The 72,089-nt window shown below is 37.1% G+C and overlaps 3 protein-coding genes and 1 pseudogene across 5 annotated transcripts; 3 read left to right on the top strand and 1 right to left on the bottom strand.

Moving 5' to 3' along the window:
• The first annotated feature begins 995 nt into the window (after window positions 1-995).
• On the top strand, window positions 996-1,926 carry LOC137965326 (pentatricopeptide repeat-containing protein At3g09650, chloroplastic-like; annotated as a pseudogene).
• Window positions 1,927-14,145: 12,219 nt separating this feature from the next.
• LOC137966304 (probable DNA helicase MCM8) lies at window positions 14,146-24,416 on the bottom strand. Of its 2 annotated transcripts, none has more exons than XM_068812887.1 (17): window positions 24,214-24,416; window positions 23,706-23,846; window positions 23,510-23,621; window positions 23,203-23,425; window positions 22,932-23,095; window positions 22,322-22,585; window positions 21,311-21,406; window positions 20,955-21,107; window positions 17,787-17,857; window positions 17,584-17,702; window positions 16,890-17,019; window positions 16,700-16,751; window positions 16,485-16,605; window positions 16,188-16,362; window positions 14,769-14,939; window positions 14,524-14,637; window positions 14,146-14,208 (listed from the first exon to the last, which is right to left on the bottom strand). In XM_068812887.1, exons 1-17 carry the CDS (start codon window positions 24,394-24,396, stop codon window positions 14,158-14,160), a joined length of 2,340 nt encoding a protein of 779 aa, XP_068668988.1. In that variant the 5' UTR covers window positions 24,397-24,416; the 3' UTR covers window positions 14,146-14,157. The 2 variants fall into 2 exon arrangements, with proteins under 2 accessions (XP_068668988.1, XP_068668987.1); XM_068812886.1 differs by having other exon boundaries at window positions 16,449-16,605.
• Window positions 24,417-40,986: 16,570 nt separating this feature from the next.
• On the top strand, window positions 40,987-54,566 carry LOC137966047 (E3 ubiquitin-protein ligase UPL4). 2 transcript variants are annotated; one of them, XM_068812504.1, is made up of 17 exons: window positions 40,987-41,185; window positions 41,480-42,099; window positions 42,195-42,305; window positions 43,854-43,970; window positions 44,123-44,278; window positions 44,400-44,561; window positions 47,190-47,339; window positions 47,421-47,542; window positions 48,418-49,453; window positions 50,238-51,461; window positions 51,604-51,834; window positions 51,942-52,046; window positions 52,691-52,771; window positions 52,850-52,918; window positions 53,001-53,129; window positions 53,217-53,300; window positions 54,221-54,566. In XM_068812504.1, the coding sequence occupies exons 2-17, from the start codon at window positions 41,521-41,523 to the stop codon at window positions 54,284-54,286; spliced, it is 4,422 nt and encodes a 1,473-aa protein (XP_068668605.1). In that variant the 5' UTR covers window positions 40,987-41,185; window positions 41,480-41,520; the 3' UTR covers window positions 54,287-54,566. The 2 variants fall into 2 exon arrangements, with proteins under 2 accessions (XP_068668605.1, XP_068668606.1); XM_068812505.1 differs by having other exon boundaries at window positions 52,691-52,768.
• Window positions 54,567-63,945: 9,379 nt separating this feature from the next.
• Window positions 63,946-66,314, top strand: LOC137966193 (zinc finger protein JACKDAW-like). The gene is made up of 3 exons (XM_068812741.1): window positions 63,946-64,450; window positions 64,552-64,952; window positions 65,143-66,314. Exons 1-3 carry the CDS (start codon window positions 64,306-64,308, stop codon window positions 65,911-65,913), a joined length of 1,317 nt encoding a protein of 438 aa, XP_068668842.1. The 5' UTR covers window positions 63,946-64,305; the 3' UTR covers window positions 65,914-66,314.
• The last annotated feature ends 5,775 nt before the right edge of the window (window positions 66,315-72,089 follow it).

The following is a 72,089-nucleotide window of genomic DNA, read 5'->3' on the forward strand; positions in this document are numbered from 1 at the left end:
TCTCTTGTTAGTTTGGAATTAGGGCGTCTAATTCCTAACACACATTTAATCATGATGGCCAGAGCGAAAAGAAACTACTAATGGTACTAAAATCGACATAAAACCCAAGAAGCATGGATTGCTTACAAGAGTTCTCCTCATCTTCCAATGCCACTTATCTCAGTCGATTGGTAGCATAAGTATCCTACCAGGACAACCCAACCGCCATTCCCTCACATAATCCGTCATCCACAGCCTCTGCAACAAGATACAACTACTCCAACTCATTGCCAACTCCCTCAGCAAAAGAGACGACTTAACGCCAACTCCCTCAACCTCCTTGTTGTTTTTGTAGCCAAATGAGGGGCCACCCTATAAGCCACTTCCATCATAAGTCCATGCTCAAGTCAAATTACTTACCCACGTCAAGGCATGGAGTGTTGTAGTAAGTTGCCTTGCCTCCTTTCCTGAGGAGGGCCAATGCCATTCAGCTTTTTGCTTTCGTGCTTTTGTTACCCAAGGCATACAGTCACTTAAGGCCAGCCCTTCCATTGTTGCTGATTCGAGGCCGGGCTCTGCAGTATTCGACACAGTGCTCAATGCTTGCGCCAATATTGGAAACACTAAAAAGATTCTTGTAGTTTGTTAGAAGAAATGCAGGAGTTTGAGCAAGCCAGATGTCCTCACCTACAATGTCATGATCAAGCTCTGGGCAGGGGTGGAAGGAAAGATTTGATTGTTTTCATTATGGAAAAGTTGATTCACATTGGAATTACCCCTTATGTCACCACAATGAATTCCTTGGTTGCAGCTTATTTTGGTTTGGGCACTCTGAAGACTACAGAAAACATGATTCAAGCATCGCGAGAAGGTAGAAGGGACATCTGCAGCATCCTTCTATGCTGGATCTGAAAACCCCGAACCCGAAAAGAATGACGATACTCTTGATAAATTGGTAGGAAAAAAGGACAGATCCGCCATTATTGCCTGAGATAATAGACCTCAGATTCACGAAGATGGCCCGTGTTGGGATTCCTACCAACCGGATTATGTACAATATGCTTCTCAAGGGATACTGCCAGCAGCTCTAGGTAGAGAATGCAAAGGAACTAGTACAAGAGATGGTGGAAGATGCAGGAATTGAATTAAATGTGGTTTCTCACAATATACTAATTGATGGGCGTATACTAATAGATGATATAGTTGGAGCTCTTGCATTCTTTAATGAGATGTGTGAAAAGGGGTTTGCACCTACCAAGGTCTGTTATACCACTCTGATGAAAGCCTTTGCTGTGTCCAAGCAGCCAAAGATGGTACACGAGGTGTTTGACAAGCTGCTGAAAGACCCACAAGTAAAAGCTGATTTGGCTGCATGGATGTTGGTTGATGGGTACTGCAGGCTGGGGCTGGTGGATGAAGCAATAATGATTATAGAAATTATGAAGGAAAATGGGTTTTACTTTAATATGTCTACTTATGGTAGTCTAACTGGGATTGCAGTGGTAAGAAAGCCACAGAAGCTCTGTTGCTCTGAAATGAAGTCAAAGAGAGGTGTTATCAAGCATAGGCAGATGGGGTTTCTTCTTCTTCTTCACCCCCTCCAATAAAGCCAGATGAAGGGCAGCTTGACTCTCTAGCAGATGTTTGTGTGAGAGCTGACTTCTCCAGAAAGCACTGGCAATTATTGCCTGCATGGAAGAAAATAAACTAGCACCTAATAAGAGCAAGTTTAAAAGGATCTACGTAGAAATGCATACAAGGAATGCATACAAGGATGTAAGGATGTTTATAAGTAAGCACACTTCAAAGGCCCGGCAAGAAAGGAGGAGAAAAAGGAAGAGAGCAGCCAAAGCCTTCAAGTTCTGATTGGGCCTTCCGAACTCCTATTATGGGAGTGAATGCCAACTTGAACCAGCCGAAGAATATGCTGCTGATTCCATGCAGTAGTCATATTTATACTATGTTCATTGATGAGGGATGCAAAGTCAGCCGAAAACTCTTTGTTACCGGCAAACACATTAGTTTAAATTCATTTTGAGACAATGCATATTTGAGTACAGTGATCATTATTTTGTCACTAAGACTCATCTGTGTACAAGGAAAATTCAGATGTTTGAGCTATGAAATGTCAATTAAACTGTCACGCAAAGTTATACCCTAGATCAGCTAGATTTTGAATGTTTTTACAAATCATCTATAACTTGGATATTCTTGGTTCCTCAAGTAGCTGTGCAAATGAACTTCCCTTCATTAAGGGATGTGGAGACAAGAAATCTGGAAACTCTATATGTTTTTAGGATACTTGCAACAGGCCAACTTAGATATTGATGTAATGCTTCAAACATCTTATGGCAAACTTTTTGCTAGTGCAGCTGAAGGAAAAAAGATTATTACCATCAGTTTGACTGAGAAGCAAGACTGACCACATGCAGTCTGCCTATTGCTGGAATGGAAAAGAAGTATCCTGAATTTAAAGATGTGTTATGGTCTTGTGAGGTCGAACGTGGCACCCATATCCCAAACTGGGCACCATAAAACTATAACAATATGCTGTATTTTACTGTTGAAGAACAAGTATGCAAGAGTTTTACATGACTCTCATAGCAAGAAGTCTCACAAGAGCCAGAACTAATATGGCGGAGTTAACGTGAGTCTCATGGGTAGGAAGATGTTGGAAAATCAGCCCAGGGGCATTTTTGGTTATTTCACCACATCATCAGATTTATATTTCTATGTTATCTTGTTCTATATGTTTAATTATGCATATGGTTCAAGTTTCATGTAGGTAGGATATGTAGAATGACAGATATATGGGATTAAGTGATTGAGTATAAGTGAAGGGTATTTTTGTAATTATCATAATCCTCTTAATTAAATAGCTCCAACACAGCTCATTCAAAAACTACCTCCCATTCTCTCTTCTCTCTTTCTCATTTTCTCTCCATTTCTTCCTCAATCGTTAATTTTTTTAATATTATCAGAGTAGTAGATTACATCTGGAAGCGTTTCTTTGTCAGTAGACACCATTTTTTTAAGAGGACGATCTCCTAGAAGAAGGATCTCTCAAGTTTTTCGATGACTAGTTGGTAAAAACTCAATTTGTATCCTTTCTTTCTCTGTCATAACCCTAGGGTTATCGGTTCTACTGTTTATTGAGCAATTCTCTATGATTTAATTGCCCTAAGAGGGTTTATTGAGTTGTTTCTTGGGATGTGTGCCACCTACACCTGTCCCATTACTTGCGTCACCCTAATCTAGGCTGATGTCAGCCCTAATTGAAGGTTTGTTGGGGATTACTTTCTCTAAATTTGAAGTTTATGTGTTGATTTGAGATTGATTGAAGTGTTCACATCATATTGTTGCCCTAATACTAATTTTTGAGGTAGGGCCCACATCATTGATCTACGAGAAATTACTTGGGAATTGAAATTGTGATGATTTGTTATACTATATTGATAGTATGGATGGTTCAGATGAAGTATATACCCCATCCAGAGAGGTTACTGAATCAGAAGGGAAAGATACAGTTGTTATTACTTTTGGGAGATTGATAGGATCAAATTATCTCAATTAGACCAAGAAGAAGACAAAGTTTATTCAAGATGATCCTCCAATCCCTATTGTTAAGGAATAGTCCCAAATAGATTAATGAGTACAAAGATCTTAAACTTATTAGTTAGGAAAGAGGTTTCCTAAATTGGCTAGTCATTTTGGGATGGGCCTTGGACCCAACTTCACATGGTATAAGAGCAAGTACTCATATGTAGGCCTCCACCCAAATTATCCACTTCTAGAGCCACAAAAGAGGGCCTACACGTGAAAGGGAGTGCTAAGGAATAGTCTCACATGGATTAGTGAGTACAAAGATCTTAAGTTTATTAGTTAGGAAAGAGGCTTCCTAAGTTGGCTAGTCATTTTGGGATGGGCCTTGGACCGAACTTCACACCTATGAATGATGATTGGGAAGCGGAGGATAGCCAAGTTATGACTTGGATTGTCAATAGTATTGACTCTACATTGAGAAACTAAGTGATGACTTGTGAGAATACTAAAGCTATGTGGGTGTCTTTAGAGTCTTTGTATGCTCAGGAGAATAATTTGTCTCAGATGTATGAATTGTACATAGATTTCTTTGGTTTAAATAGGGGAAATAAGACAACTACAGAGTATTATGCCTTTCGGGGCATTTAGCAAGACATCAATGTATATCATCCATTCAATACAAATGAATGTCAATTAATAAAAAAGAAAAATTAGCTACCTGTGGCAAAACTTCTTGATAGTTTGGGTGCTGAATTTGATGGGGTTAATGCCCAAGTACTAGTCTCAGATGAAGTACCTACATTATCCACCACTTTTAATAGAATTATAAGGGTTGAGAAAACAATTGTACCCAAGTGGGGGGGAAGGGTGTTAAGATGATGGAAGCGACTGCACTTAATACTTCGGATTTTGTATCTAGTTTTCCAGACTCTTGTAGAGGCCGTATAGGTACTGGCAGAGGTCAAGGTAGAGACGGTTCAGGTCGAGCTCAAGGCCAAGGTGATGGTAGACCTGAGAGGAAGTGTACCCATTGTAGGCGAACCAACCATTACTCAGATAGGTGTTGGGTTAAATTTAGCAAGCCAGCATGGGCCAACTCTACTGTTTCCTTGACATTCTTTCCTACTCATTTGGAATGTATCTGAAGTTGTAACTCCTATTACTCTAGGAGCCCCAGATCAGATGCAACAATTACTTCAATAGCAGTAACAGATTGTGCAGTGTATGTCAGATTTCAGTTGCCTCTTCTTCAACATCTATGGCTCATACTTGTGTTCCTACTGCTACCTTGGCTAGCTCAGGTATGTGTGCCTTTCATGTGCATCCTTCATCTACCTAGGTTCTTGACTCAAGGCCTACACATATGTTAGGTATGTTGTTTCTGTTTTTTTACAAGGAGTCCTTGAATATAAGCATATTAATCTAGCTGATGGGTCTATTTCCTCAGTTTAGGGAGTTCGTATTGTCACTCCTGCATCTTTTTTATCTCCTCAATCAGCCTTACTTTTTCCCAAATTTTCATTGAATCTATTGTCAGTCAGTCAATTAACCAAATCTATGAATTGATCCTTAACATTCTATCCAACTCATTGTGTCTTTCAAGATTTTGTGACGAAGAAGAAGAATGGTTCCGCCCGTGAGAGAGGCGGATTGTTAGGAAAGCCATTTGCCAAATAATACTCTACATGCACTATACTCTGCAGTTTCACCTCTAGAGTGGCATATGAGATTAGGTCATCTATCATCAGCAGAACTGATTCAAGTATTTCCATTCCAACCTCTCTTTTCAGTGTGAATCATATCAACTGGGCAAGCATCACCAAACTTTGTTTCCATTCTTACATCATAAGACTAGTCAGTTATTTGAGATTGTCCACTCATACGCATGGGGTCCTTGTCCTGTAACTAGTTTGTTTGGTTATAGGTACCTCATTTCGTTTATGGATGAATTTAGTAGATGCACTTGGATTTATCTCCTTAGGGAAAAATCTAAAGCTTTTATTGTATTCCAACTTTTTTACAATGTAATAAAGAATCAGTTTACTGCTTCAATCCATATTTTGCATACTGACAAAGGTCTTGAATTTATGAATCAAAGATTTGATACTTTTTGTTAAAGTCAAGGGATCAATCATCAAACATCATGTGTATTTGAATCAGTTTACTGCTTCAATCCATATTTTGCATACTGACAAAGGTCTTGAATTTATGAATCAAAGATTTGATACTTTTTGTTAAAGTCAAGGGATCAATCATCAAACATCTTGTGTATTTGCTCCTCAACAAAATGGAGTATCGAGTGTAAAAATCATCATTTGCTTGAAGTTGTTTGTATTATGATGATCCATATGAATGTCCCAAAAACATGTTGGGGTGATGTTGTTCTTACTGCCTGTTTTGTGATAAACAAAATGCCTTTTGTTCTTGAAGGTAAGATTCTTATTCAAGTCTTATTGCCTTTTGTTCCATTGTTTCTTGTCTCCTAGTGTGTTCGGTTGTGTATGTTTTGCTCAGGTTTTGGGACCCCCCGGAGATAAATTATCTCCTCGTGCTATCAGAATGGTATTCTCATATACAGAAAGGATACAAATGTTTTTGTCCATCTACTAGAAAAACATTGTATCTGCTAATGTTACATTTTTTTAGGACACTCCTTTCTTTGAGTCGACTTCTTCAAAAGTTATACCATCTACCTGTCCAGAAATTGGGTCAATCATCCCTCTTATGGTCGATGATTACATTTGACCTTCACCAAATGTCACTATTGAGAAGCCATTGCAAGTGTATCAGCATCTGCAGGTGCCCCCTTCTAAGCCTCCAGACTCCTCTCTCATGTAAGGCCATGACCCTTATTCACCTAAGGATCCTAAGGTAAGTGACTTACACCTTCCTATTGCACTTCGGAAAGATGTCAACAAAGGTACTCGCTATCCATTGTCTCATTTTGTTTCCTTTAGTTCCTTGTTTGACAACTACAAAGAGTTTGTCATGTCTATGTTTGTTTGCAATATTCCTTCTTCAGTGTAGGATGTTCTCTCTTCTCCCCAGTAGAAGCAAGACATGGATGTTGAGATGGAAGCATTATTAGATCGAGAAACCTAGCAATTATGTTATTTACCTCCAGGGGCTGCAGTTGTTGGTAGTAAATGGGTGTATACAGTGAAGTATAAGGTAGATAGATCCATTGAGAGGTGTAAGGCTCGATTGGTGGCTAAAGGATACACACAGACTTATGGGGTTGATGGTTTTGAGACTTTTCTCCTGTTGCTTGATTATCATTTGTCTGTATTCTGGTGTTCATTGTAGTGAATCAAGGATAGTCTTTATGTCAACTAGATATCACAAATGTATAGTGATCTAGAAGAAAAGGTTTATATGGAACAACCTCTAGGTATCTTGCTCAGGGGGAGATGCATAAAGTATGTAGACTCAAGAAAGTTATTTATGGCTTAAAACAGAGTCCTCATGTTTGGTTTGAAATTTTTAGTCAAGTGGCGATGTCTAAGAGATTCTCTAGAAGCCATTGTGACCACTCTTTGTTTGTATCAAAGAGATCCTCTTGGGTGAATAGTATTGTTGGTGTTTGTATTGAAGAGACCATCTAGGGTTATAGTATTGTTGGATGTAGATGACATTATACTATCTAATGATATTTCTAGCATTGAAGAAGTTTAAAGCTCACTTAGCAACACACTTTCAAACTAAAAATCTAGGGTTATTGAAATATTTTCTAGGTATTGAAGCTGCAAAAAATAATGAAGAAGTTGTGTTGACACAGTAGAAATACATCATAGATATGTTACAAGAATATGGACTTTTGGGAGCCAGACCGGTTGAAACCCAATGGAATACGGTCATGATCTCCATGATGATCAGAGTGTAGAACTAAATGCCAAGATAATGTATCGGAGATTAGTGGGAGAGCTCATACATGCAACAATTACTCTACTAGATATTTCATTTGCAATGAGTGTAATGAGCCAATTTATGGAGCACCCACGTAAGGTCCATCTAGAAGCAACACAGAGAATCTTGAAATACTTAAAGGGGCATCAAGAAAGGTTTTTTTTTTAAACCTAGTGATCATTTGAAAATTGAAGCTTTATCTAATGCTGATTATGCGGGTTCCAAACTGGATACGAAGTCAACTACCAGATACTGTGTTTTTCTAGGTGGCATCTTAATCAATTGAAAGAGTAAAAAGCAAAATATAAAGCAATCGCTCACACTGTTAGTTAGTTGATGTGGGTAAGATCTGTCTCACAAGAGTTAGGTTTCTATCAAGATGAACCTATGACTATGTTCTGTGACAACCAGGCAACTATCTTTATTGTTAGTAATCTAGTTTTTCATGAGAGGGCAAAACACATAGAGGTGGATTATCATTTTATTCGAGATGTTGTGATGAAAAAGGAGGTAGTCACCCCATATGTCTAATTTGGAGATCAACTTGGAAAAGTATTCACCAAGGCCTTTATTATGGTCCCAGATCTAACACATGGATTCGTAGGGAGGAAGAAGAAAAAGATGAAAATCAAGCCAAAGGGAAGCTTGAAAACCCTAGATTTGTTAAGGAGAACGCACACCCCTAAGCTCGTTGAGGAGAACTCAAAACCCTTGTTTAACCTAAATCAATGATTAACTTTCTCATTACTGTTACCCCTTAAATAGGGTTCACCATTACGAGGCTTAAGATAAAATATTACAAAAATACCTCTATAAATAAAATATTCCAAAAATGCCCTTGTGGCCTATTAATTCTTTAACTGAAATAAAATAAAGTAAATTAAAGAAAGCAAATAACAAAATAATGTTACTGTGTGCATAACATTACACCCCCCCTGGGAGACAAAGCTTGTCCTCAAGCTCGAAGGCAGGGTCTGCTTGCCCGTGCCGACGTCTCCTCAAGTATAAACCGCGGTATCTGTGTCAGCCTCTGGACTACAAAACTGAGCATCCCACCAGAGGAGCAATTTTTTTTTTTTTTTTACTCTATATGGCATCATTACTTGCGATAGCAGACCACCATACGGTTAAGCAACCAAACAACAGTTTGAACTATCACCTGCTCCATTATGGCAAGACCATGACTGGCCAACAAGACGTTCCACCATAATCTTTGGAAACCCATGTGAGAATAAACCCACTAATGCGAAAAGTGAAAAAAAATGGAGGACTGAAATGTATTGACTTGCTGTCTGCCCAAGTTCTGTCAGTGTACCATCTCTTTTCTTGGCATAAACTACTGCCCTCGGATCACTCTGCATATCCTTGTGAAATCCATTGACAGCTGCAGCAGTATTGGTTAAGGCGGTGACTAATTCAGTGTAAATAAGTCCAATTCCTGGGACACGAGCAACTCCCAGGCTTGGACCCAGATCATGTTCAATTGGTACTGAGAATAGTTGGCCTGAAATCATTTGCATCTGTTTTCCACTTCTTGTATTGTTTGTCCCATAATAGAGAGCAGCACCATGAGCCTCACAAGCATATTCATGCAAGTAAGCCATCAACAGCTGTGCACAAATTTCAGTGAAAACCTCGGCTTCAGAAAAGCACAGTGAATGGGGCAGTTAAAATCTCTCTTGATGTAAGCCTGCAAGAATTTTCCTTGATGTAATGATCCCAGATTGGTGCTAGCTGTGAGTAAACCCATTACAGTAAATTGATCCAGAATTGATGGTATGTGCATCACTGGTTTGTAGGCAGCAGTAAAAACTGTGGATGATATGCTGGGTCAGCAACCAGTCTGGCCAGTGTAATCCTCCATCACTTTGGTTGCTGCTGCAGGGTACCCACCATGCCCAAGCAGGTCAACCACGCAAGCTACATGATCTTCCTCCCCCTTGAGTCCATAGGTGTCAAGCGCAAGCCCGGTTGTAATTCTGCTAAGCATTCCCAAAACTGCCACAGAAAGTCCATATATGTCAGCAAGACAGAAACTTACGTAGATGGCTACTGCAATGGCAAAAATTGGAATTATGACAGACTTGTAACCCAGTGTGAGGCCACCGAGGACATTTGTTGCTGGCTGCTGCTGCCCCTGCAGTTCTGAATTGTGAATAGCGTGATGAATTTCAAGCAGCAACAACGAATGGAACGTCACAAGCAGCTGCACCTCGGACCAATTTTGTGAAGTGGGAGTTGTCACAGCCCCAGCATGGGCACCAGCAGCTACAAGTGCAGCTACCATTTGTATCATGCCTTGATCTTGCTTGGATAAAGAACTATCTGTTACCCCATCCCAATCTTGGATTGTTGACAAAGCCCAGCTCTGAAACTTCTCCTTTCGTAGTTCTTCCACCCTCCATTCCAATGTCTGCATTGAGGTTGCATTGCCAACAATAAGTGGCTCTAGGATAGGGCCCCATGGATCAGCAGCAACTCTCCACTTTGTAAAAAATTTAGTGCTGAGTATGTTCACACAAGCAGCATTGTAGTTTACCAAGCCAACAGTAGCACAAAGCAGAGTCAAGTGATTTGTTTCTAGTGTAATATGAATAGGAGCCTCCAAAACAAAATTGACTTTTCCGTACGCAGGCCCATACTGGTAGCCAACAAATTTTCCGTTTAAGAATACATGGAGGGCATGTCCACTGGAGTTCACCCTCAGTGTCACTTCCTTGTGGAAGATGGGATTGCTCTTTTCGATCTGAACAGTGGTCATGTACCACAAGTAATCACTGACATCTCCAATGACTGTGATTTGATCCATGAGTTGAAAAGCATTCCCAAAGTTAACAAATCCAAAACATTTGGATTTCCCGTCTCCTTCACTCATTATTACAGCACTTGTAATGTTTCCATACTCGCCAATTATTTTCTTCACAGCATCATCACCAAAAGTCACACCAGGTTGAAGAATTTTGACAAACAGTGGTCGATTATCATACAATTCATCCAAAAAAATTAACACAACTTTTTGAAATGGACTGTTATTGCTGGAAAAATGACCCGAAACAGCCACACTGTTGCTGTATTCATTCACCACGATAGAATACATCCCAAGCCCTTGTGCAAAAAAAAATTTTGACGGGAGACATAGCGAAAGATTGAATCCAAAATTGAAGTGACGATACTTACCCCGACAAATTTGGGAATTGGGTTCCCTCTGTTCTGCTGAAAGGTGGATTGCGAGTGGGAGGTGGTGGCCGGAAGTCAAATCCCACCGGACTTGTTTCCGACGGCGCCAACGGAGCCTCCTCAGTTTCCGATGGCGAAAAGCAGGAGGAAGTCGTGGCTTCTCCGATGGGGGATTTTCCGTCTCATGGTCTGAGAGGCGTTCTGGCTCCCCTTTCTCCCATCACCCTTTCTTCTTTTCTCTCCTTGCCATGCCAGCTGCCAGAACGACGGACCCCGGCGAAAAGGCGTTGCGGTTGGTCGCCCGTTGGGCTTTTTCCTACGGCAAACAGCAACCCTTTGGGGCTTCTCCGCTTGTCGATTTTCCGAGAGGGAGGTTTCTCGGAGTAGTGTGAGTCGCCTGTGGAAGATATATGTCTTCCAGTGAGAAAGGGTTTGATGCCGAGACCCATTCCGGATTTTCCGACGAAGGAATTTCTAAGTCCCCAATTTCGGATTTCGTCGCCGCTAGAGAGACAGAGGGCTCTCTGATTTCTTGCGACTCCTACCCCTCCGAGATAGCATCTCCAACGACTGCGGCAGCGATTTTATCTATCACAGCAACGAGTTGAGGATTCCCATCCGAGACAGCGTCTACTGTCTTTCGTTCTGTGAAATTTTCGTGCTCGGAGATTTTAGGTCTTATGACCTTCGTTTTTGCGGCGGCATCGAGATGCCTCCCAATAAACAATTCCTCTAACATTTTAATGGAAGATTGATGCATCTCCTGTTGCAGCTCACCTACGGTGCGCACATATTGATACATCTTACCTGTTGTTGTCCGCAAATCCTGGAGTATGACAAATATTTCCTCTCGGGTTGAAGAATCCATCATTGTGTTCCCGCTCTGATACCAGTTGTTATGGTCCCGGATCTGACACATGGATTCGTAGGGAGGAAGAAGAAAAAGATGAAAATCAAATCAAAGGGAAGCTTGAAAACCCTAGGTTCGTTAAGGAAAACGCACACCCCTGAGCTCATTGAGGAGAACTCAAAACCCTTGCTTAACTTTCTCATTACTCTTACCCCTTAAACAGGGTTCACCATTACAAGGCTTAAGATAAAATATTACAAAAATACCCCTATAAATAAAATATTCCAATAATGCACATGTAGCCTATTAATTCTTTAACTGAAATAAAATAAAGTAAATTAAAGAAAAACAATGAAAATAATAATGTTATTGTGTGCATAACAGCCTTCGAAAAGCGTGAATTTTTGAATTTCTATGACAAGTTAGGCCTTATGGATATATATGCTCTAGCTTGAGGGGAAGTGTTAAAAAATTAGTCCAGTGGTATTTTGGTCATTTCTTCACATCATCACATTTATATTTCTGTGTTATCTTGTTATATATAGTTAATTATGCCTATGGTTCAAGTTTCATGTACATAGGATAAGTAAAATGGGAGATATAAGGGATTAAGTCATTAAGCGTAAGTGGGGAGTATTATTCTAATCTCTTAATTAAATAGAGATAGGGTCATGCATGACCCCCAACGCAGCTCATTCAAGAGCTTCCTCCCATTCTCACTTCTCTCTTTCTCATTCTCTCTCCATCTCTTCTTCAATCTTTACTTTTTCAGAAGTCTCACAAAAGAGTCGCAATTTGAAGGTGTTTTAATTACTTCTATTCATGTTCAGTTGTTTAATTATTCTAGGACTTATCTTTTAGTGTTCAACTTGGGAGTAACTGGGATATGAGTAGTTTAATTGTAATCTTATTCTACTTGTTTCCTCTATTATAAATAAATGCTCATTGTATTCAGTTATTATCAAAACAATTAATTATTTTTCTTCCTTATAAATTCAACATGGTATCAGAGTAGTTTGTAAATTGACATTTACAAAGATGATGTGCTTCTTTCTCCAATCAGGTTTTAGAGAAATTTATTCATTTTACAAGTTCCTTAAACTCGTGTGTTTTTCTATTTTTTCCTTATTGAATTTCAATTGCCCCATTCCTCAATTATGTTTCTTTCTTCAAGAATATCTTCTGAATTTTCTTTGAGGCCTCTCCACTCCCATACATATGGAAAATCCTAAACCAAAACCACTCGTCTCATCCCTTTGGTGTTGCTTTCTTTTTTATCTCTCTGGTTTCAGTGAACGAAACAGACCCAGAAGGCCAGATTTCTACGTGAATGTCAAAGTCTTTGTAGGAACTCCATTTGGTTTGGACTTGGGTAGTGTTTTTAGAGCTGGTACTGGACGACTTTGGTGAACCTTGTCATTGGAGTTATCAATCTTTGGCTTCTCTAGAAGCCTTGTAAAAATTAAGGTTTTAGGTGGCGGAAGGAGAGTGAAGTGAGAAAGAGAGAAGGAGAAGAGAGATTGAGGGAAGAACCGAAGAAGGCTCATTGGGGATTGTGCACGACCCCCAGCTCTATTTAATGAATTAACAACTGTTTCATACCAAATTTGCTGCCTGCGAAATCTGAAAAGAAATCAAGTTCAATCTTGTTCTTGGTCATATTGTGAAATGGCAAGTCCAATGATGGTGGCAAAGTAGCAAAGATGGTTGCTTCTTGTTACATTTGTTGTAGAATTTCGATAGGGCTTTAAGCAAAACATAGAATTAAGTGTGTTGGCAAGGCTTCAAAATCTCTTCCTTCCAATGGGTAGAAATTCCTCGATACAAGCGTTTTGAAATTTTGCTAGCATTTTTTTCTCTTTCTAAAAAAGTTCCCCTTTAGCCTAAGTGAGATCCATATTTATACGGTGAGATCCATATTTATACGGTGGTGGATGTGGTTCAACCACCCCACTTTTTTCTCTCCTCCATCTTCTCGCTCTCCCCTTGACCAATTCCACATGCAAAGGGAGCTAAAACACTTGACATGACCCTTTTTCTTTCTTTCGTGAGAACACAACACTAGTCCTCACATATAGCTTGAAATAATGTCACCTCCTTTCCTTAGGTGGTACTCTCATACAATGACATGTATCAGTCATCTGCCACCACTTTTTCTTAGGGGGCACTCTTTACAATATCACATGTCGACTATGTGTCATCTCTTCCTCCAAATGGATCCGCTTCACATGAATATGATCTAGGCCATTGGACCTAGTCGTAGGGCTTCAAAAAATGTCCAATTTGATTTTGACAATGACCTTGCATGATCAACTTAATCTCAATAATTCGATGGACTTTGATCATCTTAGTAATCAATCTACACTTTATCTTTGATTATTGATTGATTGTTGACACAATCTCTATAATTTTGACTGTTTCAATTTTGATTACTGGTCAACCAATACCCTGATTCTTCCAATCTTGATCTTTGATCAATGTTCATGATTTGCTTAGCTGATCAAGATTTTAATTTTAATAATCAATTTTTTTATATCTACAACCACATATAAGGAATGCCATATGGTTATATTTTAGTACTTATATACTAACATATGTCTTATTGATGAGCCTCTACTATCATAAAGTGCATGGAGGAATTAGCGATTAACTGAGTAATGAAGCAGCTTAACACATGTTCGTAATACTCGCCTTGTCCATTCTCAACATCTTGATCTTGATGATTGACTCCTTGAATAGGATGATGACAACACCTGCATGAGTTCAGTCAGATATTAATTGAAATTTGACTCATTACCTAAGTTATTTCGGTTTCATGAAATTTTATGAAGTTTGACAGGTAAAATGTTTTTGTTAACTTGTTCTCCTGTATAGTAAACATTGCCAGTTTCTTGTTTTACATCTCTAGAGCGTCAGCCAAGATTTATTTCTCTTAGCAAAAGGTTGTTTGAAACATTCATTCTCTATTCTTAGAGATTATTCTGATCATCTTGGATGATCTTGCAGTTTAATTGCTTCGAGTTTCTTATGTTTTTTTTCCAAGTGACATATGACACCAAATTAAGTACCTGATACATCTTCGGTCCCTTCTTAAGGAGATACCCCACACTGTTAAGATTTTCAATAAATGTGTCAATATCTGGTACATTCAGGCTTATCTGATCTGCCAAACTGTACAACTCCTGAGGCAATCGCAAATCATGCAGACGAAGACAAAATGAGAATAAAAATGTAAAAATGTTGTACAATAATGATTCCAATACCAGAAGTATTACAGTTTTGTTGTGCATGTACAACATGAGAAGCTGCTTACAGAAATTGAGAAACAATCCTTCTGTTGCAAATCTGATTGTTTGTTCAGAGCACTTAAAAATCGTTTTGCCTCCTTCTGTTGGCTCATCCCGCCACTTCTGGCAAAGTCCACAAAACCATGCTCATCCACATATTTATCATACAAAGATTCTTTCATGATCTCCACGACATCCTGTAAATCAAATGCAGCACAGTTCAGGGACTAATTTTGAGGATTAATAACTTCCTTCAGTTTCAAAAGAGTACATTATGGTGAAAAAGGATAGAGAAATTTTTAGAACAAAAAATTGAGCATCCCAGCACCTAACCGTGTTTAAATGACTCATGAATTTCATGATTATCACAAACTTTTAGAATTTGCAAAGGAAAACCAAATGATAGATCAAAATATATGTAGATGCATCGCACAAGTTCCGACAATCACAACACATAGTTTATATTAGAAAGCAAAGAGTAGAAAAGACAGTGAAGTTATTCTTCCACTTACTATGAATAGTACATATGTATGCCAATTTTGATGAAAGGAATTTTCTAATAAAAAATGACATGTACAAGTTCTGAGAAAGATGCAAACTTGGTACTAGAAAGTTATGAAGATTAACTGAGCACACCCCTACAAGCTTCTTATCTAACATCCAGGAGATATTCACATTTACCGACAAATATCCCATCTTCTATAATTCTTGACTATGAGTGCTATATGGATTAGGAGATATTCCAACTTCTCTGAGATAAAAGAGCAAAGCCTGAAGCCCCAGAATCCAGACAAAAGGAAGATCCGTTGGCATCCAAATCTACTGCTGGGGATTGAGAGCTTTATAAGACTGTTAAAGCCATGATGTTTAGTCCTGATTTTTGTTACTTTTGTTTAATAGTTTATGGCCAGAATGGCTGCCGCTGACTGGTTTGGTTGAGAAATGATACAAGGACTGGCAGAAGTCAGTTCAATGTACCATAAATTTCCTAGGAGACAAAGGCCTATACTAGAAAAATAGACCATGAATTTTTTCTTCCTGAACTTAAATCATTACAATGCTTATTGCTCTCCTATTGTTTCAAACTTATTCCATTTTGGCAAGGTATAATCGCATATCAGAACCAATGTTTTTTCATTCTTGAAAAATGCAGCTTGTGCCTGACTCATGGTCTAATTTAGGCAAATGAACCATTTTTCTCTCTTAGTCTTCCTTGTTATATGAAGCAGTTTGCCTTCTGTGTTTTGCTTGCAAGTAATTCGAATGAAATAGGTCCAGCCACCCACCTTATAGCCAACCTAATTATAAAGGAAAGGTAATTAAGAGTGAGTGAGAGAGAGAGAGAGAGAGAGAGAGAGAGAGACTAAAACCTTTAGTAAAAGTTGATTAATACGCCACCTTTTTGAAAGACAGATTAATTGAGGAGCTTCTATAATATGACTCACCAATGCATCTTGAATTGTTATTTCATCTCGAAGATCCACTCGAGCACGAGCTTCTGCCAGCCTCACCAGACTTTCTAGCTGCCTTGCAGTTATTGGTGTGCCGTCAGCTGAGGTATTGCGGTCTCTTAGACGAAGGTAAAATTTTTGCAATATTTCTGCTGCGGGTTTTGACATACTATCCAACAAATATAATGATTCAGATTTAAAATTTAAGGGAAAAAAAAAAACAAGCATTTACAACAGGAAATGTACCAGAGTTACCTAGGAAAGACATAAGTTCTTGCATAAGAAATATACTTGCGAAGAAGCGGACCTGGCAAGGGAACAAAATTGTGGTCTTTAACTGGATCAAGTCTCAACCTTGAAGCTAAGGAACCACTTTCTACACCCAAGTCCATCTCTCTGTTAATTGGTGATGCTGCAAACGTCAATTAAAGAATGCTGAATTCAAATCAACTGATGCTGAAAGAAGGGATTGAAAGCAACCCAGTTAAAATGTTATAGGACACTACCCCTACAAAGTCGTTTTGGAGCTGGAAGGAGCTCACTGTTTCCAGCATGAAGCTGCACAAAAAAACCACATGCTCTAATATGTTAATAATCTTGTTGATAATTTCCTTTTTTTCTCACAAATCTTTGCAGAAAAGTTCCAACAGAAAGAATAGATCACAAAAGAAACATTGACAGAGTCACCGTACTTACTGCCATAATGTGCTCGGAGACTCGCTTATCAAGTAGTTCATTAGGTCTATCAAGTAAAATGAAAACCAAATCGAATCGAGAGAGAAGAGCGGCACTCATTTTCAGATTCTCATTCACCGTCTTTGCACGGCTGCCACAGATTTTCAGAGACGTTAAAATACATAAAACTCAACAGTAAAAACTACAAAACAGGAACTAGTTCACAAGTAAAAAGATAATAATAAATGACTGATAAATCCAAGAGCAAAATTCAACAATCACAAATCCAAGACACTTGAACATCGCCTTTTGAAAAGCAGAAAGAAGAAAAAGCCTCAGACAAAGTACATCCTGATAATTTTAGGAACTGAAGGCACAGTGATCACACAAAGCCAGGTAAAACTTAAATTGTATAGGTGACAAAGGGATTTGGTTAGATGGCTATAAGTGCAACACAAATAGACATCAGACGGCTTGTAACTAAGATACTAGGAAAGGGACAAGAAAAATAATGTTCTTATTTGAGCATATTGTACATCTACTAAGTATTAAACAAAAACCACAGTCCTTAAATCTAATTACTACGACTCCTTTTGCTTCTAATGAACAGAAACCTCAACTAAGTCTATGATTTGAATGCTGATAAGAATTTCTGGAAAGAAATTGAAATTTTTTTACAGCAGGGTTAGCAGCTGGAAAGAAAAATGAAAATTACTTGTAATGACCCCCAACAGGGTTAGCTGCTGCTAATACAGAAGTCCTTGCTGACAAACTTGCCACAAGTCCAGCTTTTGCAACAGAGACACATTGTTGCTCCATAGCTTCTAGTAGTGCCTATAAAATGACATGAACTGTGAGGTTGACAAATAATCATAAACCTCGTTAGAGTAACTTAGGTTTGAGCACTAAAAGATATACCTGATGTTCAGCTGTCATTTTGTCAAACTCATCAATGCAACATAATCCACTGTCTGCAAGTACCATAGCTCCTGAAAAAAAATTAAATTACAGGAGCTTCAATGACAATCACTCATAAGTAGTTCCATACTAGTTTCAGACATAACTAGATTTCAATTATTGAGTACCAAGTAAAGCAGGAAAGTTTGATTGTAATAAATGCCCGCTTAATTTGATCTGTAGACTGGTGAAGAGGGGAAATGGGTCATTTTAGTTTTAAAAATACAAATAAAAGTGAGACTTTTCTAGGACTTTTACCAGTGTCCCATAGGTACAACTATGTATTTTTTTCTGGAGTATTTGCTTTGTTTGTGTTTATCAACTAAAACAAATCCTTAGAACACCATAAAAGCTATTGAAGCAAACACTCTTGATCAGCTTACAAGAGATACTAATTAGCGTAATGATCTCTAGTTACTTCCAAACCTCAATAACTTAACAATCTCATGATGAACCAACTTGGTTCCATATTGTATGACCAAGTAATAATATCGGTAGTGAAACAGAATGACATGAACAGAAAAAGATTGAGGAACCAAAAAAAATTTATGGTTTTGTAATAACCCATGGAAGATGAGAGTTTTAATTGAGGCTTTTCTAGTATTTGTTTTAAAAATCACACTTTTTGGTAATCCAAATTGACAAGAAAAAGTAGAAATAGTAGAATTCAGTATCTCACCGGGGCTGAAAGATCACTGGCAAGATGTGGTGGTTTGTTGACTCTAGGAGTTATAAGGTCCTAAAATCGGAGCCCCTCAAGAAGGGTGGCTAAAGTTAAATTTTGTTGAGAGCTCAAAAGGGAATCATAGTAGTACAGGAGGTGAGGGTACCTTTCATGAGAGTGTAGGTCCGGTTATTTGTGTATATTCTGCACCTTTGGTGTGTGTAACTCTGCTGAGCCAGAGCTTCAAGCTTGCTCTTTGGGTTGAGAAACTATAAGCAGAACTTTATCTCTCTCTCATTGTTGAGGGAGATTCTCTCATGGTTATTGGATTTGTATAGATGTCCATTGTTACAATCGTGGTTTCTTATTTGAGCTTTAGAGGCTAAAGTAATAGGTTGGGGACCCTTAACTTTGGGTTGAAGTGGGAAAAGATAGTACCTTAAACAGAACTCTGGGTGGAGGGGTAGACTTAGGGTTAGGGTTTTACAGTTTGGGTTAAGGTAGGCGGGTGAGAGAAATAAGGAGGAAATGCTTGGGTATGAGGTAGAGGATGTGGGGCGAGGTTAGGGAGGCCCGATTTAGGGTTTAGAGGTGTACAAGGTGGATGGAAGAAAACTGTATGGCTCGAGAAGGTGATTGGGAAGGAGACTTGAGGAACTAGGAAGTTATCGGGCAGAGTAGTTCAGATGGAGGGAAGGAGGGATAAGTGGGATTCGTGAGTTAATGGAGAGGTGTAGTTGCAGCCCGAGGGTTAGTCATAGGTTGGGAAGGTTGGCTAGGCTAGGGATGGGAAAGACCTAAGATAATAAATGGAACATATGGAAAATAGTAGCAAAGATTAATACCTTTGCCAATGGGATCTTCTCCTTGAGTGGATGAAATAAAGGGTGATCAGGACAGAGCGTAGTATCAAGGACTTATGCCCTTGCAAGAGGCCATCCTGCTTGGGGGAGCACTTGATTTGTTACTTTAAGTGAAAATCATAATTCTCCATATCTCCTATTCTGCGGGTCCCCTTTACATGAAATTTGGTCCATAGACATAGTTTGACATATAGAATAAGATTACATCAAGAAATATAAATAACGACAAGGGTAAAATGACCAAAATGTCCATGTTCTTTTTTTCAAAAGTTTAGTTTTAAAAATAGCCATAAATTTGGATAAACCAGTTAAGTTGGGTCTAAGGCCCATCCCAAAATGACTAGCCAACTTAGGAACCCTTTTTCCCAACTAATAAACTCAAGATCTTTGTACTCACTAATCCATGTGGGACTATTCCTTAACGCTCCCTCTCACGTGAAGGCCCTCTTTTTATTGTTCTACAAGTGGATAATTTAGGTGTAGGCCCTCTTTTGCGGCTCTACAAGTGGATAATTTAGGTGTAGGTCCACATATGAATACTTGCTCTGATACCATATAAAGTTGGGTCTAAAGCCCATCCCAAAATGACTAGCCAAGTGGATAGTTTATGTGTAAGTCCTCTTTTGTAGCTCTACAAGAGGATAATTTAGGTATAGGCCCTCTTTTGTGGCTCTACAAGTGGATAATTTTAGGTGTAGGCCCTCTTTGTGGCTCTACAAGTGGATAGTTTAGGAGTAGGCCCTCTTTTGTGGCTCTACAAGTGGATAGTTTAGGTGTATGCCCTCTTTTATGGCTCTACAAGTAGATAGTTTAGGTGTAGGCCTACATATGAGTACCTGCTCTAATACCATGTTAAGTTGGGTCCAAGACCCATCGCAAAATAACTAGCCAACTTAGGAAACCCCTTTCCTAACTAATAAACTCAAGATCTTTGTACTCATTAATCCATGTGGGACTATTCCTTAACAAAACCTATTCACTCCCTCTTTAGGTTTATCCTTGTAGAACCTAACAATTTAAACTTGACTCAACCTGGACACATTCTCTTTTACTAACTCAATCCTACTTTATTGGCTCATGCACGGGCATTTCTCCCTTATTATTTCAGTGTATCCCTAGTGGCCAACACGGTCTATCCCTTGACATAACCAAGGTTCATAACATCCCTCTCCTTAGTGATTTTAGAAGATTCTTGATGAAGTTGTGGATCTTTGTGAAGACCTCCAATTAGTTTGGCATTATACACTTACAAGTCCACATGGGATGGCAGATTCTTTAGCAAGGATGGGTGTTTTTCTCTCTCCCTTTGTCGAGAGTGGCACTTTTCCCATTGACCTAGGTTAATAATTTGTCTATTGTCTTGAATTATTTCTATCTGTAAGCCAGGTTTTGACCTTCACTTTTTTTTAATGTGTTGGCTTCGTCAGTTTCAGCTGATATTGCTCTTGTAATTTTTATCTTCACCTCTCTGTTTGAATGAAATCTCACTGTTTTCAAAAAAATAAACAAATAAATAGTAAAAGTAGAAGATTATGGAACATATTTAACAAATGAAAAGGGAACATATGATTAAATACTAAGGAGATCTAGTTTTGTGAATACCAGCCTCAAACGCATAATCACTTGTCATGGGATCCTTTACAACAGCCACAGTGAGACCAGCATTTGTTGTAGCATTACCACAGACATAGATGCCCCTGGGAGAAACAGCTGCCGCTGCTTGCAGTAGTTGGCTCTTACCTAGCCCAGGATCACCTAAAAAACATATTATGCAGCATTGCAAGTTATATAATCATGTGTGAAATTTTGCCAAAAAGTATTGCTTCACCAGAAGAATCAAAGGAATCAGAAATCCTATGCATTAATGGGTTTTGTCACCAAGTGAATGGTACACCCATATGGCTCATAACTAGACACTGCTCATGCAAAGAAATAGTGAGAAAATAATGACACCATACCAACAATAATGATGTGGATGTCTCCTCGGACAGGAACCTTGTTTTGATCCACTAAATGCTTTTGCACACCTCCAAACAATGCCAGTGTCATACCAGCTGTAAAGATGAACAGTGGAGAACTTATTTTGAATTACAAACTCACCAGATACTCTAGAAAACCTGAGACTCCCCATAACTTCCAGAGCAAATATAGATTACATGTGTGAGATATGTGGAACATTCATTTTCAAAATATAAAAAAATTAGAAACAAGTATAACACACTTGGCCAGATAAAGCAAAGAAAAAAGGCAAGCTGCATAAAAATATTGAACAAATGTTTAAGAAAACTTTTTTCCATATAACTACAGAAATCAATTGAAGCAGAGACTAATTGTTAAATAAAAACTGTACTATAGTTGAAAATCATTATAAAAGTTGGCCTGTTCACCCCAAAATAGCTAGCTGAAGTTAGGAAGTCTCTTCCCAACTAATAAGCATATGATCTTTTCATGCCCAATGATATGTGAGTCTATTCTCCTACACTTGACAACTCCTTCTCAAACAACTACCCTGAGATGTAGAGCATATGTACAACTACAGAATGGGGGGACTTCTTTACCCACCAAAACTCGCTCATGTTCTAGCCAAAATGGACAATATGTTTAAGACAGAAGAACATGCACAAGCCATAGAGAACAAACATGGGCTTGAATTGGCTCAAATACCATGTTATAAGTAGGGGTCTATTACATTTCAAAATAAATAAATAAATAAGGGTCTATTCCTCTTAGAATAACTAGCTGAAGTTAGGAGATTTCTTTGCAAAACTAATAAGCATAAGATCTTTTCAAAGTCCAACCAATGTGAGAGTACTCTCGGACACACAAGAACTCTTACTCTGAGACAACTAACTTGAGAAATCAAACATATGTACAACTATAAACCAATGGACTTTTTCACTCACCAACAATAATAATAAAAATAAAGCTGGAATATATTCTAACAGAAAATTAATATAAACAAACACCACCTTTAACAAATTCATGCCCATAGATGGAGGGACAAATGGATTGAAGTATTTGACGGAATATGTCTGTGCCATGCTCCTCTGAGAACTTGACAACAAACTCTAAATCTCTTGGAGAAAATGTATATATATCAGACAGTAGTGTGTCTCTATTTCTGGTGCTTGTTACTTGCAAATCCTCTACAGAACTCTGAGACTTTGAATTTCGAATAGAAACTGCTTCCAAATACAAGTAATATAGCCCTTGACTCTTGCTTTTGGACTTTCCTGAAAATTTCATTCTGCTCCAGATCATTTACATAGGAAAGAAGTATACAGAAAGAAAAATGGAGTCCTCGTATGTATTGTTTAGTTAACTAAAATAAACTACAAAAGCGAACTTTCAATAATTATTTATGGAGATTAGAAAAAAAGCGTTAATCATGCCAAATTTGTCATGCTGGTGATAAAAATATAGAATGAGAATAATTTTTTAATAATTTGAAAATTAAAATGTACTCTAGCATCATCAACATGTATAGTTATGCAATGGTTAAATTCATAGACATCCAAATTCAAATTGCTGAGAATGCAAACTATGCATATTCCATGCTCAATCCTGCAGATCCCTTACCTCCTCCAACATCCATATAGTTGTTGATTACTTTTATGATCCCAGTAACTGTCACCACATTGCCAGGGATGCATGCATCAACAAGGTCTTCAGTCAGCTCACACTCTACAGTTCGTGGCACACGACCTTCTTCATAATTTTCTGAGCTCAGCTGTTCCTGAAGCCTAAATGAAAACAGAAATAACTGGTGAATAATAACATTACATAAGAGGTTAGCTTTGACATGGAAAGTGTTTTAGATGGACATATACAGAGGAATGCAGAAGCATGCCTTATTTTTTGAAAATCTATAGACCGAGCAGTAGATCGAACAGGAGCAAAAGTTTTGCCTCTACAACTTTGGAAAATGCAAAGTGTTGGAGGTGAGTATTTTCCATCAGGAAAGGCACGTGTGAGTACAGCTCCACACTTGGCACATTTGAAATCCATTTGCATCACAAGAGGCCTTACATTACTAACCTTTACAACAGTGCCACGCACAGAGACAAGTCTCCCTGTTGAATCATTCAATAGAGTTATGGGTATTTTTAAATACTCAAGAAACCTCAAAAACAAAGAAAAAAACCGTAAATATTGACCTATATAGCCAGCTTTTAAGCTCTTCAGCGCAATCATCGTTTCAGGGTAATTGTGCAGTCGAATGTTTATTTTTCCTTCCTCTGGGAAACCCTTCTGGTGCCGCAACAAAGCCTGCTTATCATGTAGAATAAATGTGACTCCATAAGACTAAGTCAACAGGTAAGCCATAGGGGAAGTCATGTTCCGTCTTTTTACCTTGTGAACTGCCGCACCCATGCATAAAAGGGCTTCCTTAGGTGCAACCTCCAGTGCCGCAAAAAATTCCTCCACATTGCATATTTCTCTAAATTGATGGAAATCGATCGGTAGGAAGAAGATGCAAACATCATCCTTCACCTGAGCCAGAACAATGGGTTTTAAGCGTCCAGAAAATACAGGCATTCATGGAAGGCTAAAGCATGCAATCTAAGTGAATAGAGACACTAATGAAAGGAATAGAATTTTGAAGTTGAACGCCTTTCAAAAGATTACCACCAAATTAAATTATTCAGCACAAGGACTGTTGGCTAGTATTCCACAACAAGCAGAATTCAGAAACTAATTACACCAACACGATATCAAAAGAACAAAAGCGACTATGCGCGAAGTAGCACAAAGATGAGCGACTCCAAACTCTAGGACACCCACATTCACGCACCAGATACGAGTTTTGCTCCCGACCAAGAGTAGCAGGGGGCAAGAAGAGACCCGAATAAATCAATACCTGAGAAAGGAGATCTTCAGCTGGTGGAATCGAGAAAAAACGAGTTAACTGGATGATGAGTTTGAACCTTCGATCGTCCTCGGAAAACTCGACATCGAGAAAATATTTTGCCCAAATCCGGGCTATATCGTCGCTCCGCTCCACCGTAAACTCACGACAACTCTCGAAGACTGCGCCGTGCATTTTTTTAGTTCGATCCGGTCGCTCTGTTCTCCAAGGGGAATGTATCCGCAAATGGAATTTCTCAGCGACGCGGGAAAGAGAGGAAAACAATAAGAAATACGAACTGCGGCAGACGGTAATTTGAATGCTGCTGTTCCCTGGAGTTTCCGATACGAACGGCCGGAACGTATCCGACTTTTGTATCCGATATGGCATCAGATACCAGTAGGTCCAGTACAGTGAACTTGTGCATTATCGGGTTTTAGCATCGGGGCCCTATCCATTATCCAGCAAGTCTACCTGAACATGGAATTGTTGAGTTGGGTATAAAAACTGGCATGGGTCGGATAAAAGGGTCAGACTCACCCATCTATTATAGATGAATTTCCCTCTGACTCATTCAAGTTAAGCCGAATCAGCCTGAATTCCTATCTGATTTCGCAATCCAATTTGGGTTTTCATACCCGAGTTTGTTCCAAATCGGCGTTAAAATAACTCCTTTCCAAGTGGAATTATGAAATACTAATGCTTATATAAAACACAAAAAATTGCAATCTCTTATCTACTAGATTTTTTTGTCATTTTTCTCATACGGAGACATAGAAGTCACATTAGTTTCACTTGTGCCCATGGTTTTTTTATTTGGAATCAAGTATAGAAATAGATGAATGAATAATTTCCCGATGTTTTTCATTCATTGATACCGTTATTTATAGGTTAGAGAATGATAAGATTTTACATGATAAGGATTATCTCTAAAAGAATTTACATGACTTTAGAGTTATAAGTTGAGACAATCTCAACTTCTTTTATCCTTATTTTCTTTATCTCTATCATACCCCCGCAAGATGAAGCTCCAAGAGGAGATTCCAATCTTGGTCTTCAAGATGAGAGTGTATTCAGGGAAGCGGCTTGGTGAGGGCATCCACTAATTGATTAACATAGGACACTTGAGTCACCCGAAGAGCACCACTCTGAACGTGTTCTCGAATGAAGTGGTAATCTAAAGCTACATGTTTCATACGCGAATGAAATACTGGATTGGAGCATAAATTTATAGCATCGATATTGTCACAATAAAGGACCGGTTGTTGCGGAAGAAAAACACCAAGGTCCGTGAGAAGAGAGAAAATCCAACAGATCTCAACTGCAGTGGTTGCAATAGATCAATATTACGCCTCGGTAGAGGATCAAGTCACAGTTCATTGCTTCTTAGAACTCCAAGAGATAGGATTGCGACCTATGTAAACAATATAGGCATCGATTGAAGTGAAATTATCCTTGGTACCTACCCAATCAGCATCAGAGAAGGCATGAAGGGACAAAGAAGATTGTTGATGTAAAACGATACCATGATCCAGAGTCCCACAGAGATATCATAGCAAACGCTTGACAACATCCTAGTGATTAGTAGTGGTGTAATACATAAACTAAGATAATTTATTTACCACATAAGCAATGTCCAGGCAAGTAAGAGACAAATATTGTAGACTCCCAACAACAGTTTGATATTCAGATGCATCGGAGAGTGTCGTGTCAGACTGAAGTGTGTGTGTAAATGATATGGCAAGCGGTGTAGCGACAAGCTTTGCATTGATTATGCGTGTGCGAGCAAGGAGATTAGAGATATACCAACGTTGAGACAAAAGTAGGCCTTGAGAATGAGGAACAACTTCAATATCGAGAAAATAAGCCAAAGGGTCATAATCCTTGAGTGAGAATTTCTAAGCAATTAGGTGGACGAACGTCGCCATAGTTTGATCATTATTTCCTGTAATAATGATGTCATCAATATAGACCAAAATATACAATACAACTGAACCTGTGTGAGAAATAAATAGAGATGAGTCTACACGAGAGTTGGTGAAGCCTGTGGTGACGAGAAGTTGGCACTATTCATGATACCAAGCACGAGGTACTTGCTTGAGACCGTAGAGGGTCTTGTGAAGTTTGCAGACATAATTCGGATTATCACGATCAATGAAACCCAGTGGTTGTGTCATAAAGACATCCTCAGATAGAGTGTTGTAGAGAAAAACATTATTAATAACAAGTTGTCAAAGCGACCAACCACGACTTACTTCAAGGCTAAGAACAATGCGAATAGTCGTAGGTTTGACAACAGGACTAAATGTTTCATGATAATCAACTCCAGGGAGCTAGTGAAACCCTTTGGCAACTAACGAGCCTTGTACTTATCAATGGAGTCATCAAAAATATATTTAGTATGGAAAATACATTTGCAACCAACCAGATTCTACGAGGGATCTGAGGGAACAAACTCCCATGTACCGTTCCGAACAAGAGCATCATACTCATCAGACATAGCCTGATGCCATTTGGGATTGGTGAGAGCTTGAGTTACAATTGTGGGTTCACGGTTGGAAGATGCATGAACTTGGACTATGAGGTTTAGTTTTTGGATGGGTTTATAAATATTGTTCTTGGATCTGGTGACAATAACACGGGGAGGTGAGGAAACAGGTAGGGATGATGGGTGTGGGTTGAGCAATGTGGGAATGTGGTTTGGAGTGGGGTGAGGTGTGGGATCGTGAATGGGGCTGGCAGAGGACGCAGGGATCAAAGTTGCAGATGATGTGCCAGTAGCCAAGAGGAAGGACACAGAGGAATACCAGTGGGAGAGTGTATCAAACGAGGGACGGTCAAGATGAGACTATAATGAAGTGAAAGGGAAAATAGATTCAATGAATTGAACATGACGCAACACATAAAGACTTAAAGACTCCTAAGGATTATCTCTAAGAGAGTTTACATGACTATAGAGTTACAAGTTGAGGCAATCTCAACTTCTCTGATCCTTATTTTCTTTATCTCTATCATCAAGAACCGACTTAAGATCACAATTTTGTTATCGGAGGTAAGTTAGAATGGGACTCAATGGAAGGGGGGACTAGCCCATTGTAGAAGGGATGAGTCTTACCCCCAATTTAACCCTCCCTAGTCCTAAATCCAAGTGATCTAATCAAATTGCAGGTCAATTAGACAAGTTAAAAAACTATGTTGTGATCATTTTATATGTGTTGCGCACCTAAATGCACCATACCTTGCAAGTGTACTAATTTTTTCAATTTAAAGCTATCTTTGTCATAAATCCATTTATAAGTTCTAATGTTGAACTATTGTTTCTTTAATCATCTAGCTAGAACTTGTTTAAAATATTTAACTTAATTGATAGGTTTTATACCAAAAATGCATGCCCACATTAAATAGATCAACGTCTTTGTTGGAATATATGATATAATTAGGGTGGCACTAATCTAGTTAGTTTAAATTTATTGTCTCTTCTTACTCTTATTAGGGTGAAGGGTGGACATATAATATTGGTAGTTTTGATACCTATAAATATGGGGGAGGGTTTGGATCAAGTCCATAACCTCTTTTCCCTCTTGTTTTCTCCCGAAGAATGTCTCCCTCTTTTTCTCCATGAGCTAAATCCTGGGAGTCCTGAAAATCAACATGGTATCAGAGCACTGATTTTAAGGACTCGGGTATGTGAAATCCATTTTTTTCTTTTGCTCGTTGTTTTATTTTTAATAATTGTTGGAACTTCATTTTAATTTTTATATTGTTACTCTGGTTCTCTGGCCTCAAAATAATCTCAGTATTTTGCTGGTGACGGAGATGATGAACCAGCAAGTGCTCTAACTCATAACGTTTACTTCACTGCTGCTGCGAGACCTACTGAACGCGAGATTTTTTGCTTCTCCGAGGATTCTCTACAATCTACGGAAGATTAGTTTCAGCCGATTACGAAAGTTTTTGTGTTGTTGTTTTTTGCTGAGTTAATCTTCCAAAGTCGCTGCCATTGTTGTTGTTTGCTTTCCATCCCAAGTGGAGGTTCCCATCATCTACATCTTGTCACGCAGTAGGATCCTATCACCAGCTTTGTTTATGCAAAAATGAATCTTGGTTATTTTTATTCAGAAACTAAACTTCTAGAGTCGATTTGTTTCGGGAAGATTATTTCCAATCTTGATTAGATCTTGCTCTATTCGAAAGGATCTCTAGCGTCGCTAGCATATATTTTCCAAAGCATATATGCTCGGATGGAGCTTTGTTGGCAGAATATGGCTGGCTTGATCCATCAGTGTATCCAGCCTGGTAATCGAAGCCCTTCGCTGAATCTGCACGGCTCTCTACTGGCGTGAGTATCTTTCTGCTGAAGTTGTCGTTGTTGAAAGCTCTCCGTCTCTTCGCTAGCTCGTTTCCTTTTGTGGCTCATCTCTTCTCTGGCGTTGGATCGGGTCCAATCTGTTCAGAAACCAGCATCCAGAAAAATTCTGGTTTGTGATCCCTGGTTCATTGGATCTTTGTTGTCATGATCGCTTATTGTTGGACCATTATTGTCATCGTTATTATTTGTTGTTGTTGTTGTATCTTGCTTGTTGGCATCTTCTTTCGGAAACCAATCTGGTGATTTTGCTATTGATTATGAGTATCATGTAGCTAGATTAATTCCAGTAATTCAAGCTTCATCATGTTGCTTCTACTACCACTCATGGTATATTTGTCGTTGTTGATCCAGCCTGCTAGCCACGTCAATTGTTGTTTCGCCTACAATCAAGCATATATGCGAAAACTGTTATTGGATCTTGTTGATATTGACTTGTCGCATCAGGATCATTTTTTTGGCTATTCTATTTCCGAGTTGTTGGTTCATCAATGTTTCCATCCCGGGAGCACCAGCGACGAACCAACAAGCTCTCCACTTCAGAATATAGATACCTGCTGAATTAATGGGATTTTCTGCTATCTAGAAGATTATTCAGCTGGCATCTTCTGAAAAATAGCAACGCCGAAATAGAGCATGCCAACCTTATAAATAATCAGATTACGCTGTTGATTTATCTTCTTCTCTATTGTTGTGTTGCAGTTTCTGGAAGACGAATCAATCAATTGTTAATCTGAAAAATTGATCTGGCTTTGTTTATGTTTCTGGAGATCCAAGGCTCGGTCATCTGCTGCTATTCTATTTTTGGGAAGATAACATTTCTATTCACTACGCCAACTGGGTTGCCACTTTTGAGGGCAAAGATGACTGATCTCCCGCTCTGTTTAGCGTCGTGGGGAATAAGATGACACTGTTGAAAAATTTAATGTTTCCTAAGTTAAGAAACTTGATTTATAATCCAGGTCGCACATGTTCTGCCCAAACCAGATTGGGTCGAGTTAACCCAACAACATGAGCGTTGCTTCCTTCTATTATGTCCAGTTAACATAGGCCAACTTGAATCGGGTCAACCTGGTCTGGGTCAACTCAGGCCTGGGTCAACCTGACTCGGCCAACTTATTTTCTGCCTCGGTTATACAAGTCCGGGTCACAAGGTTTATATCTATTTTTCATGCGACTAGGCTATATTGGTCAGATATCTTACTTAGCTTGACTCAATTCTCAATCTCTTGCTGAATCATTATCTTGGATTATTATTCAATTCCAACATACTATTTGGTACAACTTCCTTATTACTGATGAACTTTTATTATTTATCGGTTATCCGCTACTATACAAATGCACATGTGGTGCATGTTATTTGGGATTGGCCCATTTCCACAATTGCTATTGTGTCTCCTTGATTGAGACATTATTTTTGAAGAAGAACTCCTCGATTGCTTGCCTTGGGTTCATTATTTGCTGACTGTTGTCGGCATTGGTTCGTCTGATGTGGAATTTGAATTTCTTAAAAAATAAGGCATATGGTGGCCTCAACATCCTATCTTCCTCTTTACCCATTACCCATTGGTTATTTGGTAGCCTTTCTCCTACTATCCTTTATTTGACTTTCACATACCCCTTCAGGTCAACCTCTTGTTTGTTGCTTCGGTTGATTTATCTTTATATACATATGGGTGTTTTAAGTCCATTAAGACTTTTTATATGTATTCGTGGGTCTTTTATCGTCGTCTTGTGAATAACAGGCATTTCCAACTTATCACCCATTTCTACCTTTGAGAGTCGGTGCCCGGGTTGGGACACTGTGATGGAGAAACATTTTACTACATCTTGTTATTTGGTTTAAGCTGGGATCACTACCATTACCTCATAGCTTGAGGGGGAATATTGGAATATATGATGTAATTAGGGTGGCACTAATGTAATTAGTTTAAATTTATTGTCTCTTCTTACTCTTATTAGGGTGAAGGGTATACTTATAATATTGGTAGTTTTCATACCTATAAATATATCTTATGGGAGAGAGTTTGGATCAAGCCCATAACCTCTTTTTTCCTCTTATTTTCTCCCGATGAGTGTATCTCTCTTTTTCTCCATGAGCTAAATCCATGGAGTCTTAAAAATCAACAATCTTAAAAGTGTGGCAGTTGATGAAAGTAGTTTACCCTCTTATTACATTTTTATTATCTAATATAATAACTAAAAAATGAGACAATCACGGGGAAAAACTATGAAGAAAAAATAATACATGTAATACCTTGAAGGGATACAACTGGAATAAGACAAAAGGGAAAGGGCATTTTGGAAATTTCATGAATAAAGATTAAAAAAATTGAAGAGATAAGAAGGGAATCAAAGTTTTGGGGAATGTTTTAGAAAAGAGAGATAGATCAAAAGAGAAAGAACGAGAAGGAGCTCGACGAAGGAAAGAAGAAGAAGAAGAAGATAAGGGGTAAGTTTGAATCCCTATTCTTGGAAGATGGGCCCAACCCACACGACCAAGGCCCAAACATCCAAGTGTGTGGAAGATGGGCTCAAGTCCACAAACCAAGGAGAATGCCCACAGGCCCACACACTGGTGGCATGATGGTAAATAAAGAGTCATCACATAAAGATAACACTGATGTAATTAGTTTATGATTTATTTCTCTTATTCACTCTTACTAGGTTGAAGGGTATTCTTATAATATTAGTACTTTTGATATCTATAAATACAACTTAAAGGGAAGGATTTGGATAAATCCATTTCCCTAATCTTCCTACTCTTTTCTCCAAATTCATCAATCTTCCTCTTCTCCTCCTAAAACCTTCTCTCCACAACTCTTCTTCTTCTTCTCACCCCTTAATCATCTTCTATTGTTAGTATACATTATGGAATCCTAAGTTTAACATTGGTATCATATTAAGCAATAATCTAAGATGTAAAAGGAGAAGAAGAAGGAGAAAATATGGAGAAGAAAGGGAGGAAGAAGAAGAAAAAGAGGAGTTTCCCATTTTTCTTTAAGTCTTTTTTCTCTTTTTTATATTTCATTGGATGTTTCACTCTCTTACCATAATTTCAAGTAGAAAATTATATACCGTTGGAAATATATTTTAGTTTAGTTCCCAAATAAAAAAGAACCATTAAAATCAATTTTTTCTAGAAAGAGAAATCGACGTCTGAAGTAGCAAAGGTAAAACAACAGAAAAGTTCAAGCAGTAGCAAAAAACTTCAACTTTAGAGCCATTTTATATAATCAAGAATAAGACTTTATATAAAGAAATATATACATAAAAAAATATTTGTAAGTCTATTTTCTTACCTATTCAACTAATTCTCATTCTGAGTTTTTTAGATGGAGATATCAATCCTGGAAGAGTCAATGGTCTTGTAAGCCAAAGAAGAAAGAGTACATATTGCAAGGTGGCAACTTGGTAGACCACGTTCTGTTTGTATACATACATAAATGAATAGAGGAGAATATGGTAGTTATGTCTATGGTAGATGTAAACAACTGAGGCATAATGCAAGAAAATATCGAAACCCGCCAATTACCGCCCCAAAAAATACTCAAGGAAGTAGTAATCAAAAGTAAACATTTTCATTACTTGAGAAATTTAAATATTTTTGTTGTTAATTGTCTTTTATTTTTAGGCATTCAATATGTAATAATCTGTCATTTTAAAATTTTACATTGTGTAGCCGTTCTTAATGGAAGTTGTGGCTAGTGCCCAAGTAGTTAAGCTAACTGGACTCTAGTTATATATATTTTTTATGTTTTATTTTTTATTTTTCTTGTGAAGATCGTTTTCATTTTTTTATGGTTGGTTGATTGAAGTGTTATGGGATTGTCATTGCCATGTAGTAAATGCTGGCATTGCTATTAAATTTAAGGCATGGGAATTCTTTTTTCATCAATCTTTTTCGTTGAATGCATTTGATTATGTCTCTTATGGTGTTGATCAATAAAAGTGATACCTTTTCGTTAATGAAGCACGATTGTAACTAGATTTCTCTTAATTTTCTTATGCAGTAAGATTATGTATTGTTTGAATCACTGAGGAGGTTTCAATTGATGGAGCTATCTGTTGGAACACTAAGGTGCACTGTCTAGTTCCTAATATGTTTATGCATTTCAGCTCTTTTTAAGTATTCCCTGAACTTAAACTCATAATATCATAATGCAAATTCTCCTAGGAATTTTTTTTTACCATTGATATTGGGTGATTGTGTCAATCTTTGTGGTGACGAATTCCAAAGCTAAGACAAAGGAGCAGGGGTGAAGGAAAAAAAAGAGCAACATTTGAGGGTAGGGATAGGGGATTGATTAGCAGTCCAGATTTGGACAAGTGATTGTTTGTTTCACACCATGATTATTTTGTATTGTAGTATGTTTTTCTGTATTTTTAGTTTTGGCTAATATGTTTCTATTGAAAAAGGTCTAGTGTATATTTGTTTTGTTCAAATGACAGAACGCAACTGTCTCATGAAAAAAACTGGAATCTCATTTTCATCCCAGTAAAGGCGGCAAATTTAGTTGTCATGAATCTTTGTTTGGATTATGGTCGATCAAATGTTTTGGGTCCTCTATTGGTATTATGTAATCACAGGTTAACCTTCATGCAATATATGTTTCATGTCAGTTATTGTAGGTTTTCCATATCTGCCAATAAAAGCTTTGTATAGTTTGTTTGGATTGTGATCGATGCTTGGATTATAGTTTGAAATGAAAATGGGAGAAAAAGGTATGTTGACGTGGAGTGCTAATGCAGTATGTTGATGATGTGGTGATTCGATGTTGTTGTAGATGATGGGGCATTAATGCCCTCGAGTGTTGTCGTGGTGTGATGACATGGCAACATGTAAGCGTCAAAGTTGACATGTCGTCTTAGACTTCTTTTATTTGGAAGTTGGTTGTTTTTGTAAATATTTGTTAAAAATGGGTAATTTAGTAAAATTCTCTTATTTTTATTGTTTATCTCTGTTTGCTTCAGGTATCTATATTTTTAATCAATTCTATCGTTATCGTTTTCTTTGTTTGTATGGTTTCTTTTCTTCCCGAAATTCACTCTTATCTTATTTGGATCTCTGTTTTCGATCTCTAGTCCTCTTTTATCAATTTGAGTTGCATTGTTATTTGTTTTTTTATCCTGGAATCAAATTGTTTATTTGTATCCCACACTTCTTCTTTTTTCTTTATTGCTTACTCTCTTGTTTTCCTCTAAATTTCTCCATTTCTTTGTATGTGCATTAGTCATTTCCTCTTAAGTCCCACATTGCTCAAGGCAATGAAACTCAAAGAGGTTTATAAGCCTCTCCACAAGACTTAAATCTAAATGAACATGAAACTCACTCAGGCATGTGAGTGAGGTGCTTGTGTGTGCACATGCACATAGTCACGTACCTGAGAATATTTCTATCACACATCGAAAAATCATCTTTTCAAAAGGTATGCATTGGCAACACTCTTCCAATAGATGATAGAATACGCATTTGCCTTCATAAAAAAAAACAACATAGAGAAAATCTTGGATAATCATCTTTTCAAAAGGAATGCATTGGCACCACTCTTCCAATAGATGATAGAATACAAGCATTTGCCTTCATAAATAAAAACAACATAGAGAAAATCTTGGTCAAAGGAGACTCACATCTTAAAGAAGGAACCCAGGAAATACCTTAGAAAGCCTAAACAAAACATTTAGAAGGAACAAAATTATGTATGTGGAAAACCGTGTTATTTTGCTAAACAGTGTAGATACAGGAAAAGCAAAGGGCAAGGAGATAGTACGACTCCTCAACATGATAATTAGAACTAGTTTATTTGGAACCAATGAAAGGTTAGTCACAACTAACTTAGAAATTAATTTGGCATTTAATCCAAACAATTGGTGGATTGACATAGGAGCAATTGTCCATATTTGTTATTATATTTCTTTTTTTTCTTCCTAGGTCAAAGGGAAAATTATGACAAAGGGCAATTCCAGTGTTGTTCATGTGATTAGTGAAGGAAAAGTAGAGTTGAAATACACATCCAGGAACACTCTCACTCACCACAATGTGTAGTCGTGTTAGATGTATGAAAAAATCTTGCTAACAACTTCCTTCTAAGCAATTAGGATACAAATTAGTGTTTGTGTCGAATAAGGTTGTAATTAACATGGGTGGGTCATTTGTAGTGAAGAATTATGTTTTTGATGGATTATTTAAATTAAATATAATTTATACAAAAAATATTAATGAGAATATAGTTTCATCTTATGTCATGCTAGTTGACTCTTTTGACTTGTGACACAATAGAATTGGACATGTAAATATAAACACTACACCCAAAAAAACATAGATTTATAAAATAAATGTGAGATATGTGTCCAATTGAAACAACCTAGAAAGCCATTTAAGTCAACGAGTATAAACTTTGACCTTCTAGAGCTTATACACACTAATATTTGTAAGATGAACAATATTTTTACCATAGGAGGAAAAATGTATTTTATTACCTTATACATGATATGTCAAAATACTGCTATATGTATCTAATTAGGACAAAAAATGAAGTGTAAAAATATTTTGAAATTTATAAATTAGAAATTTAAAATCAAAATCATAAAACAATAAAAAGACTTGGGTCAAATAAAGGAGGAGAATATAAATCTAGAATTTAGAAAATTATGTCAGAAACATGATATCATACATGAAATGACAACTCCTTATTCTTCTTAGTTCAATGGAGTAGCTAAAAGGAAAAATATAACATTTTTAGACATGATTAACTCCATGTTGTCTATTTCTGCTCTTCCAATATGTGGGGAGAAACCTTAATTTCACCGTGTAAAATACTTAATCATATTCCATATAATGTTACTTAGAAAACCACATATGAGTTATGTTGGGGAAGAAAACTTAGTCTTCAATATTTTAAAATATTGGGATTACCTTGCTAAAGTTAAAATTGACTTTAACAAGATGACAAAGCTAAGCTCTAAGACCTATATGCAACTTTCATATGATATGCAGAAAATAACAATGCATATCAGTTTTTTGTAGTACGTTCAAATTTACCTAAAATTTATGTAAATAATATTAAAGAATCTGATGATGATTTTTTTTTTAAAATGTGTTTCCTATAAAAAAAAGTGGAAATTAGAAGTAGGAGAAACTTCCAGATATCGCAATGAAGAAACCAAAATAGTGCCACAAGTTGAATGTAGGCGGAGTAAGAGACCTAGGATAGAAAAAAAACCTATGATTTTTACACATTCCTCGTAGAGGATGATCCTTTGACTTTTATTGAAGTGATGAAATCTAGTGACACGTCCTTGTAGGAGGAAGCAGTTAGAGGTGAAATGGATTTAATTCTTTCACAACATAAATGGGAATTGACTAACTTACCTCTAAGGTCTAAACCACTTGGATGCAAATGGATTTTAAAAAGGAAACGTAATTCAGATGGGTCCATAGAAAAATACATAGCTAGATTAGTTGCTAAAGGATTTAGTCACTAGGATAACTATAGTTCAAGTGTTTATTGCAATGTCTACATCAAATAACCTCAAAATACATCAGATGGATGTTATATTAGCCTTTCTCAATGGCGAATTAGATGAATAAATTTATATAGAATAATCAGAGGGTTTCATAGTTCCTGTTCAAGAGAATAAGGTGTGTAAGTTAGTCAAATCTTTATATGATCTAAAACAAACTCTTATGCATTGACATGAATTTTTTGATATGGTTTCAAAATATGTGGTTTTGATAAATGCATATACTTGAAAACAGACAATAAGTCTTTCATTATTTTATATCTTCATGTTGATGTCATTTTGATATTTGAAAATGAAAATATCAAAATATTAGAGGTAAAGAAATACCTAAGTGATAATTTTGATATGATTAGTGAATGTAATTTTAGGAATCAAAATAATATTAAATAAGAATGAGATTGCTTTGAATAAATCTTATGATGTGGAAAAAGTTTTAAAACGATTTGGAAATGAGAATTGTAAACTACTCAGCACACCATATGATTCTAGTATAAAATTGAAGAAGATTGGTGGGATAGTATTTCACAACTCAGATACTCTCGAATTATTGGAAGTCTAATATATTTATCAAACCGTATCAGACCAACTATTTCCTACGTAGTAGGAAGACTGAGTAGGTATACAAGTAACCTTGATAAAAACCATTGGGATGCTATTGAAAGATTTCTTAAAATATTTGAATGGTATTTGTTAATTACGAAATACTCTATCCTGGATTTCATACTATACTAGAAAAGTACAATGATGCTAATTAGATTTCTAATTATGACAACACTAAAGCCACTAGTGATTTTGTATTTATAGTATGTGGTGGGGCAGTTGCTTGGAACTCTTCCAAGCAAACCTTGATTACTAGATCTACTGTGAAGGCTGAACTAGTGGCCTTAGAGTTGATTGGTGGAGAAGTTGAACGACTTAGGGGTCTATTATCAGACATTCCCACGATGGATAACTCAATTCCAATTATCTTAATTAATTGTGAAAATCAGGTGACTACAATAAAAATAATAAAGTACAAATGATAATTCAAAGTCATCTCTGCATATTTGTTTCAATATAAAATTTTGAGGATGCTCACACCCACTGAAGTAATAACCTTAAGTTAGATTAAATCAGTGAAAAACTTGGTAGATCATCTAACCAAGGGCTTGTCAAAAGGAAAAGTACAATATGCTTCAAGGGGGGAAGGGATTAAAGTCTATTAGTAAAGTCAACTTCATTGGCAACCCAACTTATTTGACTGGAAATCCCAACATGAAGGTTCAATGGGAAAAACAAGTTGAATGAGAGACTGGTAGGAACACCAATTCAATTCACATCTCATCGCTATGAAGTAGGTGCTCAACTGCACTAAATATGAGGTTGGTGTATTACCTTAATGATATCAAGGCTATTATAGTTAGGTATAGAGTTGCAATATACCCTTGGAGATATCACTGATATGAGTGTGATTATGAGGCTACAGTCTAACAGATAATTAAGGCTTGTTCTCTAAACGAAAATCACAAGACAAGATACATGCATGACTGTAATGCGCTACTCAATGGAACTTACATGTAGGATTACCACTTAGTTGTTTGGTATTCTCAAAGTCTACACATAAAGTCCAAGTTCAATATTTGTTTATTTAGGATTGGTGTGGGTGGCGAAATACCAACTAGAAGAAGGTTTAAGTTCGGAAGACACTTGTCATCGAACGCTATAATGTCGTTGTTGCGCGAACATTATTTTTTTCAATTTTTAGTCTTTTTAAATCATTTATCATTTATAAACAAAATTAAAAGGTGGCCAAGACTTTGTTTTTAAACATTGAAAGTACACAAAAGCGCACACAAACATGATAAGATAAAATTCTAGTAACATATAAAAGACTTCCTACATAACATGTGGGGTCACGATACAATCATGTCACTGGAAAAATGCGCAATCTATTTAAATCATTTTATCAGTTTTTTTCAAAATTTTAAAAGATGGGGAGTGCTATGTTTTTAAACATTGAAAAACACACGTGTGCACAAACATGATAAAATAAAATTCCCGTAACATGTGTAAGAATTCTCACATAACATTTGGGGTCAAGATGTAGCTATGTCACTAGATAAATGTGCAATCTATTTAAATCATTTGTCAAATTTTTTTCAAAATTTTAAAAGGTGGGGAATGTTATGCTTTTTAACATTGAAAAAACAACGCGTGCACAAACATGATAAAATAAAATTCTAGGAACATATAAAATAATTTTCTCATAACATATGGGTTCACGATGCAATCATGTCACCAGACATCTGTGCAATCTAGTTTTAAAATTTGGCATAGTTATTGTTTTGAAAAGAAGAACTCATATTAGTAAGTGATGTATTTATTCGATTTCAACATAATTATGTGTGAATTGTTCTTTCCAAAATCACCAGATAAAGAAAAAATGAGTGAAGAACCTAGCCATGTAACGCTATTAAAATAATTTGAATTCATCTTCAATTCCCTTACTTGAGGCATTAAATTATAAATTAAGAGAAGAGTAAGAGCTCAAGTCCAAGCGAACATTGGCTGTGCTTAACTTTTTCTTCTAGACAAAAAGTCATGTTACTTACAAAAATACTATTAAACTTATTACATTTACAACAATTACTACTATCCCAATTTTATTGTTAAAATATAATATAAATGATTAAGAAAAATCTCAAAGTAATATCAACCATGAATGTGTGGAATAAATTTATAAATACGAAATAAAAATAAATCAAAATTTAATGAATCTGAATAAAATTTGATGTTAAATTTAAAATCTGGTACAAGTGTATGAACATAGGTTCATACTCCTTTTCTCTTGATAAATTACAATGAAAGTGTAAAGGTTGGGATTTGCTTTGCCTCTTGGAGAAGCATTAAAATGGATCGCTCTTCTGAGAGAACAAGTCTTGTACTGCAAATTTATCCTCTTTTGAGGTGATTATGAGGCCACTGTCTAATAGAGAATTAAGGGTTGTTCTCTAAAAATTACTCACAAGACAAGATACCTGCATGACTGTAACACATTACCTTGATGAAATTTACATGTAGGATTAACACTTAGTTGTTTGGTATTCTCAAAGCTTATACATAAAGTCCAAGTTCAATATTTTTTTACTTAGGACCGGTGTGGGTGGCGAAATACCAACTAAATGAAGGTTCACATCTGTAAGACACTTGTCATCGAAAGCTATAATGTAGTAGTTGCTCGAACCTTATTTTTTAATTTTTTTTGTCTTTTCAAAAAAATTGTCAGTTTTTTTCTTCAAAATTTTAAAATGTGGGGAATGCTATCCTTTTAAACATTGAAAAAATAAACACGTGCACAGACATGTTAAAATAAAATTCTAGTATGTAAAAAAAATTTCTCCTAACATCTGGGGTCACGATGTAGTCATGTCACTAGACAAATGTGCAATCCATTTAAATCATTTGTCAATTTTTTTAAAAATTTTAAAAGGTGGGGAATGCTATTTTTAAAAAATTGAAAAAAACACATGCGTGCACAAACATGATAAAATAAAATTCTTATAACATATAAAATAATTCTCACATAACATCTAGGTTAACGATGCAGTCATGTCACCAAAAAAATGTGCAATCTAGTTTTAAAATTTGGCATAGTTATTGTTTTCAGAAGAAGATCTCATAGTCATAATTGATGTAATTTATTTGTTTTCTACATAATTATGGGTGAAATGTTCTTTCCAAACACCTATTTGTTATCATGTTGGCTTTACTATCTACGAGTTATTTCATAGTTTCATGAAAATCACTAGAGAAAGCAAAAATGAGTGAGGAATGTACCCATATAAGTCTATTATAATAATTTGAAGTCATCTCCGGTTCCCTTACTTCAGGCATTACATTATAAATTAAAGAGTAAAGGCCTGTTTGGAGCCCACATAAAAGAAAAGAAAAAAATGGGAGAGAAAGGTATTTTTTAGTTGTTTGGCTGTAGAGAATCATTGAGAGAAAAAAAATAAGGAAGAAAATTATTTTTTCTCTTATAGTTAATAATTTTTCTCTCACAAAATGATGGAATTTGGAGAGAAAATAAAAGAAATAGAAACTTGAGATAAATTTTAATTCATTAAAATTTTAAAATTTTCTTTTCATTTTTCACTTGTTTTCAAACAAGATAAACTATATTTCTCTTCTGATTTCTCTCTTATTTTCCATGGGCCTCCGAACGATTCTCTCTCCACTTTCTGTATTCTAAACATAGCCTAAAAGATGGGATTGCTTTGCCTCTTGGAGTAGGATTCAAATGGACCTCTCTTTTGAGAGAACGATTCTCGTACTCCAAATTAATCCTCTTTTGAGTAAACTAACATGTGATAATCAATTGAATTAGTAAAGCTCATATAAAAAATCAAAGGAAAATCATGAAATGAGGATGATCTTACTTGGGGTTACACGACTTTAGATTTGGGGTTCAATTGGCCCCAATAAAATACGAGTGAGGGTCACCTGAGTTCAAAAGGTGGACTCAGGTGAGACTCAGATTCGTTGAGAATAGAAGAGGCGATTCTAACCCAATGCCTAAATCCAAAGTCGACCTGTCTCTAACACATGGTTGTGCCTATCTATTTATTTGGTTTGTTTATATTCAAGGGTGTTGCTCGTCTTGGGCCCACTCTAGGGAAAAAAAGAAAAAGAAACAGAATAAATCGTACTTTTAGCATCGACCTAATATATATTCATTTTTGTAGTTGCCCTTTGGACGATCCACACCGTTGGCCCATTCATCCGTGGAATCCTTGTATCTTGTTCCAATCGAGGGTAGAGATCAATATACGCTACGCAGAGGGGCCACCGGCCCTTGGCGGTCTCTCTTCCTTCCGTCGTTCGCGTTTCTTTTAGAACTCGGACTAGAGCCCGGTCTCTGAAATAGAGCATCGTACGAGTCCAATCGCCGATCATCAGCTTCGCTCGTAGACTTCTGCCGGCCAGAAAAAAGGCAAAACCCTACTCCCGAGAAAACAGCTTCACTCGAGACTTCAAAGTCGGTTTGCATTTCTTATCGGCTCCTAAAGTTGATCTGTTTCGCTACTGCGATTCTTTCTTTCCTCCGGGCAAAAGGTTTTTTTTTTTTTTTTTTTCTGTTTAGTTCTTTTATAAGTATTTGTGGCAGTTTTTTTCTATATATCTTTATTGTGCTTTGCATGATTTTTATTTTTACTTTGAGTGGATTTTTTTTTTTTTTTTTGGAAATGTCTCGTTTTCCTCTCTAGACTTCATTTGTATGTATGATTGATATTGGATACGAGAGAGTAGGTTATGCAGATGATTATATGCTCCTAGTTCCTTAATTTGATTTGGAAGAAATTTATATAGAAATTATTTATGATTGTTTGTGTGTACTTGAGAAAGTAGGGGAACGAGTGTTTCTGGAAGGAGAAAGCGAAACGTTTTGCATGGAAAACCGGGGTCGGAAGCGCACGGAGTTGCTGGAGCAATTACCGGCTGATAAACGAGCCTGCAGTCTGCCCGATCATCGCCCTAGTACTTCCTCACTACTTCCTTCCACTTCTGAAGCTCCAGACTGCGAGATGGAAACTTCTTCATCTGCTTCTGTCTCTGGCCGATCAGACAAGGATTCGGCTTATGGTTCATGCGATTCCGATGGGCCTGATCATGATTATAATCCTCGAAATTCAGCCGAAACTAAGGCTAAGTTTAAGAGGATACTCTCGGCATTATCAGACGAGGCTGGACCTAGCAGCCAACTAGCAGCTCTGACAGAGCTCTGTGATGTCTTGCTGCTTTGTACAGAGAGTTCGTTGTCCAGTTTCTCGTGGGAAACATTTGTTCCAATTCTGGTTACCTTGGCAAAGCATGATAGCAATCCAAACATCATGCTTTTTGCAGTTAGGGCCCTGGCGTACCTGTGTGATGTAATGCCAAGGTCTGCAATGTACCTTGTTCGCTATGATGCTGTTCCAGCGCTAGTTGCACCGTTGTTGGGTATAGAGTATTTGGATGTAGCTGAACAGGTATAATTGTGATTTGCCGCTATTAATTTATTTACTCTTTTAATAATTATTTAAACAGTATTTATTGATATCAAATCTTTTGTGTGTCAACTTAGTGTCTGCAAGCACTGGAGAAGATCACTCGTGTTCATCCAGCCTCATGCTTACAAGCAGGGGCAATTATGGCTGTATTAAATTACATCGATTTCTTCTCTCCAAGCATTCAGGTGAGATTTAACTAAGTCTGTTCTAACTCTTTTTCTGCTTTTAGTTTCATTGGTTATGTGAGTTTTTTTTTTTTTTTGACAATTCATTCCACTACGCTTTTAGTGATTGCAGCTATAGGATCTTACATGGTTAACTGTTATCACTTACCCCCTCATTTAGTCGTGTCTATGAATTAAATCTTTATAAAAATGAATCATTTCGTTGTTACCCTACTTGCCTTTAACATGATCCCCTCATTAGTTATTCAAAGAAAAAATTGTCTGCATTTAAAAGCTACTGGGTTGGTAACTATATAGATTTCTTTTCTGTTTATTTTTGCTAGATTGAACCTGGAATTGTTGAAGATGGTTTATTCAATGTCATTACTGGTGTTTGAAATGAATGCTTCACCATCAGGATTTAGCCACATTTTTAAAGAAGATTTCTGATGTTGCTGACTGTAATTTTGTTTCTTGGTCTCGTGTACTAAGATATGCCAATTGTACTGCAGACAAGCTAGCTAAGAATGGGGTTGATTGCCTACATGTTGTTGTTTGTGATCATCCTGAAAAACTTTAATATGCGTTTTAGTTGTTGTGGTCGATGTGTATTGGATTTTCAAATACCTCTTATGGTGCTCCATACCAATAGGGGGGACCATGGTTACTAATTCTTGATTCCACTCCTTCACAGTTTCTTTATCGAGTTCATCCAGGCAGGGATGGACAAACCAATAAGATTCTGTTTAGATAAACACTTTTTTTCCTCTTTAAATTAATTTTCAGAAATGAAATTTAAGTGCCTTATAAAAGAAATTTATTCTTTCTCAAACTATTTATATTCAAAAGAGAGTAGTGGTAACATTTATTTTGAAAATGTTGAGAATATTATCAAGAGGAAAGATAATGAATAGAAGTTTCATATATCATATTAGACTGTTAGTTTGTGCTTTATATTCATTTGGGTAGTGTCATTGGATTTCCTGGTGAAAGAGAAACTTGGGCCGGATGAAAAATATATTACTTTGATTCATTCGGACCTGGTAATGTGTAACATCTATTCTAAAACAGATAAAACCTGGGGAAAAATGATGCTGAAGTTACATTTGATTTGTTTAGACATGTCAGTGTGCATTGGCTTGTAATCTGAGACACATAATTTCCTTGAGATAGATACGAGTTTCTTTCTGTAACTCAAATTTGCAAACAAACTAGTTTTATATATTAACTGATTTGCAAGCCGAAGATTGAACTGACCTTTCATTTTTCTTTTTTTCTGTTTCTTTGTAAGGTCTTGAAGAGTTAAATGTGTTCCATAAGTATCTTTGAGAAACCATACATTGAAGTCCTTGGGTTTGCTTACTAGTGCATGTTGCTCTTCTACTTTCATTTGTGCATGTATCCTCTTTATTTTTCTATTATATGCGTATATAAATCGTACTTAAGCTCAACTTAGAGGATCTGTTTTATTCATTCATTTATTGAAGTACTTCTTTGATGGCCATAAAATATGTTGTAGGCCTGATGCAATAGACTGTACAAGACTGATCTGGTGTTGTTCATCCTCAGAATGTGGCACTTTCTACTGTTGCAAATATATGCAAGAAGCTTCCTTCTGATAGTTCATCATATGTCATGGAGGCCATTCCTATTTTATGTAATCTTCTGCAATATGAAGATCAAAAGGTATATGGCACTGCTTGGATTGGGTATCTTCTAATATTTTTTACATATCTTTTCTGTCTTCCTTCCTACAAATGTATTGAACATGTTATAACTTGCTTTTAAGTGCTTAATTTTGTTTTTTTGGTTTGGTTTGGTCTTGTTTTATTTTGCAGCTTGTGGAGAATGTTGTACTGTGCTTGATAAGAATAGTGGAGGGTTTAAGTGATAGTTCTGAGACACTGGATGAACTTTGCAAGCATGGTCTAATTGAACAATCAAGAAACCTTACTATAAATGGTCGAATGACACTGAGCCGCCCAACTTACACTGTATGTGGTTCTTAAAATTCATGATCTTGTTCTGAATAGTATCTTGCTGGTCACTTCTTGCTTGATTGTTTTGTTTTAGTTGACATGTTTGGTTCTGCTGTGCTTTTTACATGAATTGCAGGGGTTGATTGGGATGTTGTCTAGACTTGCTTCTCATTCTTCTGTGGCAGTTAGAACTCTTTTTGAGCTGAATATAAGCAGTGCACTGAGAAATATTCTGCTAGTGACTGACTTAGCTCCAGTGACACCTTTTCCAGACAGTGGTGAAACTGACTCCTCTCAGGTTCTAAGCTAGCTCAGTTCTTTTTTTTTTTGGTTTTTTTATTTACTGGTGAAATATGTTTCCATGGAGAGGCTTGATTCTAGAACTTCTGTAAATTTCATGTGAAGTTTTCTTCTTACATCCATATCTAGATTTCAGTCCCCACAATAATAGCATAACTGAGTTGCCTATTACTGTTCTAGTTGTGCATGTGGTGATGTATACGGGGATTCAGATGCTGGTTTTATATGCCACTTTTATTTGGACATAAATCAAAATGCATAACCCTCTATATTTGGATGTTGTGTTTTTGCTGTCTGTTTGGTCTCATGTTCTGCCTTTTCTCAACCTGTCTTCGGCCTCCCCTCCTTTTGATGAGAGTTCCTTTCAGCCAACCACATAGTAACCAGTGGTCCACGAAAGCCGTCACATCTAGCCTTTAGCTAATTGATGCTATTTCTGATTTCTTTTTTTGATAAAGATGTAATAACAATATTTGATCACAAATTGATCCAGGCTCTGGTGTGCACTGTCATCTTAGATCAGAAATCTTTTTGTTCGTCCAACTAAACAGACATGTTTGAAATGAATTATGGCAATATTCTCTGAATATAGTTGCTTCCTTTCTTAATAAAATCATCAGTATTCAGAAAAAAATAAAATAGTGGTCTTAATGGCCTGTTTCTTATGTAGCATCCTGATATAATTTCTTGGCAAAAACTAAACACTACAATGCTGAGCATGAGTCTTCATTTGAACTTTTGTTTTTAAAATTCATTTTTGGGTGAGAATAATGTCTTCATTTGAATTGTGATTTATAGCTTTTTAAATTTTAGTCATAGCTGCAAATTTCAAAGTAGCCTCACAAAGGCAGTGCCCCTGAAGAGGACAAAATAGGTTTCCTGTTGTGGTTATCCTAGTGGAATATCTGTGAATCTAGCAGCTAAGAGGAGAGATGAGTTTGTTGATTGAGTTATACAAAGTAGGTTAAAAAAAGAAATAGCCAATAAAAAAGGAAATCTATTTTTGCTTACTCGTAGAACTGTTTTTCCGACTAGAGGAAGATTTTTTAATAAATTGATGATATTTTTTTTATTTTCAAAATCAAGGTCCTCGGTGAGGGTAATGTCTTCAGTTGTGTTTCTTCAAATTCCTTTTTTAACTCAGTTTGGGCAACCTTATTTGAGTAAGAAGCTTGATATCCTTACTCTCATCTTAGAAATAGCCATATTTATTTTATTTTCTGGAATTTGTGAAAAAACCCCAATTTTGTTTGTAAAATTCATGTTCTCTTGCTGGTATCCTTTTGTAAAAGAAAAAACTGCTAGTAACAAAGTCATTTCTTCACCTGGAAAAACTTTTTAATCATTATCTGTCTGTGGATACTATCTTTAGCAGGTATGTTCTTGCATTAGTGAAGAAAATAGTCCTAATTGGAAATGCATATAATGTTTATGCAACTCTTTATAGAAATTAAGAAATCAGTAAAAAGTTATTTTTATCCAAGGTATAGAAGCTGCACATTTCATATGTATCTTATTGTCGCAATTTTTAAAGATATTTTTAGCACAGAACCTACAAATAAACAGAGACAGAAAAACATGTTGTTGGTTCATTGTTGCAAGTTATAAAAACCTCAAACAAGGAATAAAAGGTTATCAGTCTATATTCATTCTAATTTTTTAAACATTATGTGTTTTCTGTTCTTATTACTTAGTACTAGTGTAGGTCCTATCTAACAAATCCATGTATTTCATCCAGACTGTGAAAAAACACAGCAATAAGATAAGATTCTCAGGCAAATAAGAAAAGGCGACTGGAGACCTCTATGTAATGCATTTCATTGGTGACAAAGTGAAGGGTGGCAATGACTGGAAACCCTTCTTGTAAAAATAAAATTTAATAATAGCCTATTGGTTTGATATCATTGTATAAAACTGAGGGATCTACTGTCATCACAAAGCACATGGTACCTCCACTTTCTTTAGGGCTCATTTCTAATCTTAAACACATCATTGGATGTCAGTTTGTAAGCTCAATCCATTCTTTGTGTGAAGCAGCTTCAAGGTTGTACATGCCCATGATTCCTTTTTACTTGCAACCCCAAATAAGTTGGAATTAAGTGGAAAAGTGACCCTTGTTCTCTATATAACTAATTTTGCTTATTTAAAACACACTAGGTTGTAGGAACACTATCAACAGAAAAAGGAGAAAGTAAGGAGTTCTGCCCAGCTGCATATTCTATAGATGATTCTAACTGTTTTATCTTTTTCTGTAACTAAATAAACGAATACGATACTTCTTTTCATCTAAATTAGATAGCCATTTGTCAAAGGTGGAGAGATTCTCTCTCATCAGTAATTCTTCTGGTTTTTATTTAAATTATGTCCTGACAATTTATGGGACTCTGGAACGTATAGCCATTCTTGACCTTCCTAAAGATTGGCACAGAAGATGAACCTTTGATCTTATGATGATTGTTAGACAATCAATTGGAAGAATCTTAAAGTTTATTAAACCCTTAATTTGATGATTTACATTGCTTTCTTAAAAAATCGCAAAGTTTGGGATGGATTTCTTTTAGTTTCCGGAGATTGTGTGCTTACTTTAGACTGAATGAGTCAGAGATCTCAGTTTCCCACTTGTCAGGTCCATGAAGCCCTTAAGTTACTAAATGCAGTTCTTCCACCTCTGGATCATGGAAATGCCGAGCCAATGCAGGATAAGGATAAGACGTTAATAGAAAAACCTGAGCTTCTGGATAATTTTGGGAAGGAAATCTTTCCTGCTCTTGTTGAGGTATATTTTTTGGTGCAAAGCAATACTATTCCGGCCTTTTCTTGAAGATGGTGTAAAATATATCATTATAATTATGTGCAGGTTGTTAATTCTGGTGCAAGTTCATATGTATTTTATGGCTGCCTTTCTGTTATAAACAAGTTAGTTTATTTCAGCAGCACAGATGCACTTCTTGACTTGCTGAAGAGGACCAACATTGCCAGGTAAGAAGCTGACTTTTTGTTAGCTTGTTGTTGCTAACTTTGATGGTTGGAGATGCATTACTTTCAAAGACTAACCATAGGTAATAATACTTTCAAGGGATACTGAGCTGTGTACTAGTAAGTGATGCACTTTCTTTTTTAGTTGACTTTGATAGTAAAGGGCTACATTCTCAGCATGCCTGATTATGGCCTGCTGAACCAGGATCACCCAGCTGATAAGCTACAGTTTTTAACTAGTTTTTTTTTTTTTTTTTTGGAACTGTTCAATTGGTGGGATTTTCGGTCTTGGATGTAGACTACTTTCTAGGTGTACCTAGCTATGGGTACTTGTAAATGATGCACCTTTCTTGTGTAGTACGGTTGCATGGCTGGAGTTGTTTGATCCTTATCTAATGTTTTAAAATTGGTTTTAGGTTCATAAAAAAAAGGTTTAGGATTTTAAACCAATGTGGATTATTTCCACTAACACCCTCATGTCTATGCCTAAATAAATAGATGATGGGCTTGAGAGCTGGACTACGTTACTGAGGCACACTGTAGGCCCTATAGGCCCTACAGAACAAAGTCCCTACTTTAGTACCATGTTAAAGTTAGTTTTTTTTCTGATAACCACACATTTTGCCAAACTCAAATCAATGTGAGATCAATCCCATTAACAAGTTGGATGGATTTAGAAAAAAACTATAGCATTACAGTTTGAGTCAGTGCATACCAGTGGTTGTCTTTTTAGAACTATTCAATTAATGTGATTTTCAGTGTAGCTCACTATGCCTGCAGAACATTATTGTCTTTGGTGGTTTTCACAAAATTTTATTTATTTATTTAAATAGAGTATTGCTTGAGTTCATCATGATCTTCAAGTTTTATGTTGGCAGTTTTTTGGCTGGTGTTTTTGCTCGGAAGGATCGGCATATACTGGTATCAGCCTTGAAGACTACAGAACTTCTCATGAAAAAGCTACCTGGTTTACTTTTAAATGCTTTTGTAAAAGAGGGTGTTCTATATGCAATTGATGCACTTCAAGTACCTGACAGATGTTCACGATTGATAGTTCAAAAGTCAGAAAATAGTCAAAACTCCTTTGGAACAAATCAGAGAACAGGTGGCACTATGAAGGACGTGCCAAAATGCTTGTGTTATGCATTTGATGTCCGTAGGCCTTCCGTATCACTAGAATCAGGCACTTGTAAAATTGAAACGGTTACTGTTCAAGGTGTAGCCAAGTACGTAAAGGCAACTTACTTTACTGGAGCATCTGATAACTCTGATTTTGGATTATCTGAGATTCTTCAAAGGCTGAGGACTCTTTCGGCAGCTTTAAATAGTCACATGAATTCTGTAACAGCTGGTGATGAATGTTCTCAGCATGATATACTACTAAAGATAATGATGGAGATCAATAATAGAGGGGACCCCTTGTCAACTTTTGAGTTCATTGAAAGTGGTATTGTAAGGTCATTAGCAGATTATCTGTCCGGTGGCATGTATAGGGGTGGTGAGATGGATCATCTTGTCTTACTCAAGAGGTTCCAGCTATTCGCTAGGGTCTCTCTGTTATCTAAGGGTGCAGAGTTGGGACAAACACCCCTAATGTTCTTAATACGGAAGCTTCAAAGTGCATTGTCTCTCTGTTCACTGGACCATTTCCCAGTTATTCATAGCCATGCTTCCAAGTCAAGAAATTATTACGCTAATATTCCATCTGGCCACTACACAAAGTATCCCTGTTTGAAAGTGCGGTTTGTGAAAGGTGAAGGGGAGAAGACCCTGTTATGTGATTATTCTCAAGATATACTGCTGGTGGAACCGTTTACTTCTTTGGATGATATTGAAGGTTTTTTGTGGCCAAAAGTAAGCTCTTCAAAGGCTGAAGTGAGAGATGCTGGAAACAGAGATGAAAAGTCCATGGAGGTATACTTTTCTGCTTTGTTGGTGTTTCTTTTATATTGGTTGGTTCAAATTTCTCTAACTCAGAAAGGTGGCCTTTCTCGCTATGATTAAATCATACAAAATGATAATAAAGGAGCCACCACACATTTCCTTTAGAATTTCATGGGTGCACCAAAAGTGTTCAACATACATCTATTCCTTCTGAGACATAATATGCTATATTATCTTTCTCCTTGATTTGCTTACTGATTTCAGGATCAGAGTAGAGTCATCCAGGTATATTTCTTCTGTTATAAAAGGACAACAGTATCCTTATATTGTTCCTATAATATGGGTCTATGACCCACTAGTTTAATGTGGAAAATATTTTGTGCTATATCTAATTAACACACCTCATCTTAAAATGGTAACACCAATTTTTAGCATGGGTGATCAACTGTTTTTTTTTTAAAATTTTACATGAAGCTTTTTGAGGATGTTGAGTGTGCCAAATTATATTTAAAAGGGTGGGAGCACAATTTAATATGGAGCCTAATAGATGTACCTAAAGAGGATGGTGCATGCTTATGTTTAAAGGTGAACCCACTGCTTTAAGATCACATAGATTAGGTTGACTGCATTAAAGTAGTGGGATTTTATCGTAGAAGGGATGTAATGACCTTTTAAAATGGTTACTTTTGTCTTTTGCAAGGATGAGGATAGCAAGGAGGTGGGATAACTTCACAGTCATTTTTCTTCAAGCACTTTTACTTGATTTGCTTGTAAGGATAAAATTGCTTATAGACAGTATGTGATTTTTCTGCAGAAATTGAAGATTGACAGTTCGGCAGATGTATGTCAGGAAATTTTTGATATGATGGAAACAATTCCGAGTGAATCAAGCTCAGTTGACTCTGACCGAAAAACAAAATTAAACTTTTTCTTGGCAGGGAAACAGCTGGCTCGTTCATTAACTATCTATCAATCAATTCTTCAAGAACAAGTGAGAGATGTGCATGAAATGACCACAGGTCCACGGTTTTGGAATGAAATATATACACTGACCTATAAAAAAGCTGCAGAAGTAGGATGTAGTGATCAGGAAGAATATCTTCCTAATGGCAGCAGTACTGATTCATCATTGAAGAAACTTCCTTTTTCCTCTAGAATATTGGTTGACAAGCTGCCATGCAACTTGGACAAGACTAATCCTGCGTATGATATATTGGTCTTGCTAAAAGTTTTGGAAGGACTGAATAAGCATGCCTTCCATCTAATGTATCATGACAGGAGTGTAGCTTTTGCAGAAGGGAGAATAAATGACTTTGACGAATTGAAGGAGACAATTCCTACTGTTCCACAAGTAGAGTTCCTGAGCAATAAGCTCACAGAAAAGCTTGAACAGCAAATACGGGATCCCTTGGCTGTTTCTATAGGTGGGATGCCTGTTTGGTGTGGCCAGCTGATTGCTGCTTGTCCATTCCTGTTTTCTTTTGAGGCTAGAAGGAAGTACTTCCGTTTGGCTGCTTTTGGTCCCTCACATGTTCAGCTCATCTCACACCATCAGAGAAGTAGTAACAGCAATTCAAATACCTCAAATAGGAGGCAGTCTCACTCCTCTGGTATGCCACGGGAGAGGTTTCAAGTCTGCCGAGATAATATTATGGAATCTGCTTCTCAAATGATGGATTTATATGCAAGCAGTAATGTGATTCTCGAGGTTGAATACAAGGAAGAAGTTGGGACTGGTCTTGGTCCGACAATGGAGTTCTATACTTTAATTAGCCATGAGTTTCAGAAGGCTGGGTTGGGGATGTGGAGAGAAGACCATGGTTCTCTTAGTGAGGGTTCACATGGGTTTGTCACTGCCTCATTTGGGTTGTTCCCCCGCCCATGGCCAGCTACATCAAGTGTTTGTAAAGGGGTTGAGTTCTGTGAAGTAATTAAGAAGTTTGCCCTGCTTGGGCAGATTGTTGCGAAGGCTGTTCAAGATGGAAGGGTATTGGACCTACCTATTTCCAGGGCTTTCTATAAACTGGTACTTGGCCAGGTATGATCTAACGTGCATGGAGTGTCTTCTGCTGTTGTTTCAATATATTTTTTTAATCTTTTTTAATGCTATGGTTCTAGATAATATGTATGACAATTTATCTGTAAAGATTGATCATGATAACCACTTTTTTTCCTTCCAGGAGCTTGATATCTATGACATCCTTTTGTTTGATCCTCAACTTGGGAGGACTTTGCTAGAGTTTCAAGCTCTTGCTAACAAGAAGAAGTTTCTAGGTTCCATTTCTCCGGGAAGCTCTAGCATTCCAGACAACTTATGTTTCCATGATACCAGTATTGAGGATCTTTGCCTTGATTTTACTCTTCCTGGCTACTCTGACTATAAGCTCGCCTGTGGACATGACTATAACATGGTAACAGGGTTCTCTACATTAATGTTTTTTATTGCTTATTTGACAATTTATGTTCACGCCCTGAATCAAAACTTATGATAATTGTTTCTCTTTACAAATTTCTCCAGGTAAATATCAATAACTTGGCTGATTATGTTTCTCTGGTTGTGGATGCCACTGTAAGAAGTGGAATTATCAGACAATTAGAAGCTTTCAAGTCAGGATTCAATCAGGTCTGACACTACAAACCTCTTTGTTCTTGTACTTGTGTGTTGGTGAAGGGAATGGAGAAAGTAACTGTGATTGTTAAGAGTGAAAAGCTGTAGGTTCTGATTGATTTCTTACTTTACACATTATGAGTCCTTTATGTCTTTGCTGAAAAATGTGGTGCAAAAGTCAGAAGCTTAACATTATCCAATCTTTTGTTTTATTAACTAAAAAGTGTAGAAATAAGTATCTTGTGGATCTTGTGGACAAGGCGTTTTCTGCTATGAAATTCTTTTTTGCTGTCACTGAACTTTCATTTGCAAAGTATTGGAGTTACCGACTTGGACCATTGTACCTTTTAATGAGACCACTCCTTGGGATCTCTCTGAAGAAAATGATTTGGAGAAATGAAAATTCATCTTCGTAGTGCTTTGTTTAAGTTATGAAAAGATAGGTGCTTATGCTTTTAATGAATCAATAATGATAGAAGAATGCATCACATAGTGAAATATGATCTGATACAGAGACTTGAAGACTCATTCTAGTTTGTTATATTTCTTCCTTCATTTACTGAGATATTTTCTTCATTAAGCCATATAACTATTGTCATAGGTTCTTTCATGGTTTACTCACCTTTTAGATATTATATGGTGCTTTGTCTCTTTGGCAGGTGTTTTCATTGACAACTCTTCAGATGTTTACAGAGGATGAAATTGAGCGTTTATTATGTGGTGAAAAAGATACATGGGTTGTAAGTTTCATAGTTTCTTTTCTATTATCTTTAATTTTTTAATTTCAGTCATCTGATGATCATTTTGATCTGTTGCAGTCTGGTGAGCTTTTAGATCATGTAAAATTTGACCATGGTTACACAGCTAGCAGCCCGCCTATTGTCTCTGTTAGTGATTTATCCACTCTTATCTTTTTGTTCTTTATTAATTTTTTTGGCTCCATGAAACATACATTCTTTTATGTTGCAGTTGTTAGAAATTATTGAAGAGTTTGAATGTGATCAACGACGAGCATTTTTGCAGTTTGTTACAGGAGCTCCTCGCCTCCCTCCTGGAGGCTTGGCAGCTCTGAACCCAAAACTGACTATTGTTCGGAAGGTCTGCTTTTCCTTATTCATTACTTATGTTTTAATCTTCATCTGTAAGTACTTCTTGATCTCTGACTTCTGTTCTTTGATCTTTTAGCATTTCCATGATTCTGTTGATGGGGACCTACCAAGTGTTATGACCTGTGCTAATTATCTGAAGCTTCCTGCTTATTCTTCGAAGGTGAGCCTTACTAGCCCGTATAATAATCATACTTAAGTGGATCAGGTACTCTCTTGCTCATGAAACTTGTTGGATTTCTCATGTGATTTCTTGTGCAATGTTGACTCATAAATTATTTAAGGTCATTCCTTGTTTAGCAATATATAGTTTTGAATTATGTTTGGAACTTAATAAGATGCAACTTGAGTAGACGAGTCTTTCAAAGAGATCTAAAGGCGTTCTAACATGTACTCCTTTCCAAGCAAGCTCAAAAAGTTAAAATGAGGGGAGAGATTAATAGAAGTTTGTGGCCTTGTGCTAAAAAAAAAAGTCAATTTTGCTTGAATTTGGCCGAGTTGTCCTGAGTTGGCCCTCCCGTGGTGCCTAGTCCTGTATTTAGTAGCTTCTGATGTCTCTATTCATATTATTTGGGAAAGATATGCTTGTGAGGGCATTTTTGTCATGAAGAGTAATAGTAGAGACAGTAATCTTAGTTACTAAAAAAAAAAAAAAGAGGACTAAGTGAAAGAATTGGAGACAACAGAAAGCTGAGTAAAATCAGCTGGTCGGACTGGCATTTCCAGTGGCCAATCAACATAGATTACTCATAATGTTAGTTGACTTTACTAGATAAGAATTTGGTAGAAATCGACTTAAAGTTGGGAATATAATTATAATGTGACTTTAGGAATTCCTATCGACAAAATACTGTTTCTTACAGAGGAAAACAGAAAATCGAAGAATTTGTATACAAAACTGAACCATAACTTCGAGTTTACCATTTTTTTAAAAGGTTAATCGTGTGCATACCCTTGATATGCAATGTGTACTGTATTGGTTACAGGAAGGATGTGGGGGCACTTGCATCCATGATTATGATAGCTACTTTTATGATTGCCGAGTGCTTATTGAGAACAATTATTTGCGTTATTTGGTTTCAGGAAAGGATGCGGGAGAGGCTCTTATATGCGATAACTGAAGGGCAGGGGTCCTTCCACCTTTCGTGAGCCCATTTTCATAGTGTCTGGGTGTAAATTTGTAATTATCTGATCTGTACATAGAAAGGAGACAAATTAATGAAAATTGATTTTAGAATAGCTCTCAATGGGCACAACCATGCTGGTTTTTGTGTACATACACAGCTGAAGGTGTGGTAGTTCTTTATTGATCGAAGCTGTAAATGTGTAGGTATGTACAGCTTTTAAACTTCTTGATGTATAAACTGGGAAGGATGAATCTGATGTTTCCAATGTATATAGAATAACAGCATCCATCTTGTTGCAGCCATGGATGCGCACCCAATAGGTTTTTCTGTTTCACGAGGTAACAAAACGGTTAAATCGAAAATTAGCTCTGACTAACGGATCTTTCATTAAACTATCGGCTAGGTTTATCGGGTTTCGTGCATCACAGTTTTAAGATTTGGTTGCTAGTGTTTGCTGTGGCAGGAGGTGGATTAGTTCATTGGATATAACTACAGTGGAGACACGTACCTAAAATATATGCTTGGAGGTTATTTTTAAGTAGCATAATAGTGTCTGAATCTAAAGAGTATACGATTTCTTAAACCAAGTCAGGGGAGAGAGAAAGTCACCTGTGGTTGTATTTGTATTCCATCTTGAGAATACACTTTGTTCCTCTTGCCTTCTTAAAAGTTCACCATTGAGTGACTAATACTAATCTTTCAGTGCATCCCTCTTAGAGGGCTGATCTAATTTGAAAGGTCATTTGGTGTGAAACATACTAAACGACTATCTATGCTGTCTGATCATGATCAAATATTTGAGATAGCCGTTTCGTATGTTTCACACCAAATAGTGTATATATATATTGGGTTAATCTAATACAAAAACCCATTTGGTGCGAAACAATTATCTTAGTTGTTCAATCATGATCAGCGATTTTCTCATATATATATATATATATCACCGTTTCGTTTCGTACCAAATAATTTTTTATGTTAGAATCCCTTTGAGGAGCAACCATAAAGGTTTTAATTTTCTGTAATAGATCATAATCTTCGTCTATAATAGTCAACTTCCCTTTAGGTGTATCTAAGAAGACTTCTTTTCTGATTTCTGGGTTAGGGATAGAGGCTCAATTAGCCTTGAAAAATTCTGGTTTTCCATGCAACACTTTTCTACGACGTGATTGTTCAGGCACAAAAATGAATTTTCCTATTTTGTCCCGTATTGGAGTGGAGTCACTACCACTTTTTCCTCCATCTCGACTACATGTCTTGCCACCGCTTCCTCTTTCTCTTCCTCTGCTGTAGTTTTTAGTTCCTCTTCCTTTGGGAGAAAATGGCCAAAGTTTTTACTTGTTATGGTTGAGATGTGGATCCTGAGATTGGAATCCTAGGCATGGTAACACAAACATTATTAAAAGGTTCAGTTGAAGAATTAAGTATCTGAGATTTTGCAACATCTAGATATGACTTTAAATTTGTAACGTAGATGGCAGAGACATGGGTTTCTCTTTGTTTCTCTTGAGTTATAATATTTGTTGAATATGGTTGAACAATTTTTCATTCTTGTAATAAACCTCTAAATTTGGTAAAAATGAATAAAGTTATTTTCAACCGATTTTTCTAAGTTGTTTATAAACCAACTCAAGATTAGAGTGTCTTCCTTCAACCTCTTGTTATAGGAAGGATCATCTTCACTCATAGATGGCTGAGTGAGATGCCCAACAAGATATCTAGCCATCAGGAATTGTCTAATGGATTGTGACCATAATGAGTAATTGCTTAGACCCTTGAGTGAAAGAGTGGTTATCCTCAAGAAATCTTGTTTCCTGAAATCAGCACATTCCCAACTCTTGAAAAAATTTGGGCTTCTGGCTTTGTAATAAGTAGACTAAGCCCCAATGCATCTCTCCAATGCATGTGTCGATCTCGATTTTAGTCAACAAGTTGGTGCTCTCTTTGCAAGTTTTTCTCTTTTTCATTGCTTCATGTTAGTGAGCTCGGTCAAGGTTATGGTTCGATAAGAGTTGTAATACCGACTCAAGAAATCGTGCTCTAGTTGCTCCCAACCATCAATCAATGGATAAAGAGCATCTGAATTGCTTCACAAGGAGGTCTCTATTAGTGTTGGCATTATTGTAAGCTTGAATGAAGTGGGAACTTTTGTGAGTTGGTGCATGAGAAGCATTTTGAGTGCTTGAATGTATCGATTGTAGGGTATAATGCATGCTTGAGATACTTACCCCCTTCAATTAGAAGACTACTTCAAACTGTGTTAGTGATGATCTCATGAAGAATTGGTTGTAATTGCTTTCAAAGTAAATTTGAAATACTAATCAAAGTAGAATTTGTGTTCTAAGAATTCTAAATTTTAAACTAATTCCAAATGCACTAACTGAGACTTAGTTAAATTTTGGAGCTCTCTCTTTCTCTCCCGAAATCCAAAACGTATCAAAGATTTATACAGTAACCTAATCATGTCAAGCAGATATGAGACCTTGTTCAGAAAACCAGGGGGAGTCCTGTGCTCCAGTTTTCTGCAGGAAAGCTTTGACCAATGACCGCCTCCAGGCCTTACCTGTTCGTCCTGGTCTCGGTAGTCGTCGTTTCTTCCATTGACAAGTAGACCTTCCTCTGCCTTAATGTCGAGAGAAGGACAAGAGGACGTTCTGAACCAGAGATGGTTTCACAAGCTCAAAATATCTCCTTTTTATATGAGAAATAGCCCACGAGATGATTCCTTTTTATTTTTTTTCCCTCCTAATTCCAATGCCTTGGGAGTGAATTATAGTATAGTTATGAACAGTGAGAAACGAAATAAAAATGTTTTTTTTTTTTTTTTACCGAAATGTGCACGAATGTCTGTCGGATTGATCGAGTGATTAAAGGATAAGCAAATGGGGGAGAAGGTTTTCTTCAGAGTTCAAGACTTGTTTAGACTTGTTCAGGCAAGAGATTTCGTAAATAGATGGATTTTATTCAAGACATCCATCACAGACTCGTGATCCTCATTATCCAGAAAGAAGAAAAAATGGAGTGATTAAAGAATAAGCAAATGGGGAAGAAGGTTTTCTTCAGAGTTCCAGACTTGCTTAGACTTGTTTATGCAAGAGATTTGGTAAATAGATGGATTTTGTTCAAGACATCCATCACAGACTCGTGAACCTTATCATCCAGAAAGAAGGAAAAAATGGCATGATCTGAGCTTTGTGATCCTCATCATCCAGAAAGAAGAAAAATGAAAACGAAAAGGGAATCTCGTGTACAGGTATGGGTGTCGTATATGGTCTGGCGTCTCTTAGAATTAGGTTTAGGGCATTGGCAACCTTGGACATAGGAGGAAGATCTGAGCAGAAGCAGCCAAAAGCTGGAATTTAAAAACCCGTGGCCTCTATGAAAACACTTTCTGTAAAATCTTTTTTTCATAAAAGTACATCCATATTTATATACAAAGATTACAAGTAATTTTAACCGGTCTCTCGGATCATCTCTAAAGCTGTTGTTACAGATGACTTTTTCCTCTGTTTTTACAGATATGGAGGAACTCATGTTAAAAAGTTGGTGCGTATAGATCTCTAATGCGCAACTTGCCAAGTAAGTTGTAGAAGTTCTTACTGCATACTACTTTTTGTAAGTATGTTTGCTAACTGGTCTTCAGATTTAACAAACGGAAATTGAATTATCTTTGCCTCAAGGTTTTGCTTGATGAAGTGTCGATCTACTTCCATATGTTTAGTTCGATCATGCTTAACCAAGTTATGTGAAATATCAATAGCCGCCTTGTTATCGTAAAAATAAGCCCATCTCATAATTTGGGCTAAAACCAATTTTGGTTAATAATCTCTGAGGCCAGAGTAGCTCACAAAGACCCTTAGCCATCCCACGAAACTCAGCTTCAAGACTTGATAACACTATCACCTTTTGTTTCTTACTTATCCAAGTAACTAGGTTTCCTCTAACAAACGTAAAATAGCCTGAGGTGGATCTGCTATTTGAAATATTTCCTACCCAGTTAACATCTGTATAACCTTCAACCCTTAGGTGATGGTTTCTTGAGAATATTAGTCCTTTCCCAGGGGAGGACTTTATGTATCGAAGAATTTGATTCACTGCATTCATATGATCTTCACTTGGACAATGCATGAATTGGCTTACTACAATTACTACATAGGCAATATCAGGTCGTGTATGGTAGAGATAAATAAGTTTCCCAACCAACCTCTGGTATCTTCCTTTGTCTGTTGGCACTTGGTCTGGGTATTCTCCAAGCTTGTGATTTGGGATTATTGGGGTATTTTCAAGCTTACACTCCAGTAGTCTAACTTCTGATAATAGATCTAGGATACCTTTCGCGTGCAGCGAGGGTTGCACCACACCGACCCGGAGTTGCTTGTTGGGTACTTCTGGCCAACTCTTACTGATGACTATCTCAAGTATGCTAGAGGATGTCGCGCTTGTCAGCAGCACGGATCGATCCAAAGAGCGCCGACATCCGAGATTCATCCCATAGTTCTTTGAAAAAGGAATATGCCTTGCTTGGACCTAGCAACTTCGATTCCCAGAAAATATTTGAGTCCTCCCAGATTTTACATCTCAAGTTTTGTTGCCAATTGCTCTTGAAGTCTTGCTATTTCTTCTGGATCATCTCCCGTAATGATCATATCGTCTACATACACTATAAAAGTTGTTACTTTACCTCAATGATGATTTAAGAATAGTGTATGATCTGAGTTACTTTGTTTAAAACCATATTTCCACATTGCCAAACTCAATCTCCCAAACCACGCACTAGGAGATTGCTTCAAGGCATATAGAGTTCGCTAGAGTTTGCACACCGTCCTTGCTACAGAATTTGCTATATATCCTGGAGAAACATCCATGTAAATTTCTTCTTCAAGATTTTCATGGAGAAAAAATATTTTTAACGTCAAATTGGTGCAGTGGCCAATCAAGATTAGCTGTAAGAGATAACAAAACTTTAACACTATTCAATTTGGCCACCGATGAGAATGTCTCTTGATAATCCACGCCATATGTTTGTGTATATCCTTTTGCTACTAGCCTTGCCTTGTACCGTTCAACAGCTCCATCAGATTTGTATTTGATGGAGAATACCCATTTACACCCCACTGTTCTTTTACCTCCAGGTAAAGGAACAAGATTCCAAGTCTCATTTTTCACTAATACCTTCATTTCTTCCTTCATGGCTTGAACCTACTCAGGGTATTTCAGAGCTTCATCAACACTTTTGGGGACATGCTGTGAGGAGGGTTCATTTACAAACTTCTTGAGGGGTTCAGACATTTCTTTTGTAGACACATAACTGACAATAGAATATTTCAATTTTTTTCCTTCACTTTAGGGGAATATCTATTCGATGGTTTGCCCTGATTGCGCCTAACAACTAATTCATAGCCAATAGGAGTAGTTATATCGTTAGAATTTTGAGGTGTGGTAGATTACTCACCTCAATAATATTCTTAAGAGGTGGGTTGTTGGATACTGAGGGAAAGAGGAGTACTACTTCATCATCAATTTTTGAGGACATCTTTTCTGAATCTGGTTTCATAGTGGTTGCTATATCAGTGTCCTTGAACCAGTCAAATGTCATCCAATTCAGCTTTTCTTCTCGTGTCTCCCCCTGAAGAGAATAATTTGGTGTAGCGGACGAATAGAAATTTTTGGATTCAAGAAACGTTACATCCATAGTTACCTATTTGCGTTAAGTAGTTGGACCGTAGCAGAGGTACCCTTTTTGATAAACTGCATATCCCAAATAGACACTGAATGACATATGGATCAAGCTTCGAGTGTTGATTTTTGTGGAGATTAATGAACATAACACAACCAAAAATTTGAGGGGAGAATATTTGCACCAAGGGTAATGAAACATAGTTTGACCGGGCCTGTAGGGGAGTCTTAAACTCAAGAATTTTGGAAGGCATGCAGTTAATGAGGTAGACAGCCGTAGTAACAAGATCAAGCCAATGATGGCTAGACACTTGAGCCTTAAGTAAAAGAGCTCGAGCAGTTTCATGAATGTGGCGATTTTTTTTCTCTGCAATACCATTTTATTGAGGAGTCTAGGAGTATGAGGTTTAATGAATCAGTCCATGGTATTGGAAATAATCATGGAACTGATGATTCACATATTCTCCACCATTATTAGATTTAAAAATCTAAAGTTGGCGGAGAACTATGTTTGGATCATCTTATGAAAGGATTGAAAGTTATGAAAAACCTCATCCTTGCGTTTCAACTAGAAAAACCAAGTCATTCGTGTGTAGTCATCAACAAATATGACAAACAGAACACCAGACCTAGCATCTTTGGAGGAAGGACCCCACACATTAGAGTGAATTAAAGCGAAAGGATCATCTCTTATTCATACTTAACGGATAATTGACTCGATGACTTTTAGCTAGAATGCAAATCTCATAGTTAAACTCAAGAACTGACAAATTCGAAAATAGATCAGGAAACATATGTTTCAAATACACAAATGAATGATGGTCTAACCGACGGTACCACAACAAAATCTGTCTCACTTTGAGGTCGCTCGGGTGTTGCATGTGATATGCATGATCTACGCTGAAATCTTCCATGTAATAGAGTCTCCTCCTCTTAGTACCTCACCCAATGATCTCCTTGGTGAGAATATCTTGAATAAGACAAAAATGTAGTGTAAATAAGAGCAACACAATTCAACTCGACGATAAATTTACACACTAATGGTAACTTGTGAGAAAAAGAGGGCACGAGTAGTGTATTAGATAATGGTAGGGCTGGTGATAACATCATTGTTACAACCCCTGTTACAGGAGAGATAACTCTATTAACATTGGCAATGCTATTTCGTTGATGAGTAGCATGTTGAGAAAAATTATTTGCATCAAATGTCATATGGTCTGTCAAGTATCCATACTCTGCAATCATTCTCTCTAGTAGATCCGAGGACAACATTACTTGGATCCGCATCCGTCTGAGGAGGTTGAGGGAGATCACCGTTCAAATACACCAGTTTGTCTTTGTCTGAGATATACATCTCAACAACCTGGGATAGGTCGAGTCCAGTCCAAGTCGAGTATTGGTCCGAGTCTGGTCTCAATCGAGTCTGGTCCGGGTCGAGTCTGGTGTAGTCCGAAACCGGTCCAGTATGAGTCTGATCAAGGGAAGGTCTGAATTCGGTCTAGCCTGGTTTGAGTGGCTGAGCTTCGAAATTAAATTCTGCTCCTTAATTTTGGGTGGGTTTAATTTTGAAACCTCATCGTCCTTGCGAGGTTGCCTCTAAGTCGCGCTGGATGAGAGATCTTTCGCTACGCAAGTCATCGTCCCCGCAAGCGTCATCGGCAGTGGGAGAGGTCTCCGACTCCGAGCTTAAGCCTCCATTCTCAACAATTCGCTGGTGTAGACTGGAAGCTGGATGAGGGCTCCGAGCTTAAGCCTCCATTCTCAATCCGCCTTACAACTGATTATTCTGGCTACACCCTTGTGGCGAAGAACGCTATTACAGCAAGGTCAATAGCCGGTTCCGTTCGCGCCGAAGAAGCAACATGCACATGAATCTCCGTAGTCAAAATTTTCTCCTTGCGTCGTCGCCAAATTCGATCTCTGGTCCAGATCCGCTCTGATACCATGTAAACACTTTTTTTAAAAAAAATTTCTTATTTATTTTTCATACAAGTACATCCATATTTATATACAAAGATTACAGGTAATTTTAACTGGTCTCTCAGATAATCTCCGAAGCTGTTGTTACAGAAGATTTCTTCCTCTGTTTTTACGGATCTGGAAGACCACTCCAAAGGAAGAACTTCTCCTCTAGAGGAACTCACGCTAACGCTCTACATTACAAAAAGCTTCAAAACATAAACTCTTACGAGACTGCGTTGTTTCTTTGATCCCCAGATTACTCCAAACGCCAAACTTCAAACAAAACGAAAAAACAAAAAGAAGAAGAAAGACGGCTTTCTTGTAATGCATTTGCCAGTTCAGTTTCTATATCATGTCCGTGATCTTGAAATGTTCACGTAGAACATAATATGACGAAATAGTACTCTTCACTGTACTGCTGCTGGTTTCAATGGCAACTGATACCGCATTAATTTATCGCGTTTCCTCTTTGGAGATTTCTCTGCTTTTCTCCTTCTTTCTTCAGATTCTGTATGATTTGTTACGGCTTTGGAGTTTCCTATCCCATGAATGGAGATATCAGTGGTCATAAAACAACAGATAGTTAATGGCTGGAGGCATGGGTTCCAGTGAGATCCTGGAGGAGTCAAAATGGGTAGTATATCCTTGTAATGTCTTTTCTCATATAGGTACAATTTTATTTATTTATATATATATTTACTGTAGTGTGGGGTTTGACCTATGTAGATCAATTGATTTGAAGTGGTACAATGACTGTAATGTTGGTCACAATGCAAAATTTAAAATTAGGGTACTTTACGACCGTATTAGTGCCTTTTTCAAGAAAGACTAGAAAAATATTTCTAGTAGAAATTCATTTCGAGGGAGTATTAGTGTTTATGAAAAACATTTTGTAACTGGAAATTCTTACCACGAAAATCATATAAATTTTTAGGTAAGATTTTCTTGCCAAGGTGGGCCGAAAAACCATATGGAATTTTTTTGAATAAGTACTTGATAATTGATGATGTAATACTTTTAACACAAAGTAATTTTTATGGCAAATTTGTATTTGATATTTTATTTTACTAAAAATTTATCAGATAAGTATGATAATGTATGAGATTGATTATTAATTTTTATTTATTTCCCTAAAAAATGCACTTACATTTTCATTTAATTTTCCTTAAAAATTTCTATAAAATTTCCTAGTAAGGCACTTAAGGTTTCTTGAAAATGTGTATTCTAGGAAAAACTAGAACCTGAGATATAAATTTCTAACTAGGGGCACTAACCGGGCTTAAATGGTTACATGAAGTGATTTTTTTTAGCTTAGTTGGGTTTTCTTACTATAAAATCCCAAATTGAGTACAAAACCAAGAATGGGATGGTAGAAGCATACCCATATTCACATGAACGCGAGACAATCACTCCTTGTATTATTCGATCCCACGCTTGCACATTATTAATGTACCGAAGTTCATATATAATCAATATTTCTGTGTACTAATCTTAATCGATCGACAATATTATATGGCTAACCTTGAGCAAACTCCAAATTCATTATTAATTAAACCCCATTTTCAAGATTGTTTTAGGTCACATGAAACCTTGTTTCTATTTATATATATAGATGGGGCGAAAATGAGAAAGTTACTATAGTACGAAAGGTAATATGCTTAAAGGACATATGGGTAAGGAATTTTTGGACCGTATTTTTCTGATTCTCTGAAATTTCATGTTCTTGTTGTACTTGTTTGGTAGGACCTCTGCAGACAGCAATCAGACAGCAATAAGCAAGAACGTGAAGGAATTGTCATCTGCATGGTAAAATAATAATCCAAGGGAGAGAGAGAGAGAGAGAGGGAGAGAGAGAACTATAGGCTCCTAAGCGAATTATGGGTTAATCATTCTGGGGATCGAAAGGTGGAAAGCTTTTCATTAAGATTCAAAGTCCTCATATATTGCCTCAGCCCAAGCTCATCCTATCTGCAAACCCTACACAATCCCTTTTCACAGTTTTCGGTTTCTGTTTTTCTTTTTGACTTTTCTACTAGGAATCGTCTCTCTCCTTCACTAAAATAATACGAAGAAGAAAAGCTGAACGATACGGCCCTGGCCTAGTTGCTTTCCTCTCCCTAAATGCTTAGATAAAAGGGGAGATAGCTTCCACCATCAGCAGCAGCGACACATGTGAAGGGGGGGAGACAGGGACGAATTCGTCTAAACGGAAAGGTAGAAAGAAATCCAGTAACAGTTTGGAGGGGGGCGAACAGTGGATCTGTTGAGGTTGGATCGAGGAATCTGGGCTTAGATTTACAGGAATTGATCTTACTAGTGTTTCCTACTTTGAAAGCTCGGGAAGTTTCCTTTAAAAGCCAGGTAGGTAGTCGGGAAGTCGGAGGGCTTTGAGAGAGAGAGAGAGAGATGTCTACTGATCATCCTTTTGGAGCTTCTTCGTCGTTTCAGATGTTTGCGCAGGATCCGAACCCTAATCCTAACAGCGGTGGCAACACCCAGCAACCACAGCCCGTTGCAACGAAGAAGAAACGCAATCTGCCCGGCACGCCAGGTGAGCTTGTTTCTTGTTTCTTCAGTAGTCCTCCGCTCACTTGGTTTCTTGTTTCTGCCTAATTTGACGGGACTGTACTCTTCTGTAACTGTTTTTGATAGATCCCGATGCTGAAGTGATTGCCCTCTCGCCCAAGACCCTCATGGCCACTAACCGATTCGTATGCGAAATCTGCAACAAGGGATTCCAGAGGGACCAGAATCTGCAACTCCATCGCCGGGGGCACAACCTGCCATGGAAGCTCCGACAGAAAACAAGCAAGGAGGTACGGAAGAGAGTCTATGTTTGCCCCGAGAAGAGCTGTGTCCACCACGATCCGTCCCGGGCTCTCGGCGATCTCACGGGAATTAAGAAACACTTCAGCAGGAAGCACGGGGAGAAGAAGTGGAAGTGCGATAAGTGTTCGAAGAAGTACGCGGTTCAGTCCGATTGGAAGGCACACGTCAAAACATGCGGGACTCGAGAGTATAAATGCGACTGTGGAACCTTATTCTCCAGGCTGGTTAATTCAATCCTTCCATGGCGTTGCCATGAATTTAATCCATTCTCCGTAAAGGAAAATTTTTTGTTCAAGTGAAGTGGAAAATAGATGAACTCGAAATTAATGGTAGAAATTGGAGATTTTGATACGCGTTTATTTCGAATTATTCAACTGTGGTTATTTTTCTTCTTCCCTTAAAACTTGCAGGAAGGACAGCTTCATAACCCACCGAGCCTTCTGCGACGCCTTAACAGAAGAGAATACGAGGCTGTCGTCTATTTCGTCAAACAACCCTCATCTGCTCCAGTCAGAGCCCGGCCTTTCTCCTCTAGGCTCCGATCCGGGTAAGCCCAGTTTCTCTCTCTTGCTTGATCAAGCGAATTATCGGCCTCACTCGACGGAGATGACCGCCAATTCTCATACTTTGTTCACCTCAACTTCAATGGGTACCGTAACCCAAGTGGGATCTGATAACCTTTTCGCCGCCATCCCCGCGACGGAGTTTGGCGGGTGGCAGATGGCCAAGGACGAGGGAGGAGGAACCAGCAAAGGCCAAATGGTGGAGAGCTTTGGTTATTTATACACTGACAAGCAAAGCCAGCGGCAAAAGCAGTATTCTGCTCACATGTCTGCCACGGCCTTGTTACAGAAAGCTGCACAAATGGGTGCGACCACAAGTGGGCCATCGCTCTTCAGTGGTTTCCGAGTAGGACCCTCTTCTTCTTCCGCCTTGTCCAAGGCTCCTGGAGGAAACGATGGGAGCCAGTTGTTAACCCAAGGAAGGACCCAGGAGAATCTCAACTCATTCACGAACTCCATCTCTGCAATCGGACCAGTTAATCGGAACGAGGGTCTTACCAGAGATTTCCTCGGTGTGGGTCCTGCAGATGGAACCGGTCGATCTTTTCTACGGCAAGAGGCTGCGAACTATGCTTCAGTCGGTTCGGTCATGAATGTCTCTCCCTACCATATCAATCACTGAAGCTGATAGGGAACATTACCAGCTGGATCTTAAGCCTGGAGATCGATGATCTAGCATCAAATGGGAGAGAAAGAGAGAGGGCGAGACCTTCAGCATTCCCAGCTATCGGACAGAAATGACCATTACTCACTTCAAGTTAAATCAAATTAATTAGGTAGTACTGCAAAAACTCAAGCCTGCTGTTCCAGTAAAAACATGTTGGCTATCTAGCTCTGGAGAATTTCTCGGCTAGCTGGACTGATCACTGGGTGTCAAATTTTCCAACACTGGAAAACTCAAGTAGTAGCAGTGCTCGTATACAGTTTCACCATGCAAATCCTTTCTCTTTCCGAAGAGTTAATGGCACCAAATGCAGTTGGCCGTTTTGTATATAAAACTTCGGAACTCCTTTTTTTTAGTAATTCTTGATCCTGTAGCTGAGTTAAGATTTTCATTTTAATCTGTTCCTTAAGGACTAATCGCTTTTCGCTTTCTGAACGTAGCTCAAATGACAATCATGATCACTTAGCGAGTTCGATTTCTGAGTGTTGAATACTATGAATCATAGTTGCTGGAAAGGACGACGCCGTAGCGAGAGAGCAGCTTGTGTTCTTCCTGTCCTATTTAGATTTATATCTCCATGAAAGATAAGAGATGATCATTCTCTTCGTTATCGACGGGATGTCGATTTTCATCATATTAATTTACTTTCGATCCATCTAAGGGGGGTTAGTGCCCCAAAGTGGATTCTTGAAGATCAAGTCATGTCCAACATGAAGACCATGTCATGTCATGTACATGAAGATCAGGTAAGAATTTGTGTTAGTGTTGACGACTTCATGTGCACTGGAAAACAGTTTCCAGTGTCAATGCCCCAACATGAGAAAAACATAAAAAACAAGAGAATTTCTAAACCTTTTACAGTACACTTAATTACATCATAATCCTTAAACCCCAAATTAAGTAAAGTCCAAACACTTGAATACTGCAAGGTATTAAAAATGTATTGATTCCATTTCAGTAGCTGGAATGATAGCCCGTAGCCATGGAAATTGACTGCCTGTAAAATGATATAGCGACGTTACTCATTCTAGTCTCCTTTATCGGTGGTTGACGGAGGACTCGAGTTCCCAATTCCAAATACGGAATGTATTCCACTACAGATTTTGACAAATATGCAGCCATTTCGGACTTGCGAAAGATCTTGTTTTATGAGAGTTTGAAAGCAAAAAAAAAATCTCGCAGACAGGAAAACTCTTGAAATCGATCTCTGCTCCATATTTAGTCACAAGAGATGACTGGTCTGCTGTTCTTTGTCAATCATTTACAGTTTAAGAGATTCTATTTCGTCTGGTTTTTCCGCCGTAGCTGCAGTAGATCTTCCAGCTTCACGTTGACTAGTCCATGCATCAAGCAGCTCGACGACGAAAGTCGAACGGGAATCTTGGGGTGATGGCACTCATGTAAATTTGCTCGAAACGATGACTTATAAAAGCTCTGAGGCTTTTATCGCGAACTGAATTAATTACACGTGCCGCCTAAAAAAAGGTGCTGCGTGCTTGCCTCGCCTTTGTGGAGTGAAACCAGCCCAATTGACCTAGGTAATTCTATTTCAAGAATATTAATCTAATTTCCTCATTTTTATATAAATAATTGTACTTTTAATATGTATGATGAATTATATGCTTCATAGAATGATTAAATATTATAACACTATGTTATATTAAGATCAATTTATCTAATAAAATGGTTCAAATATAACATATTTTTATTGATGATATATATAATTGTAGATGCACAAAGGGTGACGGATCGTGGAGTTATTCAATTTTAAGTATAAGATTTTAAGTAATGTGAGATCTCATATCTAAAGAATTCTCAGATTTGATCTCCATACCCACAAACTTGATTAAGCCCTTAATTTGACAGATGTATTGGAACTTTATTGGTAGACTAGCTTAAATTTTGTAGCTACCATCAACTTTGTGCTTGATGATAAGATTTGGTCCCAGATTTGGTCCCGTATCGCATGTAGCACCTCTGAGGATAGTAACAAAGTAGTAACAAAGATGATTGCTTATTGCAATGAATCTGACAAGGCTTCAAGCTGATTTGAGATTTGACATGTCGGAAGAGATGACAAAGATGCAACAGAGTGTCTACTTGTTGCGAGATCCGTGATGACTTCAGTAGAGTTTATGGTGTTCTCTTGGATTTGAAGCTTCTATAGATTTTTTTAAGCACTTTCTCCACTCCTTTTCAAAAAAAATCTTCCTAGAAGGTTTTTTAAATAAGAGCTACCTATATTTATAGAGTGGTGGGGAGATTCAACTATCCCACTTTTTTTTTCTGCCTTATCTTTTCTATTTCTCATTGACTAGGAACACATGCAAGTTGAGAGACACATATGAAAAAAACCTTTTTCTTTTTCCATTAAGAGTATAACACCTTATCTTACCCATTTGAAATAATACCACACTTTCCTACGATTCCATGTGTTGTCCATGTGTCATCTCATTTGATTGGGTGGATCTTTTCGATAACATTATTTGTCACTCATATGCATACTATTTTACTTATGTGGCACTTAGATGACTCTATCTTTTAATTTGACTGCGGTCATGGCCCATGCAATTGGGTATATCGTGATTGTAGATGGTGCTTGATCTCATTAATCAATCCCGATTTTGACTAAAACTTTGGTTTTACCCAACGATCGACTGTTTGACTAAACCTTTATGGACTTTGACTTTGACTTTGACCATCAGTCAAATGCTGATTAGGTTTATTCAATCTTAATCTTTGACTTTGAATACAATCAATTGGTGATTAGGTTCTTTCAATCTAGATCGTTAATTTGATGTCTATAATTTGGATAATTGATCTATGTTCTCATTTTGATGAATAATTTTTATGCTTACTATGCCCTCCGCGATTTTTTTTTTCATATAGATGGATAAGGCTTGAAGCACTATCTATTTTTTTGTTGGACCAACTTACTGTTGGAATTATGGTTTTAAATATATTATTTATAAAATAAAATTACCATGATTTATAGGCGTGGGGTCCACTTTAGATGCTTTGTCATTGGATGTTCAGTACAAGGAATAATGACCAGCACATCCCCCTATAGAGGTAGATTAATTGGGTGCATTGACTTAGTGGACACATCCCTTAAGAATAAGGAGATGTATCTCTCTTGATGGGATGTATCTCTCCTTAAAGGATGTATCGCTTCTAAAGGGATGTATCCTTATGAATAGTCATTAGTGTCACACCCTTTGAAAATCTATAAATTCTTCCATGGTCTTACAAGTGAGGCTAAGGCTATTTGCACACCCAGTCTGGCTGAACGGGAGCAAGCTTATCACTTGTAAACAAATTATCAAAGGTTATCTTGTGCACTTCAAGTTCTATTTATATTCTTCAAGATGAAAGGTATGCTTTCTTTATTTTTCTTATTTCAATTCTATGATATATGTATGACTCTCATGGAAAATTATGGAGGATTTAATATCTATTTCTATGATGTTTATTTTATTATTATTAGACATATTTTTTTTCATATTTTTGGCTATTTATTTATGAATGGAAATAAGCCTAGTTTAGGCTTATTGTGTTCTGGCACCGCAGGCAGGCTTGCTGGTGCGGTCCTGCCAATGCGCGGGCCACTGTTCACAGGCATGCTAGTGCGGGCTGCTGTGCGCGGGCTTGCTGGTGTGGGCCTTCCAATGTGCAGGGTGCTATTTGGGCATGCCTGTTAACACGCGGGTTTGTGCGGTCCAGGTCTGTAATGACCTAGGACCATGAACCAAACCGGGTTTTGCTAATATAATGAGCTAGACTGTGTTTTAAGAGTTATTTTGACCCAGAATTTTATTTTTAATGGAATTTTAATGTTATTTGTAATTTATTTGGCTATTTGAAATCTAAGACTATAGGTATGAAGATTTATATGTTGATATTTTGATAAATAGTTCATATCAAATTGGTTTAGTTGTTGGATAATTATTTATTTGCTATAATTTCTTGAAGTATTTATAATTTGTCTTATTGCCGGCCTTATTATATATTTATGTATTTTATGTGAAAATTAATTTAATTATATAATTTTCAAAATCCCCATAGGGTAATGCGAGTTGTATAATTAGATTAGTATATTGTAAATTAATTCATATGAATCCCCAAAGGGTAATTATGAATTAATTTGTTTGTTTGTTTGTGATATTGTTGTTTGTTTATTATGTGTGGAATGATTTGCCTAGTAACTCTCATGAATCCCCAAAGGGTAAGTGGGAGTATTAGATGGCTGAGATGATTGTATAATTATGTATGTTCTCCCAAATATTAAAATATTTTCTGGATGACAGGAACATCCAGTAGTGGATATAATTTTGCTGAGTCCCTAAAGAAAAATGTACTTAATGAGAATAATTATGTGAACTGGTCACAGTGGGTTGACTTAATGCTACGAGGCTATAGGTTTGATAAGATTATCCAAATGGATACTCCTCCTCAAATACCTTCTCAAGTAAACTACCCCAATAATCTGAAACAATATAAGAAGGACCTTGGAAAATTCAAGGAATGGGATGATGCTAATGAAATTTCAAGGTCACATATTCTTGGGGTTCTAAGTAAGATTCTCTTGATAACTTATTTTCATGTCCCCACTACAAAAGAGATTCTTGACCAGATTGAGGCTACATATGGTAAAAAGTCGTCTAATCACATCAATAACTTATGGCAAAAGTTCACTCGTGCCAAGAGCGCAGAAAATGCTGATGTGAGAAAACATGTAAATGACATACTTGCTATAGCAGATGAGTTACAATATCATGATAGACCAATGGATGAAGAAACTAAAGTGGTCACTATTATCAACTCTTTACCCAAATCTATCAAATATAGTCAAGATTTTTATTCTTTGTCCAAGACAAAGTGGACTATATTTGATTGGTTAATATGCTCGACCACCAGTCTGATAGACTCAATCCAAGTATTGAGTTAGATAAACCTTCACCTAACACTAACGTAGTTTTGAAGCCGAAGAAAAAGAATTTTAAGAAGAAGGGAAAGAACTTTCAATTTCAAAACTTCAAGGACAAAAAGGTCAATCAACAAAAGGTTGAAGTACATGCAAATCAACGTGTTTGCTTCTTTTTTAATAAGCCATGATATATAAAGAATTATTGTAGGGCTTTGAAAACCATGCAAGAAGGACATCAGGAGAACACTAGAGAGTCCTTATCACTTGAAACTTGTACTATTTATATCAAGCCTTTTAGTTGGCGGGCTGATTTTGGTGCAACTGTTCATGTATCGAATGAGTTGCAGGGCTTCAAGGAGCTAAGAAAGATTGAGGACAGAACAAGCTTTATTTACATGGGAAATGATTAAAATGCCATTGTGAAAGGCGAGAGAACTTACCGACTAAAGCTTGTTGATAACAAGTTTTTTTATTTAGAAGATTGTCTTTATGCTCCTTCTATGAGAAGAAGTCTATTATCTGTATCTTGTTTTGAGAAACTTGGATTTACATTTTACTTTGGAAGTGGAAAGTTTCTTATGTTACAAGATGATAAAGTAATTTTGAGAGGTTTTCAAAACTCTGGTCTATATCAATTGCAACTTAGTGGAAATATGGTGTTCAATGTTTCTACTTCTTCGGATATTAAAAAACAAATGAATTGTATTTGTGACATTTACGACTAGGGCATATAAACAAGGATAAAATTACAAGACTTGTGACATAAGAATTATTGAAAAATCCTTCAAATAATGATTTTCCTATTTGTGAGTGTTGTATCTATAGGAAAATGACAAAGATACCTTTTCCATCCAAAGGCTCAAGAAGTTTTCATGTTTTGGATATTATTCATTCTAATATATGTGGACCTATGAATGTGAATACTTGTAATGGTCATTCGTATTTTATTACATTTATAGATGATTTCTCAAGATATGGATAAGTATATTTATTGCATAGAAAAAATGAGGCCTTAGATTATTTCAAAACCTTCAAATTGGAGGTAGAAAATGCCACAGGAAGGAAGATCAAAATATTGCACACCGATAGAGGTGGAGAGTATTGTTTGGAGTTATTCTCTGAATTTTGAAAATCAAACGGGATTATCCATATGTTTAGCATGCCTTATACACCTGAACAGAACGGTACTGTTGAAAGGAGAAATCGA

The sequence above is a fragment of the Aristolochia californica genome, unplaced genomic scaffold (genome assembly GCF_029961685.1).
Source record: "Aristolochia californica isolate CCGP_79_NKW_82.1479 unplaced genomic scaffold, dmAriCali1.0.hap1 SCAF_5, whole genome shotgun sequence".
In the NCBI taxonomy this organism is placed as follows: Eukaryota; Viridiplantae; Streptophyta; class Magnoliopsida; order Piperales; family Aristolochiaceae; genus Aristolochia; species Aristolochia californica.

Bases quoted from the DNA above. Each gene is read 5' to 3' on its own strand.
- LOC137966304 (XM_068812886.1), bottom strand. From the start codon at position 24,396: ATGCACGGCGCAGTCTTCGAGAGTTGTCGTGAGTTTACGGTGGAGCGG. The intron at 16,606-16,699 runs GTAGTGTCCTAT...TGACGTTTGCAG, and splicing joins TCCAAAACGACTTTGTAGGG to CATCACCAATTAACAGAGAG. The intron at 16,363-16,448 runs GTAACTCTGGTA...TTTGTTGGATAG, and splicing joins AGAACTTATGTCTTTCCTAG to TATGTCAAAACCCGCAGCAG.
- LOC137966047 (XM_068812504.1), top strand. From the start codon at position 41,521: ATGGAAAACCGGGGTCGGAAGCGCACGGAGTTGCTGGAGCAATTACCG. The intron at 42,306-43,853 runs GTGAGATTTAAC...GTTCATCCTCAG, and splicing joins TCTTCTCTCCAAGCATTCAG to AATGTGGCACTTTCTACTGT. The intron at 53,301-54,220 runs GTGAGCCTTACT...ATTTGGTTTCAG, and splicing joins TTCCTGCTTATTCTTCGAAG to GAAAGGATGCGGGAGAGGCT.
- LOC137966193 (XM_068812741.1), top strand. From the start codon at position 64,306: ATGTCTACTGATCATCCTTTTGGAGCTTCTTCGTCGTTTCAGATGTTT. The intron at 64,451-64,551 runs GTGAGCTTGTTT...TGTTTTTGATAG, and splicing joins CAATCTGCCCGGCACGCCAG to ATCCCGATGCTGAAGTGATT. The intron at 64,953-65,142 runs GTTAATTCAATC...ACTTGCAGGAAG, and splicing joins GAACCTTATTCTCCAGGCTG to GACAGCTTCATAACCCACCG.